The sequence below is a fragment of the Trachypithecus francoisi genome, unplaced genomic scaffold (genome assembly GCF_009764315.1).
Source record: "Trachypithecus francoisi isolate TF-2019V2 unplaced genomic scaffold, Tfra_2.0 Lachesis_group1, whole genome shotgun sequence".
Taxonomy (NCBI): Eukaryota; Metazoa; Chordata; class Mammalia; order Primates; family Cercopithecidae; genus Trachypithecus; species Trachypithecus francoisi.
Genome location: NW_022681454.1, coordinates 175,423,545 through 175,495,633, shown reverse-complemented (window position 1 = coordinate 175,495,633; position 72,089 = coordinate 175,423,545).

Here is a 72,089-nt window from a genome sequence, read left to right as displayed (position 1 = left end):
AACAATAGGAGCCCATTGGCTTGGATTTACAACTCAGACCCCTGCAACTCTAATTGTGGAAAGGACATGCGTTGCAAGCATTCCTTCTGGGTGATTCCTTCAGTCACCTTCTAGAGACTGTGCACCAACAGGCTTTGTATCTTACAGTTCACCTTTTGCTGAGAAGAGCCAAGTGCCATCTCATTTTAGTGCTAAAACCCTGCCCTAAAGTGCACAGGGGCTATATGCTACATTTATGTTTACCCATTACACATCCTTGACTGCCCTCACACCTGTGTATGGCTTTCCCACCAACCTGCTGAATGTGTATGACTATTTGTGATACAGGCCTTGCGAGGCATAAAACCCAACCTCTCCTGCCCCACTTTGAAGAGAGAGTACCTTTGGTCCACGCGAGAGACTGTCTCTTCCTGGCTTGCAAACTGATATCCCCAGTAAAGGTCGCCTTTCTACTATTTAGCCATCAGTCATCCCGGTGGTCTTTTGGACAACACTGTGTAGCTAGAAAATAATTTTCCAGCTTCTCTCAGACATCGTGTGGCCAGGTATTTAAATTCGGTCTAATGGAATGTGAGCAGTTATCTGTCATTGGACTTGGCCATGTCTCCTGTCACCACTGGCTGGAAAATGTACATAGCAGTGAACTTGCTGCGACAAAGTCAATGACAATAATGCCCTCGTGGGCTGGCAGGGCAACAAGACCAAAGCACTTGGTTCCCTGAATAACCCAGTGGAGAAGAGGCACCCTGGTAGCCTAGACCAGCTGCTCTGACACATGAAAGAGGCATACGTCCTATGTTTAACATACCAAGTTTGGGGTTTTCATTGTAATTTAACTGAACCTTTACTCTAATACATCTATTAATGATATAGCCACAAAAGTTACATCTGAAATTTAATTGGTAAAACAAATAAAAACAACCTGGTGGCCTTTTCGGTCCCTCTGAAGAATACATCATGAACTCTCATTAGTTCCTGTGACCTGGGCTTCTGCTACATTCTTTGATGTGTTCCTCACAGGAAGGCTGGGAGGAGGGAGAAGCAGCCATCGTGACTTTTGTTTCCAGAGTCATCCTGGGAAGCACGTTTAGAGCAATGACAGTCATATCATTCCCCTTCCTTTTCCACATAGCTTCAATGACCCTTAAGTGTCTTTTGAGGCCCAGATCAAATATCACCACCTCTTCCGGAAATAATATTTTGACTTTTCCAGCGAGAAATAACTTCTCATATTTTTTCAAATGCAAAATGAATTACACAGAATTATGTACAGAATTATATCTGTACATGGGACTTCACAGCATTTATTAATAATTATGTATGTATTTTCTTCACTGTTCTCTATTAAAATGTAAGCAACCTCAATGAAAGATTTATGTCTGACTTATTTTGTAGCGTTCACAGTTTTTTGCATGTACTTAGAGCAACATAAATATATATTGTTATACTGAATGAATAACTTCTCATTTATTAAATAATAAAACAGTTCGTACTATGCTTAAGGAAACAACATAATAATGTATCTTAAATGTCAAAAAAAAATTCACACTCATCTAGAAGCCATATAAACTACTGCTGTCAGAGGTGTTTGAATCAGAGCAACTCCATCTTGAACAGGGGCTGGGTAAAAGAAAGTTGAGACCTGCTGGGCTGCATTCCCAGGAGGTTAGGCATTCTTTGTCCCAGGATGAGACAGGAGGTCAGCACAAGATACAGGTCACAAAGACCCGGTTGATAAAACAGGTTGCAGTAAAGAAGCTGGCCAAAACCTTCAAAAACCAAGATGGTGATGAAAGTGACCTCTGGTCCTCCTCACTGCTCATTATATGCTAATTATAATGCGTGAGCATGCTAAAAGACACGGCCGCCAGCACCATGACTGTTTATAAATGCCATGGCAACATCAGGAAGGTACCCTATGTGGTCTAAAAAGGGGAGGGACCCTCAGTTCCAGGGAATCTCCATCCCTTTCCCAGAAAACTCATGAATAATTCACTCCTTGTTTAGAATATAATCAAGAGATAACTGTAAGTATATTCAGTCAAGCAACCCTTGTTGCCGCTCTTCCTATGGAGTAGCTATTCTTCTACAGTTTTACTTCCTTAACTGCTTTCACTTTATGGATTGGACCCAAATTCTTTCTTGTGCGAGATCCAAGAACCCTCTCTTTGGGTCTGGTTAAGGACCCCTTTCTGGTAACTGCTACTACTACTACTATTAATCATTTTGCCATTCAACTGAGACACACCTAGATGATATTAATATCAGGTAGAAATAATCGTTTTCATTAAATTGAGTAATACCATGTCTTTTCAACCGTTTTTTGATAAAAGTTTTTAAAGGCAAGAACATGAGTCTATTACAGACTCTAGAAACGTTATGTTATCACAAAAAGATCAGACTGATCTGATTTCAGTGGGAAAATCTATAAGCAATTTTAAAAATCATGTCTGATATTTACTCAGTGGCTATCTTATTTACTAGGATTTATAAGATCAACTCATATGTTACCTACGAAAGTAAGGCATAGTAGACTTGCGATTGATTCTGAAGTGAACATTAGGGCTAACTATCAAATCTGAAAGTCAGTTGATCCTTATTAGCTGAGCTCCAGCTTAATTAGAACATGGAGATATATATAATTTAAAAAATGTATCCTTAATACTTAAAAGCTTGGGAACCAGGAAGAGAAATCTCAAGGAGGCTTAATAATGCATTTATGGATTTTATGTTCCCCATTCTCAAATGCTCATATTTGAAAATATTGCAGTAAATCTGACAAATAATAAAATATAGTAAATATTATCTTGTTCTAATATTTTAAATGCCAAATTTCTCTAAGTGTAAAGAAATGCATGCTCTTCAACAGATTATCTGAATGAGACAGTATTACATTATAAAATCGTCTAATTATTTTTTCACAAGTTGTGATATTATAACATACATATTTTGGGTTTTGTCCATGATTCCTGGCTCTCAGCTTGTGGAACCCTTGTATTCCCTAAGTGACTACAGAATATCTTTTTTAAAGTATTTGGTCTTTTATCCTTGGTCCCTGAAGTAGTTCCGAAGCAATAAAAGTCATAGACAGCTTCTGTTATTTACAACAAGCTCTTTCAAGGACACCTGAGTCTATGTTAATGAGGCGATTTTTGGAAAACCAGTAGATACCACAAGATGGGTGTCGGGGTGGGTGCCCGGGGAAGCAGCCATTTGTTCAGAGGGTTGGAACTTTTAATCCCAGGTCCCCCAACCTCTGAGGAAGGTAGAGGGGTTGAACATTAAGTTGATCACCAATGGCCAACGGTTTAATCAATCTTGCCTATGTAATGAAGCTTCCATTAAAACCCAAGAGGCAAGGAGTTGGAGAGCTTCTGGATAGATGAACATTCAAAGATTCCTGGAGGGTGAAGTCCCTCCCCACATACCTCTTCCTTCTGTATGCATATCTCCATTTGTTTCCTTTGTAATATCCTTCAGAATAAACCAGTACATGTAAGTAAGTGTTTCCCTGAGTGCTGTCAGCTACTCTAGCAAATTAATTGAATCCAGAGTGGGTGTCTGGGAAATGCAATTTTACCCAGTTGGTCAGAAGTGCAGGTAGAACAACCTGGGGCTTGCTGTTGTCATCAGAAGTTTGGAAGTGGGGGTGATCTTTGGGACTGAGCCCTCAACCTGTGGGATCTGACTATCGCGAGGTAGATGGTGGCAGAATTGAACTGAATTACAGGACACCCAGCTTGAGACTGCTGCAGAATTGATTGCTTGCTTGCTGGTGGGGAGAAACCCCTACAGATTTGGTCACAGACGTATTCCGTGTTGATTGCTGTGGTGTGAGAGCAGAGGAAAAACAGTTTGTTTTTTTCCTCTCACAAATTTATTTCTTATACTTGTGGGACTGGAAGAAACTGAGTTTGACATTCAGCAGCAATATTTCATAGCTGAGTGAATTTATACAAGTTACTTAACCTTTCTGAGCCTCTGTTCCTATATCCTTGAAGACTGGGATGATAATACCTACGTAGAGTGTTAGTATAAAGCAGATATGTGAAACCGCATGCAAAAAACCCATTACAGGCCTGGAACAGCAGACACTCCTTACATATAAAGACCTCTGATATTTCTACATAGTAGGAAAGATAATTGGTGTTCTTCTACCCATTTTGACTCCCCAGGGACCTCAGTTAGCATATAGTAGGTGGTTAAAAATTATGTGCTTTTTATTTTTGAATGAATAAATATATTTATATTTTGAAATAATATTTGTATTCTATAATTTTTAAATAAAACTTGCTAATTTTATAAAATATACTTATGTTTTAATAATACACAATTTGAATGAATACTTGTATTTTCTAATGAGTAAATATTTTGAAAAAATCAAATTATCTCTCATTCTCTCTTATTATTAACATATATTTCTTTCCTGTTAGCATTTGAAACACTGTTAAGTATATACATTCTTTGAGCAGCAAGCAAAGACATCTGAAATCCATGTTTTGAGTCTTGACATTCAAGATATTAAGCTTTTCCCTAAAGTGCCATTACTAAAATACTATGGTACTGGTATTAGGATTGAATGAATTGATGAACGAACACAATAGGTAGACTAGAACTACATCTTAGCCTTTAATAATCACAAGCCATCACAAACCAAGGGACAAATAATAAATTATTAAAAAGTGGCTTGAAAGACCGGGCGCGGTGGCTCACGCCTGTAATCTCAGCACTTTGGGAGGCCGAGGCGGGCGGATCACGAGGTCAGGAGATCCAGACCATCCTGGCTAACGCGGTGAAACCCTGTCTCTACCAAAAAAAAAAATACAAAAAAACTAGCCGGGCGAGGTGGCGGCGCCTGTAGTTCCAGCTACTCGCGAGGCTGAGGCAGGAGAATGGCGGGAACCCGGGAGGCGGAGCTTGCAGTGAGCCGAGATCATCGCGTCACCTCCAGCCCGGGCGACAGAGCGAGACTCCGACTCAAAAAAAAAAAAAAAAAAAAAAAAGAGAAAGCTGATGATTTCAGAAAAGAAAAAAGAATGCGAACGTCGGATCCTTATTTTGCAGTTTTAAATGGTGTGAAAATGTATGTAAAATTCATATAAAGAAATAAACCAGGTTTCAGGGAAAGACGGCAATTTGCATGTGAATTTTTCATACTTTTCCTTCCTGATGTTCCGTAAACATCAGTAAAAATACTCACAAGGACAGGAAGAGTGAGAGAAAAGAGAATACCACAGAATTTTGGAGGCTAAAAAGCTAAAGATGGGCAGTAATGTATTTTGTAGGCGCAGGGATGCTAAACGCTAAGCTGAGCATGGGGAAAGCTGTGGAGCAGCCTTGATTTGTCCTGCACAATCGCCTGAGTCTAGAGGTTTACTCTCTGGAGGGTAAAATACAGGAATTCCAGACTGGGGGGACCCCAAACACACTAGAGAGTAGAGGTACCTTTCACCAAACTGGAATTAGAGAGTAGAGGTACCTTTCACCAAAATTAAAGAAATAGGTATATGTTGAATGCTGGGAACACCTCTTTCCTCCCCATCACTTTCCTTACTCCCTGAAAGGTGGCAAATCTGGCCTTTATCCCTCAGACAGAACAATAATAGAGAATTTTATGTATATTCTGATCTGCCAGGGAAGAAATACCAAAAATATCTGACATGAAATCACAACAAAAGGCAGCCTGATTTCCCCAGAGTCAAGTTCAAAGTCTATATACCTTCCTTAAATGAGTAGAATTTTCATTCAGTATTTTAGTCTCCAAATTTTAAATATGAATAGTCAACTAATTGTCTAACAAAGCTGTTAGTGTAAAAGAAAGAGATCAAAACTGACAAACAAAATCCCCACAAACAGTCACTGTGTGGGCAGAGGAAAGCTTTAAAATACATTAATTACCTTACAGAGCTAAAAAAGATATTTTATTTATGAAACAAAAGCAAGGTGTTATTAAAAATAAGTTACATTTAGAAAACAAAGAGTTTTTGGAAATTAAAAAATATGATGGCAGAAATGAAAAGCTCAATAGAATATTAGAAAATAAAATTGAGATAATTTGAGATGGAAGATAGGCAAATACTTAGTCCAGGAGGTATGATACCAAGAAAGAAAGAATAGAGGAAATGGACAAGCGATAGCCATTATTAAGTTAGAAGACTTGAGATTTTACTCTAATTGAAGACAAACGAGTTATGCTTACAACAGATTTATATACATATGTTGACAGAAGATGCAACATCCCTGAATTGGAGAAACAAATCATTTATTACCCATAACAAAACCAGCAGCTGGAAAAGTTCTTTTGTGGGTTCTCTATGCTCCAAATGCCACAGGGCAACATGAAGGGAACTGGATTTTACCTGTGTGTGCAGTGAGGTGAACCACTGGAGAAGCATCCCATATTTTACATGACTCTGAGCTTTTATAGGCCTGCTGGCACATCTGCCCGTTCTCCCTTCCATAAAGAAAGAGATTGCTCATCATCCTGGAATGTAAACAAATACCTCCAGGGAGAAAAATAGATGGCTCTTCTTTACCACTTTGGGATGTCTCTTTAGAGGGAAACACTATTTCTAGTTTCTAAAGTTTGCTAATAAAAAATGTTCTTTTCCCAGAATGTCCAGACTGTGCAGGTCTGGAGTATCAGAAACCCATCGAGAATTGTCTTCCCACAACCATCAATAAAATGAATCAATAAAATTTCCAGAATCCACTCAGTTTGCTGCCCACTGGATGAATATAGAACATTACTGGTGCACATCACTGTGAAAGTTAAGAACTTGTGAATAAGCCAAATTTCAACAAGACTTCAGAGAGACAAAATCTGATCATACATAAAGTCAGAACAACTTTTGAAATGCAACACAGAAAACTAGGTGACAACGAAAAAACACCTTTCAATATCCTGAAGGAAAAGTATTTCCACCTTAGAATTCTATACCCAGCTAAATGATCCATCAACTGGGGGCAGAATAAAGGTATTTTCAGATATCCAACAGAAATACATTTAACCTCCCTCCCCCCGCCATGTTCCTTTCTGATTAAGCTACTGGGGAACGTACTCTACCAAAAAGAGAAAGAAAAATCATGGAAATGAAGAAATGGATTCCAAGAAATTAAAAAAGCAACACAGAAGAAAGCCATCAATAATTCAAAGAAGGATAATGAATGGAGACCCTAGGAAGACAGGGTCACATGAGATGCCGTAGACAGTCAGTCTGGATTGCAATGACTTCAGAGATTTCAGAGACAATTCCGAGGGCCGACTTCACCAACATACCCAACATCATTGTACAATAATTGAAACTGAGGACAGAATGCCTGGTTGAGTCTGATCTAGACCAGTACTTTATTAATCTTGATGATTTGCTGATGACATTTCTGGTGTCCCCTCCATGTCCCTGTTTTCTGGCTTAGTAGAATTCACATTTTATTGAGTCAATATTGTGCTGTAATTAAGTTCTGAGAGAGGAGGTAGGCCATAGTGAGCTCGGAAGCAAAAAAATTATAGAGCAGCTTCCTTCCTTGATAGTGGTTCCACTGTCCGTCAAGCCTGGCCCACTGTGGTCCTTCTAGACCCCTACACACGATGAGTCCTGTGCTTACCAAGACTCACCTATGGCTTTTCCCAGTGACTTCCCCAGAGTGTATTATTGAGTATCTGCAGTCATTAAAAATCATACTTTTGAGGAACATTGAAGAACAGAGAAGATAATCAATCATCACGAAATATAAAGATTGAATAAAGAGACAGATTGTGTCCACACTATTACCACAATTTCATTTTAAAATGTACTGTATAGATACAATATATGTAAAGTAAAATACATTATGAGTAATTTTAATTTTATTCTTTATGCTTTTCTGCATTTTCCATGTCTCCTACTAGACATAATTATTAACTTTCAAATCAGAAAAACATATTAGACACAACTACTCAAAACAACAAATCTCTGATCCTTATGATACTTCTAGCTACAGTACTCTACCAAAAAGAGAAAGAAAAATAATGGAAATGAAGAAATGGACTACAGACTTCCTTTCTTTTCCTTTAAAATTATGTTTCCTTGAAAGAGTGGTCTATAGTTAATGTCTCTAATTCCAACCCTCCCACTCACTCCTAAACTTCATTGCAATAGGGTTGCCATCCATATACTCCACAGGGTTTACTCTGGCAATTGTCATCACTGGTGGATATTCTTAAGTCTTCATGTAATTTCACCTAGGAGTTTCATCCAGCCAGTATTTATTGATTGCTCACTATGTGTCATGAACTGGTCTAGGATTTTGACTCCAACGACCTCTTTCTTCTTCTTAAAACACCCATTTCCCTGGATTCCATTATGCCCTGATCCCAAGTTCTGCTACCTTCCGTTCTTCCTGTGTGTCCTTTGAATCTTTTCACACTAGTCTAACAGTTTTGGCTCGCTAGAGGTATTTCATGATCTTCTTTTTCATCTCAGTCTACAAACCCTTGAATACATGGATTACATTCACTCTGCAGCCTCATCTCTGTCCATTGTTGACTCTAAATTTTTATGTCCTGTTAGATTGCTCCCCAGATCTCCCAACCAAATACTGACCAACCTTAGTGGCAAGTCCACATGCATCTCCCATGGGCACTACTGCATCAGCACATCCTAACTGAATGTGGGATGTGTTTTCCTATCCTATATATTCTAAGTCAATGACAGTCACACCATCTACCCCATAGTCTAAGCTAAGAGGCTACACACTATCTTGTACTTCTTACTTTTACATATTCTTATTGCCCACACTAAGCCATCAGGTCATTAGCTTTGCCTTTTTGAAATCTTTGTAATTACTCCCTTTCTGCTATCTGTACCTAGGTTTGACTTCCATCTTCCCTGGCTGCATTCCTGTTCCTCCCCAGATCTTACCCTACCCATTCCATTTCTGTACGACTGCCAGAGTGAGCATTCCATCCTGTAAATTTGACCATGTGTAGGTAGGGGCCTACTTAAAAAGAATCAAGACATTTCTCAACTTGCAGAATAAGGGTTGAACTTCAGGCCATGACATTCAAAACTCTACCTTGACCTTGCTTCTTTCCTCAACATCATCTCCTGCCAAACTTACCCTCCAACCTTATAGAACAATATTTTATGTATCTTCTTGCCTCTCTGCCTTTGTACATAATGGTCCCCCCTCCTGGAATGACCTTTTTTCTTACCCTTGGTATTTATCTGAATGCTATTAATCAGTCATAAATTCAGAAGGTGGTTCATCAGAGATGCTGTCCCTGACTCTGCCTTCATGCTCATCTGGATCAGGCATCTCTCCTATGTGGTTCTGGCAGGCCCTGTTTTGGCATCAGTCTCTCAGAGCCTGGCCACCTCACTTCACAGTCATCCCACTGGAAACCTTGTTTCAGTGATGGATCTTTCACTAGATCTTCTCCAGAGGGATTTCCTTCAGAATTAGTTTATGACTCACATAAGAAAACTTACCTTTATGGTCCAAACTCATTTTTTTCAAAAATAATATCGCCCAGTGTGATCACCAAAATTATTTCACAGATTTGACATTGAGTAACTTTTGGCAATTTCAAAAAAATCAAATATGCTTTCAAAGGACAAAGACTTCCTCCCACTGAGAATATTCAAAAGACTGTTGTCAGATGTAGAAATTCTTGAGTGTTTGTTAAAAAAAAATCAAAGGACTTTATAGTTTTAAATGTACACAATATGTACCCAATACATATTTCAATATAAAATCATTTAAAATACAGCTTGTCAATGAAAAATCCAAGCTAATTTTTAATTTCAGAAAAGGAATGCCCTATATAAGTACTTTTAATCAGTGGGTGAGGGAAAAATGGTATAAAAATACAGCCTGTAACACCACACATAACTGGAATGTAATACTGTTACACATCAAAATAATCATAATCAGGATACATGAAATAAAAAATGACATCAAATAGGAATATCTTGGGAGAATTATACTGGCTTAGAATAGTAATGGGAAAAATATAACAGTACTAACATGGAATTTTAATTCATTGTTCTCTGTTTATTCTTAGTCTATTATCAAAATAACGCCATGGAAACTGTTATTTGTTATTAGTATTTTTTCTCAAAGATTGAGATTCTGTCTCAGAAGAGGAGAAAAAGAATGAAATGCTGATTTTGAAGTATTTGTTGTTCAATATTTGAATATTTAAATCTAAATATATGATAAAAATTAGAATACATATATGACCCAGCTTCATAAAGAGCTGTTCTTAAAAAATAGTTATCCAGCACATTAAGGTATCAAGGTCTTTTGAGAATGTCACACAGTAGAGGCATTGCATTAATATAAAACAAATGAAACATGCATGCAGTAGGCACATAATATATATTTATGGAATTGAATACCAAATACGAATCCAAGGAGGTGGCTGTGAATCAGCAAAGAGACCCAGAGATATTTACTGAGTCATTACTTCCAAGATTCCAGATTTCACTTTAACGAGCATCAAGGCATCATGTAAATTCTGTGTAAGTTAAACTTATGATAGAGACTATTGCTTACAATGACATGTTACCTTCTATCACTTGGAAACACTACTGTGTGCCCCACGCTGAACATTTGAATTCCCCCAAATTCATGTGTTTTAACCTTCACCCCCAAGGTGATGGGATTAGGATGTGGGGCCTTTGGGAGATAATTAGGTCATAAGGGCTATGCCTTCGTGAATGGGATTAGTACCCTTCTAAAAGAGGCCGCAAGGAGCCCTTTTGTGCTTCTGCCATGTGCGGACACAGTGAGTCGGCATAACCTACGAGGAAGAAAGCCTTCACTAGACACTGAATCTGCTGATGTTTTCATCTCGGACTTCCCACCTCCTGAACCGTGAGAAATAAATGCCCTTTGTTTACAAGCCATCCAGTTTATGGTACTTTGTTATAGCATCCCAACTGATGAAGATAGCACCCAAGCTCTTTCAGCGTGATGTAGAACTCTTTTGGTTTGGGCATGCAGATTTTCTAGGGAGAATCCTGATGCCTGAATTACAGCTCTATTTTTTCACTTGTATTTACATATATGAAATAAAGGAGAAACTCTGGCCATGCATAAGCAGTGTCTGTTTTACTGGTGAACACAGAGCTAAAGGCTACAGCTTCCTACTGCAGACTATAAAAAGATGAAAAGCCAAACTAATCCTTACCTTCAGGAATGTCCAGAGGGGCAGCTGGACACATTCCACTGCAGTTTAATACAGTGAAACAGAGAAAAACAATGTGAGATTACAGATGAGAGGCTGGTCCACATAAGCCTAGAAACTCGGGAATAATCGACGGTCATTTTACATTTATGAACCTAAATATGCAATTTCCATTGCAATCAAACCATTGGTAAGCTTTGGATTCATTTTGAATTCAAATCCTGGCTTCATCTCTTACTAGCTGTGGTGCTGGACATACAATAGGTGCTTAGCAAATTAGACTAAAATCCACTATAAGAGATAAAAAGAGACATAATCATGAGTTATGGAGGTTTGAGAAGACTTAATGGGTGAGATGGGACTCAAACTGAACCTTGGTGACATGTAAGAATTAGGTAGACTGAGTTTTCCATAGGACATTTAGCTTATGTGGAAGAAACAAAGTTTCAGTGATGGGTACACGCATGGTGTATGATCCAAAAGCAGTCAGCTATGGAGGTTTCATGCCGAGACGAAAAAGATCCAATTCCAAGATCACAGGAAATCTTTGAATGTTATTTTATAAAAGATTGGCATTATGTCTTTCCAAGCTTGTATTCTTCCATTCTTTTATACTCCTCACTAATTTCTTTCAAACATACATTTAGAAATATTTAACTGAATGTAATATTTTGCCAGCATTTATGATTATTTCCTTTTTATTCTTTTATTAAGGAAAAACACAATATTATGTAGAATGCACAGCCCCAGTTTTCTCAGTTAGCAAGTTATCTCATGTATCCTGCAGTAAACTAGCATCCAGAAGAGGCATTTTTCTGTTATAAGAAGAGAACACTGTTTAAGATTTTTAAACATACACGATCTTGCACTATTCATATCTTATCCCGCGAAGGTATAGAAAGCAGTTAATTCATCTTATTCAAATGCATTATCTCTACTCCCCTCCTGCACAATGTTTTATTTTTTTAATACAATTGAATTGGTTTTTGTGCCACATCGTTCGGTAAGGGGGAATAGATACACATTCTAGACAGAGATATACCAGATGCAAACAATACCTCTGCAAAGTTCACAAGAGATTTATCACAATAAAAGGGGCCAGAAGAATCTGGACATTTCTGGGTTACTGTGCTATTCCCTACAGCTATTCTCTAACCATCTCAGACAGGCTGACAGAAACTATTGTTATAACTTCCGCTGGTGTCGTATTTATATACCATATTGGTTAGACTGCAAGACCTCAGGAAAGGCAGGCACTATAATGTGCTCTTTCAATTTGCACACAGAAACTTTAAGAGTCTATTATCTGGTTTACTTACAGTGCCTATCAGCATCACTAAAAAATAGAAAATGGAACCATCAGGTTGAAAATAAAAGAATGTCTGTTGTGTATAGAATAAAAGAAAAACTTAAAATATCTCTACTAGGACATTTTTACACCCCGTGATCATCTCCGGCAATTTTTTCTCTCTGACATGAAAAAGTTTGTCATGGACAAAGAAATAAAGACAGAACTCCTATTACATGGGGACCTGCCAATAATTGTGCATCCACATTCAACTCCTAGATCATTCACATACTTCTAATGTGCCATTCAGCAAGGGGCCCGACAATGAAATAATGATGTGAATGATCTTGCCTGCATAAATTCCTGTTTACTTAGAAGCCAGCAGGCAACTTCTAGATTTAAATCCATACATCCCTTAACACATGATATGTGCTAAGGGATCAAAATCAAATCAAAGCTCTAAGACTCAGAATCAGGAGTGGCTAAAAGACTAATACATTCTGTGCTTCTGCTTCTCCACCAAAGTTGGCAAGAATATGTGCTAATAATCCCAAACTGAAAGAAGTATTCTGAGAAACAGTTTTTGTTGATGAGGTACTGGGGGAGTGGAACTGGGAGTGGGGTGGAGAAAGGAGAATTCATATATGTTATGATATCAACTGATGAAATTCCTTGTTTTCACCCCAGCTTTTGATATTGATATTTTTCTCTTATTGTTTTGATAAACTCTGCATATATAAGTTAAACCCATATAATATTGATTATCCTCTAATGAGAACTTACTTTGTGTCACTTCTAAGTATTTTATACATGTTATGTCATTTAATTCTCACAAAGCCTTTTGATGTAGACTCTATTTTTATGACTCTGATTGTACAGATTACCAACTGAAGGCACAGATAGGTTAAGAAAAATAGTCCAAGGTACATAGTTAGTAGATGGGAAATCTGGGATTCAAATCCAGGAAGCCTGATTTACATGCAACTAGACTTGTGCTAGCCAGTGTTGTAGGCAGAGTAATGGAGGGCTACTGAGCAATTAAAATATGGCTGATTGCAGTTGAGATATGTGCTGCATGTGTAAAACAGACATAGGACTTCACTTAGTAAGAAAAGCAATGTACTATATCTCATCAATAACTTTTATATTGATTACATGCTTAAATAATATTTTGGATATATTGGGTTAAACGCATATCATAATTAATTTAATTGATAGAGAATAAAATCCATATATTACTTTATTAAAATTGGTTTCTTTTTACTTCTTTAATGTGGTTACTAGAAAATTTTAAATTATATATGTGCCTAAGATTATATTTCTAATGATAGCTCTGGTGTAGACTCTTAACCATTTTGCAATATTGCTGTTAAAATCAGTAAATTTTAATCCAAACATAGATGCTTCTTTCATTTTTATTGCACATTTTGTTAACTTGTTACATATGAATTGTAGTGTAATTTCTTCAGTTTAAAAATGTAAACTGAGCCTTTACATAAAACCATGCAATGGACTAACTGTAGCGCCATTAGACCATATGACTGATGAATAGTGCAGTCAAGCATCATCTGTATGAGGAATAAGTGTGATCCTATTATTATCTGTGGGGCCACTAAGAAAAATAATAAGCATCATATCACCAATATCTATTAAGTACTTACAAGTCAAGCATTTGCCAAGCCAGTACCATCAATAGAGTTGGTACTGCCCACTAGGGCATTTTGGAAATTTGTGGGTACATTTTTGGTCGTCCCAATGATTGACAGGAGGTCCTGACATGTAGTGGAAAGATGCCAGTGGTACAAGAAGTCCTGGGTCATTTCTACCCGATGAAGAATCTCACTGCATACCCATACAGAGAAAACAGCACTTTACAATCATTTCAGCCTGACTGGCTCAACCTAAAAGCTTACATTAAAATATAAAGTATTTTTTGCATAGTTAGAATGTGCACCAGGTTTCCCCAGGATTCAGTTACCATGTAAATCAAGGAAAGACTGTACTTTGGTCAGAAGTGTACAAAAGTTAAAGTCAGCCATTGACATCATGCATGTCAATGCCAATAATTAGTGGTAGAGCTGCAGATCCAGTACACCTGTGTGCACACTACTGTAGCCACCACCATCAAGACGCTTTACGGGCAAGCATCTCACCTTTCATTCTGCCATTTAGACTTGTTATGCATGATCATTTACATGAACAATGCCTATTATTTTATTATAAATTGGTTTCCTCATTCTTTTTCTTTAAATAATATCTTGGCCAAAATATTCATTTTTAAAATTATCTATGTATTTAGGTGATATTATGCATGAATTATTTTCCAGAGAGTCAATGGGACATTATAAAATATTCATTTAAGAAAGCGCATAGTGTTCTGATAAAATTGAGAATGCTAGGCTAAATTCTTTCTGTGGATTGACTATTTTTATCTTTGAAAATGGCACACCCTGAAAATAGGCACTCTTTTTGTCATTTCTATTTCATAGACAAAGAAATTGAGGCTTACTCAGTTTCTTTATTGTTTTAGGTCAATATCTAGGATTCAAATATAGAAAATTTTGTATCTTAATCTATGCTCTTACCAGTATATTGTCTTCTTATTTTTAGTATAAATAAGCTCTAAATTTTAAAAATGTATTTTAAAATGTCAAATTTTAATCAAAGTGTTATCCGTTTTTGATATTTTGCTTGTTGCTGTGTTTAAAGGATTCTTTATTCAAATTAGTCCTTTCAGTATTTTCCACAAGAAACCAAAGAATGTAGTTACTTTGTTGTTTGGGATAGGATCTGCTTGTCATGAAATTATTAAAGAAACATGAATTTAGGAATAATGGATTTTTTCCATAAAAGTATAATATGTATAAACTATCTTGAATCACCAGCTAAGAGGAAGTTAAGAATTTACGTATGTATTTATCCTATATCCAAGAATCCCCACTTTGAGGAATCTATCCCAATCGTACTAGATTAGCAAGACTAGCGAAAGAAATATACACAAGGCTATTCACTGCAGTACTATGTGTAATATCTAAATACTTAAAACAACTCAAATGTGCATCATTTGAACTGGTGGGACAAACTCCAGTGCATCATCACAATGGAGTACTAAGCAGCACAAAAAGACACAGAACTTCTCTATTGCTGAGGTAACTGCCATAGTAGAATCTTCAGTGAAAGAATGAAGTAAAGAATAATGTATACAGTAGTGGTTCTCAAAGTGTGGGATTAAACTGAAGATTCCAGACCCTGCACTACCATGTATAATTAAGAAAATGGGCAAATGTTGGTAACCCTCAGTTCTTTTTCCCACTGGAATATGCCAGCAAAATCTCAAAGAATTATCTGTGAACGTATTTTTCAAAGTGCTATAAAACAATTAGTTGGTATTAATATTGAGTTCATTGCTTCTGAGAACTTCAATAGAAATGAACATTTATCTCTGTGTAGATTTTAAAACTTTGTGAAGTTTCCTAAACTAGAATCTCACAGGCAACACATATATTTTATTTGTCTTTGCTCTACTTTTTTTGCATAGATGGTTCTCAGTAAATATTCATTGAAAAAATAAAAGGTAAACAAATAAGAATGGTGTTATGTTGCCTATCTTTATAAATATTTAAATTTTCATAATAAAAGAATTCCAGCATCACATCCACATTTTTAACAGAAAGAGCTGGCCTATGGAGGGAGGAATGGACTTCTTTCACTTTAATGTGTTCTTAAAAGGAAGAGAAAGCAAGAAAATACACACTGATCACAGCCACAAGGCTGGCTTCTTCCTGAATTGTCAAACCAGTTATAGGATAGGATGGTCTGCTCTGCCATTATGGCTCTGAGTCATCTGTTCCTCCGGTGAGCCTGAGGTTTTCTCTTTCTGTCTTTCTTTCTTTTTGAGATAGCATCCTGCTCTGTGATTCTGATATCCAGGTTGGAGTGCAGTGGCATGAACATAACTCAATGCAACCTCCACCTCCCAGGCTCAAGTGATCCTCCCACCCCAGGCTTTCAAGTAGCTGGGACTACAGGCATGTGCCACCACACCCAGTTAATTTGTTTTTAACTTCTTTGTAGACATGAGGTCCTATGCTGTTGGCCAGATTGGTCTTGAACTTCTGGCCTCAAGTACTCCCCCTGCCTTGGCCTCCCAAGGTGTTGGGATTACAGGCATGAGCCACCATACCTGGCCCCAAGTTAAAATTTTCAGTGCACCGTCTCGCATGCAATGAAATGTACTCAGTGTTTCCCAAAGTGTTTTCTGAGGACCACTATGCCCAGGGGATGCTCTGTGTAAAAAGGGCTTCCTCCTCAAGTAAGTTTATCTGAGGATACATGTGCCTCCCTCAGCCAGTCACGAAGCAGGTAGCATATGAAAGACCCCACAAAGTATCTATCTTAACCTGTGAAACTTATTTGATCCCACCACCAGAATACTGACATTCTGTGGGAAATGCTGTCTTGGCTAAGGCTACCTTGATCACCATAAGCATTTAGAAATAAAAATGAAGTATGACAGGATAATACAAAAAATGGCAATAAGCAATCTACAGGTTTTTTTTTTTTTTCTGTGAGAATTTGAGAGTCTAATTACATATCTTGATATTATGGAATAATTGAATTCTGAGGTCAGAAGAAAGTATAGGGACATCTACTCTACTTGTTCTCAATCTTGGTGGCCCAAACCACAAGTAATGTAGTGGTAATAATTCGTTATAAAGATGTGGCTGTTTTACATGGGCAGATGGTACTAAGTACTTACCAACACCAGGAGTGATTTCCAAATGTTTAAGGCACTTGGAGGCCTTACTTTTGGGGGAAGTGACTAAGGAGATTTTCCCTCAACCCAGGCAAAGGTTTTACAACAAAGGAGATACTACAATACCTCCTTCGACTTCTCTTAGGGCAATATGACTGACTGTGGTGAGGTTTAACTCCATCATCCCACATAATGGGGTTTCAAAAAGCATATCCCTTTGTTCTTGACCAGCAACATTTAGGAGCTCACCAACTGTAAGATCCTGTTGGGGGTCTAACCAAGTCCATGCCTCCCATTTCTTCTCTGCAGATGAAGACCTGCTCTTATTCAGATGTTCACCCTCTTCTTTGTAGCAATGAGACCATGGAAAGTGACTCTTCTACCAGTGACAAAGCACACTTAGTTTCAACCAATCATTTTACCTGTAATTATTTTTCACTTTTAGAAGGTGCCAGCAATTTAAGTTTGGTCCATGAGATGTGAGGACAAGTTGGCTGTGGGTACTCTGGGAAAGGCTTCCTAGCTCTCAAAAATATAAAGAATAAATAATTCCCTTTTGTACCTGTGAATGTTCGTAGTGATGATGGGATAGTTGGAGAGCAAAACAGAAAGGACTTGCTTCCTCTATGATGGTCCTGAGTTAATTAATTAATCAACCCTGAAGTCCCCCTCTATATCCCAACTTCTTGTGACATGAGAAAAGAAGTCTTCTTTTTAAACAAATCAATTTTTAGCTGAGGATTCTGTTACTTGCTGAATCATTCTTACTGATATTTCCACAATTTTTAAAAGAGAAATTTTGTAATTTCTATTTTTAAAAAATCAGATATTTATTGCTATGAGAAAGATAAGCCAAGATCTTCATATAATATATATTGGTATAATAAACTGCAGTCCCACTGCACTTCTATTCTCACATTGCTATAAAGAAATACCTGAGACTGGGTAACTTATAAAGAAAAGAGGTTTAATTGGCTCACTGTTCTGCAGGCTGCACAGGAAGCATGGTGCTGGTATCTGTTATGCTTCTGGGGAGGCCTCAGGACACTTACAATCATGGTGGAAGGCAAAGAGGGAGTGATGCCTCTCAAATTGCCAGAGTGGGAGCAAGAGAGTGGGGAGGTCCCACAAACTTAAACAACCAAATCTTGTGAGAACTCTGTCATAAAAATACCACCAAGGGGATGGTGCTAAAGCATTTATGAAAGATTCACCCCTATGATCAAATCACTTCCCACCAGGCCCCACCTCCAGCATCAGGGATTATAATCCAACATGAGATTTGGGTGGGAACATAGATCCAAACCATATCAGGGCCTTAAAGTCTACAGAAGGTATCAGAACCAAAGGTCTCTCAATGCTCCTTCCTTTGACCTTGCTATTGACTGTGAACTGATTGGCTGGAGTTGGGGAGGAGTGAGGAAGAGGGAATAAATGAAATGAAATATTTTCTCTTTTGACTTAATACAAAATAAAAATGGGGAATTTGTCTAATAATTGTACGTTTTGTATTTATACCATAATAAATATACCAAAATAAAAATAATGGGGATCACTATAAACATTTTTCTAGGGCTGACTACAGACCAGGCTCTGTTCAAAGCACTACACATGATTCATTCATGTGCTCTTCATAACAATCCTTTGAGATAGGTTCCACTACCCACCCATTCTGCACAACTGGTCAAACAAAGGCACAGAGATTGGAAAAGAAATTATCTAAGGTTACACAACCAAGAGGAAGCGGGAGTGGGATTTGAACCTGGACAAACTGGCTTCAAGGTCTGTGCTCACGAACTTAACAATATTACCTTCTAAGGAAATGCTGAGCTTAATGAGAACAAGAATGGAAGGCCACCAAGTTGGGTTTCCTTTAACTTTGAAAATTTGTAGATCACAAGGTAGGGTCTTCCATTCATTCATTGACATTATTGCGATGTTGTTGAATTTTTATTTTATAACTGCAACCTCTTATTTTGTATTACTTTTTAAAATGTCAAATCGGATTGTTCTGTTTCTATTTGACATTTTCAAATAGATTCAGATTCAGAAGATCCAAGAACTGAAGCAGATCTCTAGTCTAAAACACTTGGGTCTAGAAATAGTATTCTCAACTCCCAGGAGTTCTGACTCATTCTATCCTTTCAGAGGCAGGCTTTCTATGTCCAGATGTACTGGGGCCCTCCTGGAGGCACACAGTGGATTTAAACTGATAAATGATTTATTGACTGAATTATGGTATTTTTAGTATTTTCCCCTCTTCTAGAGATTCTAATTATTTGCAATAATTTCAATCACCTTTATATCAGTTCTTGCGCATACGTGGCTTGTTGGATAGCCTAGCTTACTGCAAAATTGATTTGATCACCTAGAATACAAAAGTCAAAGCATGTGAATTTGTCGTTATTTTAGTACTAGGTAATTTTTCTAATGTAGAAAAGGTAATTTATATTGTTCTACCCTACACCAGGTCTAGTGCAAATGGTGAGGATTAACTGTATTTATTTAAATTTAGTAAACAATATACACATTATATTTAAAAGTACCCTTCTCTATTGCCAGTTAGAATCAGAGATGTCTCATATTTCTCCTCAGCTGCTACCTCATTTCTCTTTTTTTTTAATTTTTTTTTCTCTCTCTTTTTTCTTCTTTTTTTGGGATGGAGTCTTACTCTGTTCCCAGGCTGAAGTGCAGTGGCGAAATCTCAGCTCACTGCAACCTCTGCCTCCCAAGTTCAAGCAATTCTCCTGCCTCAGCCTACCGCATCCCGAGTAGCTGGGACTACAGGCACATGCCACCATGCCCAGCTAATTTTTGTATTTTTACTAGAGATGGGGGTTCGCCATATTGGCAAGGATGGTCTGGATCTCTTGACCTTGTGATCTGCCCGCCTTGACCTCCCAAAGTGCTGAGATTACAGGTGTGAGCCACCACACCCAGTCTACCTCATTTCTTTGGCCAGATCCAATGTGCTCTTCTCAGTCTGCATCTTATTTGGTCCTCGTTAGTATTTTTGAAGTTTACCACTCTCTCCTTTAAATGCAACCTGACTTCCTGGAAAATGCTTTTCTGATTTTCTTCCTATTTATTGGCTCTTCTATCTTAATGGCTCTTGTTTTATTCCTCTAACTCCTCTTGGCCTCTAACTGGTGGTACCTCAGGGTTTAGTCCTCAAGCCTTTTCTCTGCTTTCTCTCTAGGTTCTTATTTGGTACCATGGCATTAAAAACTATGTATGTGCTGATGGTTCTCTAATTTCTGTTTCTAAAGCCAACATGTCCCTGAGCTTACCTGTGAAATATCCCACTGCCTTCCCAACACTGGGATATTTAACATGCATGTCAAATTTAATGTGTCCAGAGTAAATTACTGATTCTTCCTGCTACACCTCAAATACACTTCTTCAGTCTCTCTAGCTCAGAAAAGGGCACTGCTCTTTACTAGTCACGCAAAACAAAAACTTGACTCATCCCTGAGTTTCTCCTTTCTCCAACATGCTACTCCCAATCCATCAAAAAATCTTCTGAAGGCTACTTCGAACAATAAGTCCTGAATCTAACCACCTTTCACCTTATCCACACTGATCTCTAGACTCCCAACTAGTCTTCCAGTTAATCTTGTTTCCATGGCTGTCCCCTCCTATGATCCACATCCATGCAGAAGCCAGACCCTGTCCCTCCAATGCCCTGTATATGATCTGGCCAGGGGCCACCCTTCTGACCTCTATTTGTTGCTTCAGCCATGCTGGTATTCTTGGTGACCATTCTTACCACAGGGCCTTTGCACTTGCAGTCCCTCAGCCTGGAATATTCTGCCTCCCTCACATTACTCAGTCTTCGTTCAAATATTACAATTTTAGAGGCATTCCCAATAGTGATCTCTACAATGGTCTCACACTTTCCTACCTCTCTATCCTCATACCCTGGGGCTACTTTTCTTCATGGCAATCACTGACATGTTATTATATATGTCTGTCACCCTAGTCTTCTCTAGCTAGAATATGCATTGCTTGAAGTCAAGAACTTTATTGAAATCAACAATGTATCTCTTGTGTCCTCTGTGTCCTACTGTAGCAGGTAAAACAATACCTGTAGCAGGTAAAACAATACCTACTACACAGTAGGCATTCAAATACTTGATGAATAAGGAATCTAGGAAACCTTGAATAAATAATTTAGATTGATTAATGTGTAGTGTCTTCTATAAATATTACTGGAAACATATTTCCTTTAGCACAGTTTTATATCTGTATTGCTCCTCAACATACACAGCTTTTGTGAGTATCATTACAAACTTAGTGGTTTTTATAAATTCTGCTTACTCCAATTGACTATTTGTTTTCTATTTGATACTCAAATGGCAGCAATTTTGGAAGTTCTTTTAAGTTGGATTCCTTCTACATTTTAGCTCTATCTCAGATACTTTTGAAATTATCCTTGCTTTTTGACAAGCCAGAACATTCTAGACCTATCTTGATGTTGCTGACTGCAAACATGGCATTATCCATCCTCCGAAAACTCTCATTTCGTTAAGGCAGTGTTTCTCAAGCATGGCTACACATTAGAATCACCCAGGAGCTTTAAAACATCCTTAGACCACTCAGATCAGAATCTCTGGCAACAGGATTCATGTATCAGTATTATTTTAAAGGCATAGCGAAGATTGAGAATATTACTGGAGACTCAGATCAGGAGAATAATAAGGTCATATTTGATTTTCATAGAGTGTTGGTTTTAGGATGAAAAAAAAAATCCTTCAGTTATTTTAGAGACAGAACCAAACAAAACAAAACAAAACCAAAAATGCCAAACAACCCCCAAAAACCCAAACCCAAACCTTTTCTTCATGAAGGTTGAATTCATGTTCACGTTTTCTTTGTTATTTATTCAACTAAGTTTTCTCTTATCTTGTTCTAATATAAAACATTAAAATTTATATGTGCTTCTAAAGGTACCGGTTTGTCTAATCTGGTAACACGACGCTATATACTGTCAAACCAAACTATGTCTGCAAATTATTATATGATTTAAAATAATGAAGGCATACCATTTCCTCACAACTAATTATATCTTATCAAAATACATCTATAAATAACTATTTTACGATTCCATTTAGGGCTTAAGAACAATTAGCCTATATGATAATTAGACAAGAGAATTTAAGCAAAATATATTTAAGGATTACAATATGATATGTAAAACTTTTTAAGATTATTGACCCAATGTTTTTCACCCACTTTAATATACTTTCTGGAATGAAATGAAAAGTAAAATCATAGGTAACATGTTGAGAATTTTTAATAGCTTCGAAGGCATCAATAGAAACAATCCTGCTAATTAATCATTTGTTGCAAGCAGAAAAAAAAGACCAAGAATTATTATGTATCTGTTTACTTCTACTATATCCTATTATTTTTTCCATAATTTATCTTTTCTTTATCCTTTTATGAATCAATTACCAGATTCTATTAAAATCCATGAGATATTATGCATAGCAAACCATATATGCTAATTTTCTATTTGTACTTAACATAGCATTTAGACCAATATATCCTTAATAACAGCAGTTAAAAGAAGGATTCAAAACAGGCACGTAGTATCGTATCTATAATTATTGAATGCTAGAGCTGGAAAAATATGGAGGGTTGAGGTCATCTGACCAGATATTTCTTACACTTTTTTAGTCACTGATGCCTTTGGTCACTTACAGAAGTTTAGGAACTGCCTATTCAGAAAATGAATACATGTATAGTCACTGACAAAATTGTCATACCACTCTTGGATGCTTAGCTGTGGACTTCTCAAAATCCCATTTTAGATAAGAAGACCAAGACCCAGAAAGGGACAGTGACTTTTGTTATCAATAACTCTAGATTTATTTTACTAGTGTGTCATTTATTCTGTGTGTGAGTTTCAGATGAGTCTCTAAAGATGGTGTTCTTCTGCTGTATTAGCACGTGGAACTTTTTGCTCTGAGATGCCAGATTCTTTTCAATTTAGAGAGAAAAATGGGTCTAGCAGAAAATAATTATTCAAACTTATTATAAAACCCAAAGTACAAAGCAGCTTTCCGTTTCTGGACAGTGTATGCATTTTGTTTTGTTTTTAGATTTCATGCCCTGTTGTTACTTTCAAGGTAACTTGATTTTGGGCCAAGCAAAGCTGCCAGCCAGAAAGGTAGAAAAATGCAAGTCCCCTTCTTCTAGGCCCTAAGATCCTGCCCATTTGTCTGCAAAGCATTTTCTAGTACATCTCCTGGAGAATATAACAGTATGGCCTGCAGTCTAATACTTCAATCAGATTCTCACTTGTGGGAGATGAAGAAGTGAGACACATTCAACATCCTTATGTAGGAACTTCCGGGACCAGGGAGATGGCAACCTGGCTGAGCTAAGGCTAACGTAGTTGGGCTCAGGACCTCAGTACCCAGAGGAAATGGCCACAAATGAAAACACAGGCTAACAAGTATCAGAAGACTTAAGACGGCCCCACAATGGAGAAAATCCAGCCAGAAGCCTGGGCTTATTCATTTCTCCCCTATTACTTCTTGTAATCCAGGTTTTAGCTGTGATGTTGACAGGTCTCAGCAGAGGAGAGACGCTCCCTGTTTCTCACAGCACAGTGAGGTCAACCAATGCGGAACCAGCTTCCTTTGCCTGTTTATTTTTTGTCCTAGTTTATCACATTGAATATATAAAATTGCTTTAAAAAGTACTTTAACATTCATTCTGTTTCAATAAAGAAGAATACTTATCTGGGGAACCCTACCCATCAGTGGGATGAAATTCTAATACGTTGATCGCACATTTCTATAGGCTTGTGTATAACTTTACTACTAATTTTCTGAAAATTGGGTCTGTGCCATGCTGCAACAGTCACAACCAGTCTATGGACGACTTTACAAAGATGACTGTTATAGGCTGAATTTTGCACACTCTCCATCCCCGCATATTGAAGTCCCAGCACCACCCCCCGGCCCTGCCCTCAGATCTCAGAATGCTAGGGATTTGGAGATTTGGAGGTGGGGTCAGTCATATCAGAGGTAATGAAGTGAAAATGAGCTCACTGGCGGTGGGCCCTAATCCAATATGACTGGTGCCCTTATAAGAGGAGGAGATTCGGACAAAGACATGGACAGAGGGAAGGCCACATGCAGACACAGGGGGACAACAGCTTCTCTAAGCCAAGGAGAGAGGCCTGGAACAGATTCTCCTCATGGCGCTCAGAAGGACCCAACCCTGCCAAAAGCTTGATCTCAAACTGCTACCTGCCAGGATGGTGAGAAAATAAATGTCTGTTGTTTAAGCCACATCCTGTCTTTGTTACAGCAGCCCTAGCAAACTAATACAATGACTTAATTATTTTTTGCTTTTTGTTTCTTTTTTTGTTTTGTTTTTAGATGGAGTTTTGCTCTTGTTGCCCAGGCTCAATGACTTAAATTTATATTAAATGAAAGCAGTACACGATAGTGAAGGGTTAGGAGCCCAGGGTGGCTGCACCCTGTGAAGAGGTCCATGCTATTCACCCTCACAAAATTTGCTCCCTTGGAGGGGAGACTGGGTAAAATGACTGTTAAATAGGCAATAAATTTTATTTTTATTTTAAGTTCCAGGGTACATGTGCAGGATGTGCAGGTTTTTACACAAGTAAACATGTGCCATGGTGGTTTGCTGCATCTATTAACCCATCACCTAGGTATTAAGCCCAGCCTGGATTAGCTATCTTTCCTAAAGAAATGTATAGATTTAAGCTGAAAAAAGAGAGACAAGCGATGTTTAAAGATCTTAAGATTTAATGTCATTGCTTTTACTTATCAACCAAAGAGAAAAACAATGATGAAAACACATAAGTCATTTCTCATCAATGAAAATGATGGCTAGACAGCAGGAAGCTGGAAGTTAGCTACACTTTATCCAGCTATACAGACTCCAAAGATTTCTCTTTCAAGTGTTCCACAATGGAAACAATAAATTCAAAAGAGAACACAGAAAAGATTAGTCATAATTCCCCCAAATTGGAATTCTCTAAAGCCTTGTATATAATATTTGAATGTACTGATTCATTAAAAGTTCATCAGTAAACTCTTCGTAATGGCTAACCCCCTCCCCAGTTTCAGGAGATACTTCACTCTTGTAATTTTCAATGCAGATTGTACTTTTTTTTTAGTTCTTATAATAACTGAAATAAATGTATTATGTTGATGTCGATTTATTTAATGACCATTCCCTATCCCTCTACCTACCCTACATCCATTGAGTAGAGAGAGGGGGGTCACTCTTTTTTGAGATGGAGTCTCACTCTGTCACCCAGAGTGCAAAGTGCAATGGTGTGATCTGGGCTCACTGCAACCTCTGCCTCCTAGGTTCAAGCGATTCTCCTGCCTCAGCCTCCCGAGTAGCCAGGATTACAGGCATGTACCACTAAGCCTGGCTAACTTTTGTATTTTTAGTAGAGATGGGGTTTCGCCATGTTGGTTAGGCTGGTTTCAAACTCCTGACCTCAGGTGATCTGCCCGCCTCGGCCTCCCAAAGTGGTGTGATTACAGACGTGAACCACCAGGCCTTGCTGGGGGTCTCTGCTTTATTACTAAAATCTCATCATCTAGTGTAGCACAATGTAGGAATATGCAGAAAAAGCTCAAATCAGCTGCTGAGTAAATATTATAGGCTAGGAAACTTTCAACAACCAATGATCTAAATGAGAGAATTCCTGTATGGGTCCATCTGTTATAATTTCAGTTCGTGTTTGTATGTTCAAAGGTCTACCAGAATGAAAAAAAAATTTTGTATCTGAACAAAATTGTTTGGGGGTCACAGTGAAGACAGGAGGGAGGAGGAAGAAGGAGATGACATACTGGTGAGGGGTAAAAGGTCTTCACATACAAGAAGCTGCAACTTTTCCCTTTCCCTCAACCTGGTAAGGAGAATTTATGTTTGTCTCTTAGTCTCCTACCCATACCTACTGCTGACAATATTCCTCCTGGGACAGGTAAGTTGTTTGACTTTGCAAGGCAGAATCAGTAGGAGGTGGGAGAGAAACGTGGGTTGGACCCTGGAGCCGAGGAGATTCTTTGGGCGGGCTCAGAGGTAGATAGCGGGGATGACTGGGAGGGTAACACAGAACAGTGAAAGGGAAACTACATAAGGGGTTGCTTAAAGAGTATGGGCTATGTGACAACTTCACAGCCTCAAGAGATAAGAGGGAAGCATGGAGTTATTTTGATGTTATTTGGGTCGTTGAACTGAGCTCTTTGAAGTGCCAAATGACCACATCCGCCTACCTCACTGCAGAAGTTGGTACTTCCAGAGAAGACCAAGGGGAATACTCTCTACGTGTCATTCTTTTCCTGGACATATATCTGGGACAAGGTTTTATCCACATCTGAATATTCTGTCATATTTCTTACCCAGGCAGACACTGAACCATTGGGTCATTTTTCAAGGTTGAAACACAATTTAATAAGGTTGAAGAAAACAATACACTGCTTTTCTGTTTTCTTACACAGGTAAGGAAAAAAAAAAAAAAAAAGCCTCCCCAAAGAACTTCCATCCATTAAAGAGGAAGGAAGATAAGTCCTGGATGCCAAGAGGAAAAGGAAAATTAGCTTAGCTAGGCAGACAGACATTGCTTCCACCTGCTCAACACAGGAAATGTAAAGTCAGCCAAGTCAGCTGTTACAAAGAGGAAACAGCCTCCCAAGAACCCCTACGCTTTGCTCTGCTTTAGAGAGCAGGAAACACAGTGACCCTGATCAAGTTTCTGAGTCTGAGGGAGAAGAAGTCATAAAGGGAAGAGGGAGAAGGTTTTAATGCATCAATATGGCACCTCGTTAAAGACAAAAATCCATCATCCAGTTACTAGGTCTTATCTGTTTCCCCTCTTAGATCTGTATGCATCCATTTATGTTAAAACTATGCAATCTTACTTTATGTATATTAGAAATAATATTTTGCACTGTAGGAAAGAAAGCCTCAGAGTAATTTATTCAAATCCCCAAGCATTTAGCAGAGAATAGAAGGCTCTCCAAGAGAAGACATGTGCAGTCTTTTGAAAGGGATCGTGCCATTTCTATGCAGTGTACAACTCCCACATCTGAAATCAGGAGAGACTTGACTCGTATGTGGAGTGTTAACTTAGAATGTGAATGTGCGTCGGGGCAGTGTCCTTAGTCAGTCTGGCTCATCTGCTTTGGTCTGAAAGCAGCTCCACTGCTTACTGTGTGATCTCATCAAGATACTGAAGCCCTCTGCCCCATACTTTCTCTTCCATAAAATCGCGATGATGGTATCACCTACCTTATACGTTGTTGCAAGGATTCAGTGAGTTAATATGATTGGAATACTTGGCATATAGTTAATGCTTAGTAAGTGTTAGCTTTTTTTCATGCTGGCCAGGGACAATTCATACTTTATATAAGTGTCAGTTTCATTAGATGCTAAATGGTCTAAAATGACCAATGTTTAAAAATTAAATATGATAAATGTTAATGATCACAGAAGTTACCCTAATATGAAATGTGAACACAGTTGAAATCTGAGATTCAAAAAAAGTAGAATACTATAGCTGTGTATGCAATGAGGACTAATTCTTTTAGTGGTGAGTAAAATATGTTTTTACATTTACATTATGTATTATTATTGGCTGGATTTTTAAACTTTAGTTTTCTTTGTGAAAATGCTTCTTCAGAATCGGTAAGCTATTTGCAAAATAGATTTTATGTAAGAAAACCACTCCATTTGTTTTTTACAAAAAAGAAATCTGTATATATCTGATCAAATTACTTTTTCCATTCTGCCAAAATATGGTTTTTCCCCTGTACTATGTACCACGCTTTTGTTTGACAAGCGTATTACTCATTGAGAAAACTTTGAGAAGTGGAGTTTGATAATCTGTTTTCTTTTTGAGATAAAACAATCTTTCCAATTTTAATTTGTCTTTTGAAATCTTCTTGGCAATTACACATATTGTTTGTGTTGAGTTCTTCCATTTTATTTGTGTATGGTAATAGCAAAGAAAGCATTAGCACTGATCCCACATCTTGCTGGAATGGAGGACAGAAAAGCAAAGGAATGACAGCGAGGACCAGTAGCTGTCAGAACGTTGTCCATAGCCTCAGTTTCAGTTCCTGCTCTATCTGCATATCAGAAGCTCACTTCTATTTGCCGTCACAACCTACTGTTGAGTTAACAAGACCATACTGTGCACTGTTCAGTGGCTTTGTCGTGTGCCTAGCAACATTTGCATAGTGCACATTGAGTATAGGCTGGCTGCTGGTGTGGGTGGATGGCATGGAACAAGGCTGCTTCTGGTCAACAGATCCTGTGCTAATGGCAAACTGGACAAGGACCTAGGTATAGAAGAACCACAAGCCATCACATGCCAAATGCCGATGTTCCCCAGGCATATTTTAAAGTACCATTACTTGCTTTACATGGGTTTAAAAATGGGGATGTCCTGATAAGGAAAATAAAAGTTTCCTTCATTGTGTGTAAATAAAAGTATCCATTTATGAAAGAAAGTTGGAAAGCTCCATTGATTTAAATGAATTCTCAGCTTCCAAAATCATGTGCAGGCACTTGAACTTAATGAAATATTTATTCAAACTCAACAAGCTGCCCTCCAGGAGTCTTTGACCATAAAGGCAAGCATTTTGTTTCGTGCGCTTGGTTCCAATCCATGGCAATTTCACAGTGGCCTAACATTGGGGAAACTGATTTATTTCAGACCAGGCAACTGAAATAGAACATAACCTTGCCATACAGGTAAAAGTGCTTGCCTTTGGCTATTACCTAGACTGACCACAGGGTTTTCTGGAAACAGCAAAAGCTTAATGAGTGTGAGCTCATGGCTAAATCAATGTTTATGCGTGATGTACCTCTGAATAACAAACACTCGCTGCCTGCAAGCTAAACAATGTGTTTATCTGTTTGCCTATTTCTGGTTCTTCAACCGCTGCACTGAGCGTTGCGAATCACGTTTAGTAACAATTATCTGCTGGTATTTCATGAAAAGGAAAATGGTGTGATTAATGAAAAGTGACACACACCGATCACTTTGTCATGCCAGTCTCCGTGGTGGGAGAGTGCCTCTGTTGAACCCAAGTCTGACCTCCCTTACCTTTAACAAGGTCAACGAGAATGCTGTGTGCCCAGAAGATTAGCTCCTACAAACGCTCCAGTACGACTTAACGATGCTGCCTCCACTAATGAACTGTAGGTAGCCAATTACATAAAATGACACCACTTTCACCTCTGTAGTAAAGGTGGAATTAAAGACAAAACATGACATATTTTCCATTGATGTGTGTAAAGTATAAAAATTGCTGATTTGACATGGACGTACTCCTTACTAAAAATAAATTTAAAAAGTGAAATCGAAGTTCGTCCAAACACATCAGATGATTTGCTTCAATATTCTCCTTTGCTAGTTCACATCAGAAATGTTCCTCCACCCCAGTTTCGGTGAAGGGAATTCCTGATACCTTTTTTTTTCCCCTGTGGCCATGCACAGCACCAAGCTGACAAAATGCTAGTGACTGCTACTATAAAGGGAACTTTACTTTTTGAAATATATTTTGTGTGACCAAAGATGACTCATCATTTTTGCAGCAATGTAGTAGAGGTAGGTCACAAAAAATGAAGGGAAGGGACAAGATGATCATCTCTGAGGAGATTAAATATTTCATCAAGATTCTTAGGCTTCTGCTCATGTTCTCAGTTGCAAGAACGTAGCGATGAAATGAGATGCAAAATGGAATGTATTGCATTAACTATGACAACATGCCAAATCCAAAGCCTACGCTTAATGAGATCACATATCGAAATATATTTTCTCCTCCCCTTATATTCTACAAATTTTAGCAGATGGATTCTTTTTTTGGATCAGTAGTATTTACAACTCTATTTAGAAGCAATTGATTCTTTTTAACTTGATTAAAATCAAGAAATAAATGTATTCCTGAGAAGCAAAAAATTACGTATCATTTTGTCACTGACTTATATTAGGAATGCTTTCTCACAGAAAAAAAAAAAAAAGACCCTGAAATAAAATAAAAATCAAACTTAGAAATGCTGACATTCACTTCAGGGAGGCAATTTTCATGAGCATTTTATTTACCCACATGCAATCTGCACAATCTAGCGACATTGTTTCATGCGGTCAATGTCTACTTTATTGGAAAGTCTCACTGATTCTGAATGTGAGTGATGGAACAGCCACACTGGAGGGTCACTTTTCAACTTTCCCGGAGAGTTTTCTCCATCTTCCTAGAGAATTTGCCAGGACGACGGAAACAAACAAATAGACCTACCTCATTAGGAATACTACACTCATTTGTCATTATCTTTCTCTTAAAAGAAAGAAAAAAAATCATCTTCTGAGGACTTGTTAATCTTCATCTCGATTTAAGTGCCCATTAGTTAGGCAGCCTTTCATTCATTGTGGAGGTTAAACTAGTAGGTGCTAATTGTCTCATAGGGCATATCCAATTTTCTTTCTGCAGTTATTAGAATTCAAATACTTTCTGTACACATTTGTTTTGTTACAAAAGGAAATAAAATAGCATCTATGTGAGATGACTGTAAGTTTATGTCTGATTGATTTAAAGCCTTAAAACCAAACTGCATAAATATATTCAGAGTTCTTGCCTTAAATTTCCTTCCCAATTTAAAGGAAATTATATTCTGTACCTATCTCAACTGTGAAAAAGTCCTCAGCTAATGAGTCTGTATAAATTGTAATAATGATGTATTATATTAGCAATATATCTATAGTATTTTCTTTGTTTTTCTTTCTATTTGTTTATTTATTTATTTATTTTTACGACAGGGTCTGGCTCTGTAGCCCAGGCTAGAGTGCAGTGGTACAATCATAGCTCACTGGAGCCTGGAACTCCTGGGCTCAAGATCAAGCTTCTAGGATCTTCCTGTCTCAGCCGCCCAAGTAGCTAGGGCTACAGGTGTGCACCACCATCCTGGCTAAGTTTTGTATTTTTTCTAGAGATAGAGTCTTGCTATGTAGCCCAGGCTGGTCTCAAACTCCTGGCCTCAAGCAATCCTCTGGTCTCGGCTTCTCACAATGCTGGGATTACAGGTGTGAGTCACTATGCCTGGCCTTATAGTATTTTCTTATTTCTGTTGCCCACAGGCCTGAATCTTGATGGAGAAATGGTCAGGTATTGGAGTAGACACACTAACACATAAATTGACACAGTAAACTTTATCTTAATACTGTTCTGTTTGTTCTTCTATTTATTTATCCAACACACAGTCCTCAGCAGAATAGTCTCACCTGAAGTCTGTGTTTTCTTTCAAAAAAGTTAAAATAAATAAAAGTCATCTTCATTTCGATTCTTTAATCATGTTAGTATCTATGGATTATATCAGAGGGAACTTAACAGATCTATATTATTGTTTTTTTTTGAAAGCAAGGTAAAATTGTGCATTAAATGAATAATTGAAGAACACTTTTTAAATGACATATAGTAATAGACAGATAATGTCTAGAATTGCAAGGCACCTTCAAGATCATCTTGATTATATTGGAATGGAAATTGAGGTCTAAAGAAGTTAGGTGATTTGCCAAAATCTTACTGCTAGTTTTTTGCAGACATGAGGTCAGAATCTTGAGCTGCCAGTTTCCATTACAGTGTTGTATTTTTCTTTGTATTCCATACCACCTTTCAGTGTATTATCTGGAGACCAAAAGTGAAATTTTTTTAAGTGTTGAGATCTCTGGTTAAGAGGGCTACTATTCTGGATGAAGAACAGTTCTGCAGTTAAAGCATGCCAGAGTGATTTTTTTCTAAAATAAAGCCTTTAAATGCATGGTTTATCGGAAATGTGTATGGAAAAGTTTGTTAGTATTAAAATAAATAACTGGAGACATCTTTAAGACTTGGAATAGACAATGGAGAGAATCAGAAATCTTTGGAATCAGATGTTAATAGTCCTTTACTAGTTTTTGGCCTTGAGCACCTTATTTCTGTCTTTGAACCTGCATCCTTATTCCCAGAGGAAGATGTAATACATTTTCTTTTCTTTTCTTTTTTTTTTTTTTTTTTGAGACGGAGTCTCACACTGTCACCCGGGCTGGAGTGCAGTGGTGCGATCTCAGCTCACTGCAACCTCTGCCTCCTGGCTTCAAACAATTCTCCTGCCTCAGCCTCCCAAGTAGCTGGGATTACAGGCACCCGCCACCATGCCCAGCTAATTTTTTGTATTTTTAGTAGAGATGGGGTTTCATTATATTGGCCAGGCTGGTCTCAAACTCCTGACCTCGTGATCTGCCTGCCTTGGCCTCTCAAAGTGCTGGGATTACAGATGTGAGCCACTGCATGCAGTCAATACATTTTATCTTCAGAGCTTTTAGTTTTTTGCTGTTTTCAGATATCAGGAGCAAAAACCATACCTAACAGTGGTTTGCACAGAGTAGGCATTCAATAAATGTTATTTTCTCTTTGCTTTTAGAAATTAACACAGTCAGCTAGAAAATCTGATTATTCTGCACATTTCACTTAATAGTGTTTCGTAATATAAATGAAGTGAGATTTGTACTGTAATATAACCTTATAAAACTAGGAAATGGGCTGGACGCAGTGGCTCACGCCTGTAATCCCAGCACTTTGGGAGGCCGAGGCGGGCGGATCACAAGGTCAGGAGATCAAGATCATCCTGGCTAACACGGTGAAACCCCATCTCTGCTAAAAATACAAAAAATTAGCCTGGCGTGGTGGCGGCGCCTGTAGTCCCAGCTACTCGGGAGGCTGAGGCAGGAGAATGGCGGGAACCCGGGAGGCGGAGCTTGCAGTGAGCCGAGATCGCCCCACTGCACTCCAGCCTGGGCGACAGAGCAAGACTCTGTCAAAGAAACAAAACAAAACAAAACAAAGCAAACAAACCAACCAAAACCCCACCAGGAAGTGGAAGAAACACTTTGATGCACTTCCTGGATCTACTGATGCCTTCAAAGGAAAAACCCCTCCACCTGCTGAAACTGGCCATACGTTGCAGGAGGAACCCGTGTCCCCTCCACAGAACTCCCTGGTCTCCAGAAAATGGCAGCCAAGGCACTCGCCACCCTCAGTTCACTCCAGAACAAAAGACCATATCTACAAAGAACTCAAACAAATATACAAGAAAAAAACAAACAACCCCATCAAAAAGTGGGGAAAGGATGTGAACAGACATTTCTCAAAAGAAGACATCCATACAGCCAACAGACATATGAAAAAATGCTCATCATCACTCGCCATCAGAGAAGTGCAAATCAAAACCACAATGAGATACCATCTCACACCAGTTAGAATGGCAATCATTAAGAAGTCAGGAAACAACAGGTGTTGGAGAGGATGTGGAGAAATAGGAACACTTTTACACTGTTGGTGGGACTGTAAACTAGTTCAACCATTATGGAAAACAGTATGGCGATTCCTCAAGGATCTAGAACTAGATGTACCATATGACCCAGCCATCCCACTACTGGGTATATACCCAAAGGATTAGAAATTACTCTACTACAAAGACACATGCACACGTATGTTTATTGTGGCACTATTCACAATAGCAAAGACTTGGAATCAACCCAAATGTCCATCTGTGACAGACTGGATTAAGAAAATGTGGCACATATACACCATGGAATACTATGCAGCTATCAAAAAGGATGAGTTTGCATCCTTTGTAGGGACATGGATGCAGCTGGAAACCATCATTCTTAGCAAACTATCACAAGAAGAGAAAACCAAACACCGCATGTTCTCACTCATAGGTGGGAACTGAACAATGAGATCACTTGGACTCGGGAAGGGGAACATCACACACTGGGGCCTATCATGGGGAGGGGGGAGGAGGGAGGGATTGCATTGGGGAGTTATACATGATATAAACGTTATGCACATGTACCCTAGAACTTAAAGTATAATTAAAAAAAAAAAAAAAAAAAGACCATGCCTGTCCTGGGCCTGAATATCATTTCATTTGAAGATTCTTGGGCCATAGTTGTAGTTTTGAAAATGTTTAGTTATAACAGACAGATAATTGTTGGTCATCAAGGGTCCCTAATTACAGGGGTGTGAGCCATGAAGAGAGAATTTAGTTAATACCAGAAAATTTGTAACAACAACGAGATGAAATCTGGCTTCTCAAACTTTCTTTTCTTCCCTCTTCTTTTTTTCAGGCTCTGTCCTCTTGTTCACTGGCAGGCCCAGGACGCCATGCTCTGACGCACACCCTCTTGTCTGTACCTTTGTGGGGTCAGAGTACTAAAATGCAGAGAGCCCGGAATGTTCAAGTCACAAGTTCTGAGTTCAATCTTTGCTCCCGTAACTCACTAGCTGTCATTCCGGATGCTTCCATTCCTGAGCCTCAGTCGTCTCATACATAGAATAAAACTCATAATGACTCAGTTTGGTTAACCATCTAGTGAGTGCATACAGTATCATGGGCCAAGCCCTGTGCTAGGCACTGAGAATATAAATAAATAACATTTGGCCCCTTACTTGAACATTCTATATAATCAGATATTTATTAGAAATCTATGAAAACAGACAAAGTAGTCTATATGAGCTGTTGTGATACATAATTATATGCACATAAATCTGTGGTGCTTTGAAAGTGGGTAGAATGTTTCATGCTAATTGTTTATTGATGGGCTTAGAGGGCATTTCTGATACAATTTTCATGTATGCAGCATATTACTGCAGCCTTTGGAGACAATGTCCCCTTTGGTCAATACATTGGTGAACAAATGTCAGGTAATAAAGGAAGTATTGATGAGGGAGAGGGGAGAGAGGGGCAGTAGGGCAGCAATGGAAAGCTGTGTTGCCTTCTCTCTGCTGTGTGCTATAAGTCTAATGGCAACATACTTTATCACTGCAAGATTTCTATTATGTGCACTATAAAACTGTAACTCTGTCAGCTAAAACGTCTCAAGTTATTAGTTCTTAATGTACATCGATAGATGGAATGTAATTTCCCTAGTCTACGATTCACCATGTTGCATGGTCATGAAATGCCGAAAGAATAGTCTTTGAAAATGCAAACACATGTCTGGCTTTAAGGGGCTCATTTACACATGACTTTACTTCCCATTATTATTATTATTCTAAAGGACATTTCCAAGATAGTAAAGTTATATTCTGACTTGCATGGAGGTGCTGTTTTACCCCCTAAATTAAAAAAAAAAAAAAAGTCTTTCTTCTAGAAAGCACTTAGCCTATAAAAAGAATACAGTCAGTAATATTGCCCATTTCCCTGGCACAAATTGTTCATTTTCCTTTGGCTGTGATCAAGGATCCATTACATGGTAGATTAGCAGTTTCAAAAAAAAATTGTTTTTTAATCTACAAAGTTAACCTGCTCTGCTTAATGAAGTACTTTGTTAACATAAAAGAATCTTTGTCTGTTCTAGGCTCAGAAGTTGGAAGTCTTTCAACCCAAAACAATTATCTCCCTGCCCTAGGAGAAGATATGAACCAGAAAATGGATAAGGAAACTCAGTCTTCAGCATCCGTTTGGGAAGTGGAATAATTTACACTCAACACATAGCAGGGAGTGGGAGAGAGCATGCTAGTAGAAAGAAAGAAAGTTGAATAATCAAACTGAGCTCCAAGGATTTCATTATTTCGCTTTGTTGCTCTTCTGTGAAATATCTAAATATTATAAATACAATATTTAAATATATAGTAATTAATAAAAACACATTCAAAAGCTACATTTAATTGATTTGAGGATTACTCATGATTTTGAATTATTCACATCACTGCTCCCCCTCCATTGGATCTATTACCAAGAGTTGAGTCTACTTGCTAAATTGTCTTCCAGTAAATTCTGGATTATTCCACAATGCTAAAGTTTGAGGGACAGAGAGGCCATCTTTAGCTGTGTGTCCTTCCCAGACATTTCTGAGGTCAGACCATTCTGATCATTACAATAATGTACTAGCAAAATTATTTGTTAGGCAAATATTAATAGCATTTTTAGGATGTTGAAAATAGTCAATTATAATAAACAGAATGATAAGAAACCACCATTTTATCATACTTTATATTTCTCATGCTTTATGAAGTCAGCAAAGTGCCTACAATAGAATCAAAATGAAATTAATCCAACAAAATCTTAATTATAGGTTGGATTGAAGAGTATGGAGAGAGAAAATACTGACTTTGAAGTAGTTTGGCTTTGAAGTTAAGGTGACAGAGAGGCAATTGGAATAATACTACAGTGAAGAGATAATTTTCTTTTTTCTAGGATAGCAGAGTCTTAAATCACAAAACAGCCAGTGATAAACATGTTTTTTTTTCTCTTAAATAGAGAAAAGAACTGAATAAGAGAGAAAGTTGGGTTGAACAAATTGGTTGTTGTTAACGCAAAGCTCTGTGTATTCCATACCAGGAAGAAAAGCTTTTCTGGGGTCATTCTTATTCTCTGGCCAGGTCACATGTGTGTTCCTACCTCATTCTAAGCTTACCTTTGGTTTAAAACCAGAAGTTGATCATTGGTTAGCTTGTGAATGTACACAATGATCCTGTTAATGCCTTGAAAGTAAGGATTGTTTTTATGTATCCTTTTATCCTTAGATCTAGCACAGGAATAGGGGCTTAGTAAAGGTTTGTGCGGCTGTACATAGTTACATGCTTGAGTAGAGTTTTTAAAATTTTAATTAACAAATGAATGTGTTGTTTTGTAGTGATAGTCTGAGCCAGCAGCAGACCTGGAGCCAAATCTCAGGTTTTCCTGATGTATGCTGTGTTTCTTTGTGTGCATAGGTCAGAAACCAACTTATTTCAATTCTTCTTTATTTTCCTTACTAATAACAGCTGACTGCTACAGAAACCTTACCATGTTTCGGCACAGTTCTAAACACTTTACACAATGGAATAATCTCACGAATACTCTAAACAATTCTGTGGAATTAGTACTGTTATTATCCCCATTTTTAGATTAAGACGTGAAAGCTTAGTGGGATTAAGAAATTTATTCAAGATGCCCAGGTATTCTGACTACAGATTTTGTGTTCTTAATTATGACTCTCTGATCACCCCTGAATAGTATCATATTCTGAAAATAGAATCCAATTTAATAAACTACATCCACGTAGGTTTATCCAGGAAGATCTAATCAGCCAATTAGATCTCTACTGGTGCCCATTACATGCAAGGCTATTCTTATCCTCTCTGCTCCAGGTAGGAAGAAGGAAATCTTTCAAGTCCTTCTGCCTGAGGGTAGGATTTGCAGAAGGGACAAGCTGATGTTGACCTAGGCACCATGCAGAGCTCTCAGAAGCTAGGGCAGAGTAATTCTGCTCAGACTCCCACTGCAGAACTCCACTCAGGGATCCAAGTTGTGAGCTGCTGGAGCTTAAAAATGAGGACTCCTGAAGGTTCCTCTTCTCCCTCGAGAGCAAAAATAATTCATTTCGCCACTTCTTTTCCAAAGTCAAAGTCAGGAGACCACATAACTGCACTCTTCCTGGACGGCTACACGTTTTAGATGGGATGATGAGATTGCACCAGGCACTCAGGGCCATCTCCACCGGGTGTCTGAGGAATGGACTGTCAGTGGTAATTAACACAACAAAATAAAATTATGGGTGATGGATCTGATGAGATGCAAACGAACCTGACAGGTCACCTCTGAAGGCTTGTGAAGTCTCTAAAACAAGTCACAGAGAAATGAATATTTTGGATTTTAGTCCAATAGACACAACCCCGTAAATTTACAATGGGCTATTTAGCTAGTTCTCTCTTAACTGCAGTGCACTTCTTTACAGGTCGCTTTCAGTTAAAATAGTTATACAGGACGAATGTCACATGACCCCAAATGTAAGAACTGGTTGTTTAGGACTGAAAGGTCTGGTACATTTGATTTGCTGCAAATTATCCATGTAGCAAAACTTCATGGCTGGGTCTGGGAACAAGCACAGGCTGACTCTTTGACTATTCCTCTGGTTCTTCTATCCCTTGGGATTCCAAAGGGATCCCAAACTCTCCAGGACTCCCCTTCACAGTGCCTGTTCTAGCACCGAACTCTTTGAGTAGTTGATATATTGTATTCTCTCTAGCTTCTATGGCAAAGGCAGCATCTCTTAGCACAGCTGATCTCAGCTAACTGTTGGAAAGCTGGTGTCTCAGCTTGGGGTTTTAAGAGTGTCATTAAGCAAATAAAGAGTGATGAATTTACTAATGATAGATTTTCAGTAGCAGCAAAGACCCTCTGATGCCCTGCATACCATCCTGTACCTCCATGCCCACTCTTTCCAGCCATAGATCCTGATCTGCCTAGGCTCTTTGGTATTACTCTCATAGGATGCTATTAATATTTTCCATCTAAATTAACTGTATCTATGCATGCAAGGACACAGATTTTTACAATTAATGCAATACCAAACTAAATACGTGGTTTACACCCAATAAAAGCAATAATGTAAAATCCATGTGCTTATGCCCTCTGTCAATGAGGAAACATAAATGAGGAACCTTATGTTTTAAAGTAAAGTGCCCAGTTACATGCATCTTGTTAGAACTTTGAACTGGTAATTACCTTGAACATTAGACTACAATTTAAAATCCTAAAACATGACACACGTAATGCTCTGCATTGATTGTGAGCCTCTGACATCTTATACATTAGCCTCTTAGACTTATAAATGATAGAGTGTAAGACAACACAGTGAAAATTAATTGTGTATGCCAAACACTTATTCAACAGTGACTCTTTTGCAGAATGCTGGAATATCTTTACTTGAGCAAAATTTGCCAAGTTGGTTATAAATGTGATATCTTACCTCTTAATACATTATACAATTTGCACATAATGGTTCCAAGGGAACTTGCAAACCATAGTAAATCATAAAATTCATTTTGCTTTGCATCAATTCATTCATCCATGCGCCAACTAATCACCTCATTTCAAAATTCAATAAGCCTAAATACCTGAATTTATGACACTTTGTCAGAATTAACAAGCGAATAGCAACAATGTGGAATTAGAAGTCTATTGCAACTTAAAGACAAGCACCTAGTTGAAAACAATTAAAAAGACTAGGCAGCAATAATTATATTCACAGTGTTAGCAAATAAAATAAATTAAAACTGATTTAATTTCTGCTCTGGGAGATGGGGTGGGGAAAACACAGAAAAGTCTTAATTTAGTCAGTTAAAATATTGAAGTGGTTTGGAGGCAAAACTTTAAAGTGACTGTGAATTGCATTTGTAGTGTTAACTCTTCTTAATTGCAAATAAAAATGCACACACAGGGTGTATTTTTAAGAATGTATTGGTTGGTCACATTGTATAATGGTCACACTAGTTCTTGCAACTTTTGTTTTTCTTACAAGAATTTTGATGGTCTAGATCCTATTGCAGGATTTATTTGCATAAAACCCATTTACCCTGTCATTAAAATAAACAGTATAAGGAAAAACCCTCCTGTTTAGGGAAGTTACACACAATTCATGCTAAGGGGGCCTCTTTGCTAAAACTGTATTTCACACTTACTTTTATAAGATGTCATTCACCTTCTACATACTCTAGGCTTTGATCTGTAGTCCTGTTACAGAAAAATGTCTATCATGCTGATACGAAATGTATGATCTTATCGTGTGTGTATAAGGATATACACACTTAAACACACAGCTTGTGTATATGTGTGTACATATACTTATACACACACCTATTATATACACATATACTTACACATGTACTTATTATACACACACACAAGCTCATATTTCTCACTTTGAATTGCAGAGCCAGAAAGAAAAAGTACAATTATCTTTGATTTTATTTCAAAAATAAAACCTGAAGACATTGGCTTGGCAGCTGCTCATATTCAGTCTCTGAGTGTATATTTAAACTAAAATAATTTTTCTGCTAGTAACAACAATGCATGACTTTGCATTTGATTTTTAATATTTTCTTACTAAACTTTCCTTGGAAGCCTAAAATAGCATAAAGAAAAATATTGCATGCATGAAGATGCATAGAGCATTTAGTAAGGACAAAGCAAAAGGAGAGAGCCATCATATATTTTTCTTTAAAAAGGCTTAAAAAGGTATTTGCTTGTTAGAGTCACAAAAGGTCTATATGGTTCTGTTACCCCTTTAATTAAATTCTTAGAAGTAATCAGATGCAAAATGACAAATGACAAGAAGAGAACATATCACTGCTGAATAATTTTATCATTTATACCTATAACTGTCAATCCACGAAGGGCTATTTTTCATATGTCACCTAAATCGTAAGAGCTGGTACTTTTTTCTGTGATTCATGTTAGCCCTGCTCTATGATTTACTGCTAAATTATTTCCCTTCTCTTTCAGGGAATTTTTTTTATCTCCTTTCTGTGATTAATCTCTCTGGTTTGAATGAGCAAAGCTCTTTAGATGAGTGAGTGCCACAATTTCGTTGAGTATAAATTTTTTCAGTATGATTTTTTATACATATGTTTTTTTTAATGTGCTCAGAAAAGACAATTATTTATTTAAAGGCTTATATTTCCATTAAAAAAATCCTTGCCTACCTCAGTTATATATTCCAGGCTTTTCTTCTAGAAACAAATGGCCTTTGCTTTGACAAGACACAGTGACAATGGTTATTGGTGTTGACACCACACAATCACAGAGCTTTTTTTTAAATAAAGGACGGCCCTGGTTGAAATGATTGAAGACCACAGAACACCTCAATGTCTACCCTCCCCGTGTGAGAAAGTGCCAAATAATCCCGGTGTGTGTGTGTCCGCGCATGTGCTCACGCACGTGTGCCCTCCTGCTGGTTCTTGAATACTCACAGGCTTACCCTCTCTGTGAATGACTGACACATCAGTCCCTGAATTTTAGTCCTTTGAACAGGGAAAGCAGGTGTTTCAAACTGCTTTAATGAGCCCCATCAACTAAAGACTCTGTTACCATATTGGGTGCCTGGGAATCACATTTTATCTCAGATCGACATGTTCAATATGCACATGGCAATCTCCCTGAAAGCTACTGAAACCGCACCCCGCATCACCTCTTCATCCACATACATCTTTTCTCCCTTCTCTTACTGGTAAATTTGACCTCCACTTTTTATGTGTATATACCTAACTGCTTATGTTGTCCATGTAAGCAGCCAACTTCCTTTAGTGTTGTAGGGAATGTATCCCTAACCGACCTCCACGACAGCCATCAATAAGAAGAAAAGCGCCCTTTAGTGAGTCTTTTTCTTTTTTTGGTCCATCAAACCTTTACAATGAAAACTGCTCATCGATAATTGTGTGACTTTTATTCCCTTCCCTTCCTTTGCCCTTTATTTAGTGAAAGGCTGAAAGAAAAATGTCCGAAAGGGGAGTGAATTCTTAAATACAGTAGAGGAAGATCATGCCATACTTTTACCAAAAATCAGATGATCCATGATGGACTGATCTGAGTTTCATACTCCATCTACTCTCCCTACTTCACCCTACTTCACCAGAATTGTACCCTGGACATAGGGGAAATATCTAGGTACAGAGTCTATGCCTGGTAGATGTGAATTCCCCTTTCCTTTACGTCCTGTGCCCATTGACCTGAAGACCAGCAGGGAAACCATCTTGACAGGTGTGGCTTCTCTGAGTTGGATGGATTTCCAGTTGGGTCACACATTTTGGCCAGATTTCAAGCAAGAAACAGAAATAAAATTTATTTGGATTAAAACAAGCACTGTCAGAAACTGGATTTTTAAAAATAGCTGTGCATTCTAATTTTCAGATGAGTTTTGCTCTGTCTAAAATGCTGGCATAGAATCCCGAGATTCCGTGCAATAAATTACTGGAAACACAAATTCTAAATATAGGTACTGGTCATCCAGGCAGGGGGTTCTGCATGTGGGGCGGCGTCATTGCCTGCATTCTTTGTGTGTGCCTTAGTCATTCATTCACTCCTTGGCACCAGCCTACTGCTCTATGAATTGGGCTATACATGTGGATGTAAAGATAAAGTGTATGTATGTCGAGTAGAGGCAAAGAGAAAGCAGCAAAATGAATTGGGGAGAGATTATTTGATATATCTTCACTTTGAGGGAAAAGGTGAAGTCTGAGACTAAGGGTACCCAGGATGAATGGGGTCCTGTGAAAGGGAGAAGTGAATTGGAAACAGAAACGATAATCTGGTATTTTTTTTTCCCCACAAAGCTGTTCAGAAACTTTGTTGTCTGGTATCATCTTGCTTAATAGTCAGAGACATGCACTTCAACCCTTCCTGTTGCAGTTTCTCCTGTCTGTGCTGCAAACACTCATGGACATACACAGATACTCTGTGGCAGGCCCCCTTTTCTAGAAAAAATATTGTTTCCCATTGTACATTTTACAACAGGAAATGTTGAAGTCAGATGCTCAGTGGACCACAGTGACATTTATGGGTCAAGATGCACATTCAAATGCAAGTTGATTTTCACAGCAGGGGATGTGAGACACAATGACACCTACTTGCAAAACCCTAAGGGCTAACTCTGAACAAGATAAAAAAAAAAAATGTTTTAACCACAGACTAGAGCACATGAATTGGCTTCTATCAAGAGAAAAACTTTAACTTTGTTGAATTTGAAGATATGACTTAAACAAAAAATACTGATTTTTCATTTTTTCCCTAGTTACTATCGCTATAAAAAATCAAATTTCCTTTGTGAACTAAGTAGAACTGAAATGGAAACTTTAAAAAAATGGCTTAGACTCAGGCAAAGAAACTTACCCTAGTGAACAGATTTTTAACCATGTTCAACTTTGGGTTAATGAATAGTTTTGCTCTGGTTAGAAGATTATGATAATTTTGCAAGAAGTGGATGAAGGTGACGACAAAGATAGCTCCTATGTACAATGAAATTTATTTGTCCAAAATTAAGGGAATTCATTCCATAGGTTCTAGAAACAGAGTATAGAGAGCAGATATTTCAAATTGCTCCATTTTCTGTGAGTTAATTTATGTAAGTCACTGACAACACCACCACTTACACTCAGTAAATGTTTGCTAGTATTATCGATTATTTATAGAATATGCTTAATGTTTTCATCACAGATCAAAAGACTTTGTTCATCCCTGATGCCACAAAAGTGTTACTTTGAATGAAATACCAAGGGTCTGCACTTGTGGAGGTCTTGAAGCAGTTAACCTAATGTTGGAGGTTAGTGCCTTCTGTGTCGGTCTCAGGCTGACCAGGCTTCAGTACTAACTCAGAAATTATAGTAGAAGTAAGTCTCACCTCTGCCTAAAAGAAGTGATGGCTTCATGGGAATTTCTGATATGAAATAATTCAGGACTGGATTTTTGAGCACTGGCAGACTTCACCTAGACTGCCAGCTTCTATAATGGCCTCTGCAAACAAGTGGCTGGGGTCATCAACAATGCCCAGATACAGATGACTTTTTGAAGACATGAAAAAAAAAACAGTTGAAAACAAGTTGTCAAAAGAATTACCAAACTTTGTATTTAAAATGTTGAAAATGATAAAAAGTCAGCATTGTATAAGACTATGAAGCTGGGAAGAGAACAAAAGAAAACAACTACTTTTAGTTTCTACAAAAGTTTGTGCTATCTTTTCAGCAAAGCTAATTTTGATAAAATGGAAATCACTATATACTCAACAGATTAGTCATTAGAGTGTGGGATTAAATCATTTCATTACAATGCAGAAACGAACAAAATAACCACTAAGTAATAGTCATTTTCAGTAACAGCTGGCCTAATGTCTTTCTACTAACACATGTAATGGTCAGTGTTTTTTAATTGGTATTTTTCTTCCATTATATGACTGTTAAATGGTTTAATAAAATTTTATTTGGAAGGTCTATAAAATTACTTATTTGGCATCAAAGGGTATATTTCTAAAACTCATTTTATAGGTAAGCTCTATGCATCCCTCTCTTTTAATAAGAACCCAGAGAAGCAGCATATATGCAATTAGATGGTAAAGCAGAAATAGCTTTTTTATAGAAAACAACGATTCACTTACTGAATGGAACAATGTACAAAGAAAATACAAAGTATAAAAGAGAGGAAGAAAAAGGAAATCTACTTTGTTCTATTACATCAATGAGAAAGCATTTTCAGAAAAGTACATGGTAAGCTATAGTTCATCAATAAGTACAGAAATGGCCAACAGGAGTCTATTATTTTATTCAAAAAAATTACAGTGATTTAAAAAATAAACAGTAAACCTACTAGATGATTTCCATTAAAGAAGATGACAAATGAATTAAATAGAAACAATTACTTCAAAAATGTAGTTGCATTAATTTTGTAGAATCATCTTTGTCTTTCTCCACAGGTTTATGGATATGTTGCCTCTTCTGCTAAACTGTAAATCTTTTAAGACCAGGAGCCATGTCTTACTTATTTGTGAATTTCCATAACATCTAGTAGAGTGTTTTCCACATAATTGGGCACAATAAATGTTTATTGAGAAAATAAAGAAGGCTATGGGGATCTTTTGTCCTTTATGTTAAAAACAGCCTGAAATATGAAGTTCCATCTGAGAGAAAGCAATTCTAGTACTTCTTACTGAGGCAAAAGAAGAAAAATCTTTCTGATTCAACAACAATTAAGAGGCACTGCTTAAATTACGAACTAAAAAGATTTTGAAAGCATTCTTCTGAAATAAGGAATTATCACAAAGAAAATGTCCATCTCAAAAGTGTAGAGTGATCCTAAAACATTTATCGGAAAAATCTTGTTCCCTGTTATTTATGCTGTGGGGATGTCTGGGTAGCATGGATTGGTATTTGAGTCATTCCACTATCTGCAGCTGCTGACTTCTAAACTGTAGATGTTGCAGTCATTGTTTATTATACTTCGCCTACAAAGATGAGTAAAACTAGTGTGCCAGAGCCCAGCAAAGGGCACGGTGACTCAGAAAAAATATGCATACTGATCTGATGATTTTCACTTGTCATCCTGCATTTTGTTTCCCATACAAAAACACCTTCGATGGCTAAAATGTCAGAACAATGCAGACAAGTAATACTAATACCCTGAAAACAATATCTGAAAAGTTACAATTAAATGTGTTTCCTAGGAACACCCACTAGTAGATGAGAAAATGTGCAGGGATTTCATATAGGGGTTTCTGACACTGGCAAGCTGAACAACTTCCAATGTTTCAGGAAACCACTTGACTTATCATTAATTACCTGCCACCTTTACTAGCTATTGAGGGCACATAAGCACATCTGCAATGTCAAAAACTCATTCCTGGGGTGTGTGGGGGCAGGGTGCCCAACCATCCGTTGACATTATTCTGGATTGCTTGCTCTTTAAGTATTATTCGATTTGAATCAGCCTTTTCTTTTGGAGATCTTTCCACACGATGCTCTCTGGGTGTGACTGTGAAAACGGCTAGCCACCTGGTTGAGGGATTACTTCTAAAACAAGTCTGAGAAATTCTTATCAAATTGTAAACCTGCCTAAAATATTGAAAGTGGATTTAACCAAACATTACAAATGCAATGAGGTTAATAAAATAATATCAACATTTTGTTTGGACTTCGCCCTAGCACCAACTAACATAGAATGCCACCTTTTATGGAATAAATTGAGATGGTAGATTGTGCTCCCAGGGACATGATTTTCAGCAGTGCATATTTGAAATCTTCAGTTTCACTTGAAAGTTTTTCCTCTAGAGATGTACAATTAATGGGATATAATTTTGTAACATTAGGACTAAATGAGCAAAATCTCTTATTAAACAAATAAAAATCTCTACCAGAGATGAATTCTACCAAACATTAAAGAGTAGAACAAATGATTTTAATCACATTCTGTACACTTTATTGACTCCTGGCATCTTTTTACATAACTATGTTAAAACAAAACAAAACAAAACAAAACACAAGCATTGGCCAGGTGCCGTGGCTCATGGCTGTAATTCCAGCACTTTGGGAGGGAGTTAGGAGGATCATTTGAGCCTGGGAGTTCAAGACCAGCTTGAACAACACAGCTTGATGCTGTTTCTACTTAAGAAAAAAAAAAAGCCAGGCATGGTGGTGCACACCTGTAGTCCCAGCTATTTGGGAGGCTGATGGGGGAAGAATACTTGAGCCCAAGAGTTCGAGGCTCCAGTGAGCTCTGATGGCACCACTGCACTCCAGCCTGGTCAGTAGAATGAGCCTCCACCTCAAAACAAAACAAACAAACAAAAAACAGACACTAATGTAAGTGCTTAATTTTCCAAAGAGGAAAGGGTATTGCATACACCACTTTTTATTTACTTCAGTCTTAATCTTAAAACATCACTGACATCAGGCTATCGTCGGAATTAGCATCCATGGTTCAATCCAGCTCTTGATGCATAGTGTGTATTTTAATACATTTATGGGTTGTCTAAGAAATCTAATGTGTGTCACTTACATCATCACATTCATTTCATTTAAAAACACATTTCTCACATTTTCACACAGATTCTCAAGAGATGATTTAAGTGAATGCGATGTGAAAACATTAGATTCAAAGTCACAGGGTTTATTTTCTTTATATATTGAGAAGGACGAGGAATGGGATAGCAGGAAGGCAGCAGAAAGAGGAGGTGTCCATAGATCACATTCAAAATAATGGATTCCTGAGCCTACTTTTGTATCTGTAAAATGATTGGCAAAAAAACTAGGGCTTTTGGCCTTCACTCTTACCACAGCCCCTTCTCCTCCCACATGCACTCATGAATAACACTGCATAAGAACTGAAATCAACTGGATCTGGGATGCAGGATAAATACAGACCTGGAGGTGTCAACCTGTGTGGAGAATGCCAGGAACTCTAAGCAAAGTGAAGCAATCCACTTGGACTTTTGGGCTAAAAACTGCCTCAAGTTATCCCAGAGCCCTCCTCCCACCTATAATAATAACTACTATTTGTTAAATGATTCCCCATAATGGGTATTACATTAACTTCTTTCTGGGTTTAACCCATTGGATTCTCATGAAGACTTCATAGGGAAGACTTTCATGTTAACCTCAGCTTAAAGAAATGAAGAACAAGTCAAGTTGTGTACTCAAAGGCTGCTCAGGTGGTGGAGTTCCTGATCTCAAAACAAGGGCTCTGAACCCCTGCCTTCTGTCCTGTCTCAGACAGCACAGGGTCCATCATCGGGTAGGAAAGATTTCACCACTCTCTCTGAGGACTCTGCTCCATTCCTGCAGTCACGGTTTGGGATTATCCATACCCTCTTCACCTCTCGTAGACCATTGCCTTGCATGAATAACTGAAAGCTTCATCTGACACATCTCATCTTTTGATTAAGTCGCTTCATCTGCTTTTATTTTCTAGGGCATAGGTTCTCAAAAGGTGGCCCAAGGACCCGTCGCATCAGCATCAGCTGGGAGCTTATAGAAGCACAAATTCCTGAGCCCACCCTAGACTTACTGAAGAATAAGAAAATCTGGGAGTGAGCCCAGCAATCTTTGTTTTAATAAACTTCCCAAGTGATTCTAATGTAAAGTGTAAGCTCTTAAGCAAGAGATTTGAGGCCCATTATAATCTAGGAGTCCACCTAGAACAGTGGTTAGAAGTGTAAGTTTTAGGGTCAGAATGCTTGACTTGCATCTTTGCTTCATCAAAGATGACTTGGGACCCTAGGTGAGTCATGATTGACTTTCAGGGTTCTTATCTGTAAATGTCGGAATGAGCTATTTCCTAGGTTTTACACAACAATAGATAATAGTCCTCTGCCTGGTATATAGTGAGTGCTCAATATACATTAGGGATATTATCATTGTTATTAATTCTCTAATGTTATTTTCTGTCACTTCCTACTTCCAATTTCATTTTTTAATGTTTTATTTATTTATCTATTTTTATTTGACTTTTTTTTTTTTTTAAATGACGGAATCTTGCTATGTTGCCAAGGCTGGTCTCAAATGATTGTCCCATCTCTGCCCGCCAAAGCGCTGGGATTACAGGTGTGAGCTACCATGCCTAGCCTTATTCTAAAAGTTGCTATAAGCCACCCCTGAGATCTCAGGAGTCTGGCACTGCCTCTTGGTTGGATGTGTAGGGTGTGCACGACCATAACATGAATTCCAGTGGAACCTCTCCCTTTACCCGCCCCAGCTCAAGCACTGCATCATGTTTGGTTGGAATTTGTGCTCAATTTCCCTCTTCCACACAACCCAAGTGAATTGCCCTATTTTTTTTTTTTTTATTTAATTCATTCTACTTATTTTTGACCACTCTTCCAATCTACCAAGGTCATTTAAAAGTCTGATGGTATTCCACGTGGTACAAGTCAATCCAATAGATGAATGAATATGTGCATATATATATATATATATATTCTTCTCTTCTTATCTTGACAATGTTATTTTGAGTCAAACTCAAAACCACATCCAGTTGCTTTATTTTAAATAAAAGAGGCCATGTTCAGGTTCACACAAATGTCCATGTCTACAGGTAGAGGGGTCATGGGATCAACTGTCTTAACAATCAGTCAGTCAATCAGGTGAAACAACTGCTTTTTCTCATTTTTCACTGAATTGACTAGTAAGCTGCCTAGAGATGCAAATTAAAAGGAGAAAAAGACAGGGAAAATGTCTTGGAAAAACCCTGCTGTCACCGAACAGAAGACCTCCACAAAAAGGGAAATTCAAAGCACAGACTCTAGCTGGCTTAATGAGATTTTTCGTTCAATGATATAAACACCTTCTGCGGTGGTAGCAGGATACTCACAAGGACTTTTTGTTGGACTATTTATTGAATTGTCTTTTTGTTAATTGTTACAGTTGATTTCAATTAAATGGTGCTCCACTTGGGGGCCTTCAGCACCAGTCATATTGAAGTGTCTGATAATTCACATTTAGCAGGTTTCAAGAGCTGAGCAATATTGTTATAATATATTTTTTTCTAGATTCAGCTCTAAGGAATTGTTGAACCTTCATGTATGACATTTGGTAGCAATGGCATCACGCTTTCCTTTCTGTGTGAGATCATCTGAAGTTAGAACACAGTCTGTTGGAGTGTTCCCTCATCTCACATGTACAGGTAATTTTAGGAAGACTGATTAACAAAGACATATAGTTTCATCACAATATTGCCATATTTCAAAACAAAATATTTAAAACATTTGAAAATATTCATAAATCTTTATCTTGTTTTATCTTGCTTTATCCTGTTTTATCCCTACTGGGAAAAAATAGCTGAGTCTACCTAAAACCAAATTTTGCATGTGAATTTTGTTTTCATAGAGATGGAAAGCATTTACTTGATGTATCATCATGAGTCGGTATTTCCTTGACTCATTATCACCCTAAGGTTGAAGTAATATTTTTGGTGGAGTGAAGAAAAACTCTGATCTAAACAGAGTAAGCATTAGCTAACTTTATTGTAAAGGTACTTATACAGAAAGGATATTGCCCCCAGGCAATAAAGAAAAATACCTTCTAGTTGTGGGTAGCAGAAACAGTACTCAGGCAATCATGGCCCACCGAACCCCTAAGGCTTTTCAGAGTTGAACAATTTTTGTGATAAATGCCTTCAGATCAGCGGGGAGAAGAAGGCTGGTGTTCTTTACACCTGCCTACGAGTATAAAGCAGTTTCTTTCCAAGGGAAGAAAATATCAAGGTCCAGTGAAATGTTAGTTATTTCTATTTTAAAAAACTGAAATGCAATCATCTTTTCATTTATTTCAATTAGACTACTTCATAATCCAGTCAAGCTATGAGATTTGACTTGCAAAGTCTTTTTCAAATGCATTTGCTCCTTTACTCTCTTCTGCCCTCTGTTCTGTTTGGCTTGGAAATTTTGCACATGGACTGTTTCCGTTTAACAGGAATATGCTTAACTTAGACAATCTATGCTAGTTTTCTTATTAGCTAAAGAATGTATGAATATAACATTTAGTATACCTCCACATATACCGTTTCCCGTGAGGAACAAATAAAAAAGGACAGAAAGATAATGTTCAGTTTATCTTCTAGCTCACATTTTAGCTGTTAAGATGTCTTCATTTCTATAGGCTTTCTGCATGTGATTCAGTATTTATCTTCACGGACAGTTGACACAATTATTTGGATAATTGAGATGGAAATTCCCTTTTGGAAAACATAAAGTCAATGGGAAATTTAAAATGTTGAGAAAAAGGATGCATCTGTGAAACTTGACCATTTGGATTGACTTGAGTAATAGCAATATCTCATACGTAGCACTGTATAGTTTACAGAACACCTTGGTTCTGCATGGCAATCTTTTACAGAAAAAAAAAACCAACCTGGAATAACTTATTATGATACCTTTACTCTCTAGAGATTTTCTATTTTTATAATTCCCTAACTGGTTATTTGAACTATAATGTAAAACACATCGTAGTAAACATATCAAAGATAGAAGCAAGATAAAGAAACACACAAAAACAAATGAACAATATCCAACAATTGGTTGCTTCAGCAAGACATCCTTAATGAAGTTTTCCTCTGTCTATTGACCTATAGTTTGACTGGCTTATTTTAGCATGTTTATAGATCCAATCAAATCTCAGCTTACAATTTTTTTGATAAATTAGAAGTGATTAAAATTTATTTTTTAGAAAGATGAGTTAAATATTATATATTCTTTGGGACAATTTTTACAAAAATGTAACAGAAAAACTTTAGGACTTACTACATGGAATGTATTTACTATTTATAGCCTACACACTTGAGAGAGAAAGAAAGAATATTAAAGCATTAGTTTACAGATTGTAGAGTTCAGATATAATTCTGAGGGATATTAGCTCAGAAATGAAGCTTAAGGTGTCAACGGGTTTACCTTCACAAATATAAAATAGAATATAAAATACAAAATAAAATGTTTACACCTATGGCATAGTGTGGCACCAAGCTGTAGGTAGGTGTAGCTGAGAGCTACACTGGCAATGAGATGCAGTTTGGATGGTGAATTGATTAGACGTGATCATGACATACACGAGCAATTTGCCAGGTAAAGCTGTCATCTCAGTCAAGCCAGCCAGGAGATTCAGACAATGATTTGTGTATCAAGTCTCATACTGCCTGAACCCTACTTTGAACTAACTACATAAATAATGCAGAAGTGAGTGTTTAAATTATCTAGACAAACTCCCACTTTATTTCCAACATAAAGACTTAGTTTTATGTATTATTTATATTATTATAACATATGCACTATTTAGTATAATTCAGTCCCAATAATACACCTGATCAAATGTTTTGACTTGTCATACATTATGAAAGTATACACTTTTAAAGTGAATTAAATCAGTGTCATATATATTCCTTCAGGAGGAAGGTGAGTTGTTTCAGAATAATCTAGTCCTGATAAAAATAGCTTGAGAAATTCTGTTTAATTAAATTTCCATCTAGGACAGTGAATCAAATCATGGAAATATTTCCAATGGTACACAACATATATTTTGCTTGTTTATACTCATCTCATTTTGGAAATGTGCATAAGAATTTTATGTAAGAATAAACGTTGTGTTTCAAACTGATGTGTTAAGAAGAAGGTTTATAATGTACTTCTAGGAAGTGATAAAAGAAAATTCTCAGCCGAATTAAATTTAAAGGAGTTTAATTGATCAATGAATGATTCGTGAATGAGGCAGGCCCTGGAATTACAGCAGACTCTCAGAGATTCTAATGCAGCCATGTGGCGGAAGAAGATTTAAAGACAAAAAAAAAGGGAAATGAGGGTACAGAAATTGGCAGTGAGGTACAGAAGGACTGGATTGGTTATAGGTTGGTGTTTGCCTTATTTGATCACAGTCTGAACACTCAGCAGATGAGTGGTTGAAGTTCCCTTGCTGGGATTGGCCAACACTCAGCTATTGTTACAGGCACACACTCCTAAGTTAGGTTTTCAATCTTGTTTACCTATTAAGCTAGGTCACAGTTTGTCCACGAGGACTCAATATAGAGGTATGGAGTCCTTGGGCCTATTTAGCTTGCTTTAACAGACGTATTGGAATAAGTTTAAAGCAAAATAATTCAAAACTTAATTTGTATTATCATCATATTGCCATTATTTACAGCTTTTATTGGTAGATAATCATACCCCAAAATCATGCTTTCTCTGTTTTGTTTTGTTTAAAATATTCTTGGGAAGCTTTTCATTCAAATAGCCTAAGAGAGATGATATAGACATAATAGATATTTTATAAAGAAAATTAAGCAAATATGTTTTAAGCAAAATTATTTATATATATATATATATATCAACCTAAAAATAATTTTGGTGATTTTCTTAATGATTTATGAAATAATTATTAGATGATACTTTTATTTCAAACTTAATTATACATTCAGTTGTAGGATGAAGTTACTTTGTGAAGTAAGTTATGCCTATCTATTTTCTTTCCATAAGTACACACCAGCTAATGAGCCTGGCACTAGAGTTTTGATACAGAGAAAAACAGACATGCTCCCTCATCCTCAAAGTTTGTGGATTAGAGAAAGGACAGACACAAAATTGCTTCCTAAATTCTTGCCTTCCTCATTGCCTTCATCAAGAGCTCCCCAAGTCTCTTACCTCTGCAGGTAATGCATTTCCCCTGTCATAAGCTCTACCACCCCTCACATTTTCAAGTCTCAGTATGAAAGCTACCTTCTCAGAGAGCTCCTTCCTGATTCCTAAAGCAAGTCTTCCCACAAACCCCTTCTTCCCTTGCACTGAACTCTATTTTCTTCAAAAAAGTTATTATAATTCAAAATGTACATATATTTTTGTGGCATTTAGTGATTTGTCATCTTTCCTATGAGATTATAGACTCTGTAGCTGCATAGAGCTTGTCTCTTTGGTTCACCAATGTTTACTATCACCTTACCATGTGCCTCGCACACAGTAAGTGCTCAATAAATATTTGTTGAATGAGGGCACAGAATAATCCCTAAAATAAATGTAAATATCTGACTGAGATAAATTCTCTCAAAGAAATCTACCAAGCCATATAAAAAGGAAAGTTGACCTAGGAGATCAGACAATGTTTTCTGGTGAAAGGAAATTGGGAGACCAGAGGGATGCAGAAGGAACAGTATGTGAAGATTCCTGTGTAGGGAGGAGTGCAGCCTATTTAAGGAACTGAAATCAGGCTAATGAGTCTGGACCTCAGAAGAAGAGGAAGGTGGGAGGATCAAATAAGACTCCAGGGCTAAGTATGGCCAGATCATGAAGGACATGGCTGATCATTTAAAGCCTCTCTTTCTTTAAAGAAAAACAAAAAGGCATTCGATACCTTTAAACAAGAGAGAACCAGGTTTGAGCTTTTAGAGAAGCATTTCCACTGCAGTATGAAAATTGATAATTTGGGGAGGGCATGAATGCAGGCACTTAAGGCACATATGTTAACCAGATTAAGAAAAAGTCCTGGCACTGGGGACTACCAGAGAAGAGAGGGAGAGGAGGGGGAGGGTTGAAAAACGACCTATCCAGTGCTGTGCCCTCTACCTGGGTGACAGGACCATTTGTATTCCAAACCTTGGCAACACGCAACTCAGGTAACAAACCTGCACATGTACCTCCTGAAACTAAAATAAAAGATGGAAAAGAAAATTCCTAGCACTTTTCCAAAATTACAGAGTCTGAAAGAGAACCCAGATTTCTCAACTTTTAGAATGTCTTCCCCTACTCCCTGTTTTTAATCTCCCATGTTATATATTGTTTGTGAAGTTTTCTTTTTGTAAATCCAATACCAACTGCAATTTAGACCAGTATGCATTTTGCTGCACTATACCTTAATTCAGAATTGTGAGTCCAATTTAACAGCGCATTTTGAAGCTCAAAACTACCCTGGGAAAAATGGTATCTTTCAATTAAATTACAGAAAAAGAAAACGCAGCTCCCTTCCCCCAGCCCCATATAACACTTTAAGAGTGCTCATTAGTAATGGTTCTATTGGGAAATACATTGAAAATGAGTCAGTAGAGGAAGAAACTTGATTTATGAGGCAACATTTCTGTTGTCTACGTACTCTTTTCTAAGGTATTCTTTGCGTAAAATATTTCCATATTTCCGTAAGGGACTTTGATTATCAAACCTTCCAATTTAACCCAACTCAAACTGGAGCAGTTAATATGGAATCTAAACTAATTGAACTGAAGACGTTCAACCATATTTCTTCACCAATTCCACCCTTATTTTGCATGCAAAAAATTACTTTCAGAGAAAAATGTTTACCCGTCATGCTGTAACGGTAGAGCAATGATAATTTTCATGCAGTATATGAAAATCAGGCTTTCTACCCTATGGCCACACACCAGAGAAAAACTATCCTGATGACATTTTGAGGACCTAGAGTGTCTCTGTCATGTCTCTTTCTGCAGTGCCCATCACAGTACCTGGCCTAGTGAGCACTTAAGGTATATATGTTAAGAAGATAAAATATACTGTCACATGTACAGTTCCATACATATTTTTATTCCATCTTGCCTTATATCTAATTAATGTTTATTTCCCAAATTGTAAGAGATAGTAATAATCATAATAAAAGTTTGTAAGTCATATTCGTGAAAAATATTTTTAGGTATATTGCTAAGTTCTGAAACAATAAAAAGGGCCATATAAAACATGAATATTTATTACTACCTAGAAGCCACAATTCCTCCAGTATAACTCATTTTCCAAACTGCAAGGAAATGGTTCACTTTATAAAATATAAATGATTACTTAAAAAAAGCTCTATCTTCCACATAAAGCACTAGTCTTATATCCTATAATTTCAAAAGGGCATTCTATCTGCTCTTTGATTTGATAATATTTCTGGGAAATAACTTTAATTCAAATAAACCCAGATTCAGGCACGTGTATCAGCACTGGCAGATCCAGACTTGCTGTTTAGCTAGTGGTTCACCTGAGAAGGCTTTAAGAATTATGTCATTATTGTCAAGTAGATTTTACTTGAGGACTTTCCGTGTCTCCAGCACTGAACTAGGTGTTGGAATGATTTATGGGACGTATTAAGGGTATAGAACCTGTTTCTAACTCAACTTTTGAGTGAAAAAATATATGCGATAGCTCTACAATTTGGGAAAACGTGATGACTATGCAATACATATAAGGGGTCCCCATGCTCACTTGCTATACAATTTCTGGTAATTATATTTTAACAAAAGCAAGGCATTTTGGAAGCACAGTGCTTTCTGAATGTGGTCCAAAACACTAATAGAGTATGCACATTGACCTGCCGAAGTAGTGCTGTCTACTCAGAGGAATCCTGGTCTGAAAAACCTCATCTGTGGCCTCAACTGTCCATTTTTCCAAATTAGCATTTCCAACATTCTGTTTTGGGGAAAACCTAATAGAAGGTCTGTGGGGGGAAAAAAGTTGCATATCAAGTAATTTCATGAAGTCCTGCTTGCTGAATCACCTTCTTAGAATTTCACAATGCATAGTAGCTTAATAAGACTTCTGAGAAGTCTTGCACAAAAGGTAACTGTTTGATGTTGTCTGACTCAGCATTTCCAAAACTTAATTTAACATGAGTTTTTTTTTTCATAGACCATGTACTAACACCCCAATAAACCCCAGTTTTGAAAACTTAAGCTAGATATACTAATAAGATTATTACTACAGTAGTAAGTCTGTATTTTGCCCTGGGTAGAAATTCACTGGGCTGGGTGCAGTGGCTCACATCTGCTATCCCAGCACTTTGGGAAGCCAAGGCAAGCTGATTACTTGAGCTCAGCATTTCAAGACCAGCCTGAGCAACATGATGAAACCCTGTATCTACAAAAACTGCAAAGAAATTAGCTGAGTGTAATGCCATGTGCCTGTAGTCCCAGCTACTTGGGAGGCTGAGGTGAGAGGACGGCTCGAGCCCAGGAGGTAGAGGTTGCAGTGAGCTATGATCATGGCACTGCACTCCAGCTTGGGCTACAGGGCCAGACCCTATCTCCCACCCCCCAGAAAAAGAAAGAAAAGAAAAGAAATTCACCATACTCCTGTTGTGGCTGGTTTAGAAGACTGCAACCTCAATCATGTGTAATGTGGTGGCCTCTTTGCTATAATTCTAAAACACACACACACACGCAACACACACACTTCTGACTTTTCAAGGTGGTCACTACTCCTCGTATCAAAATCTCCCTATGGAAATTGGTGTAATCTAAGAGATTTTGAATTAAGAATGAAGTTATAGTAACTACCCACGTTAACAAATAACAGTATGAAATAATGATACATTTATTTTATTAGTATTCTTAGTTCTTCTGTTTAAAAGGTATTGTTAGTGGTAAGCTTCTTTGAAACTGGATGTTCTGGAAATCCTTACTTTAAAATGAGATCAGACTCTTGATTTCTGTAGGAACTGACTTCGTTGCAATTGCTCTCTTCCCTGAGCTCTGAGTATCATGTTATTATATTCTAGATATTCAATACATGATTCCTAAATTGATGAAATTGCTTAAAATTTCCATTATAATTCTTGTCACCAAAAAATAATATTTATTGAATTGCTTGTTTTACATGACGTTACATGATACATACGTTTTTGAATCAAAGGCAGGATTTATATAACATATATCCTGAGACAGCTGTTTTGTTGAAACACAGCTAAACAGAAAAAAGTCCATGGACTGAGATACTGTAGAAACTATAGAAACATCTACAGGGCGTGGAAAAATCCACATTCCCCATGGAAATATGTTTGTGACACTACCGAGAACAGATTTTGGTTTGTTTACAACATAGGAATACAGCATAAAATAGGGAGTTTCATGAACATGTGGAACATGCTGAAGTTTTGCAAAGTTCATTTTGTTGACTGCTGTGTGTTGACTAGGGCTGTGCCTAGGGTCCCAGTTCTAGCTTTTCTACTTTTAGGTTATTTCGTTGAGTTTTGATGTCCTTATCTGTGATATGAAGACCGAATAATCTGCTTCCTTGTTTACTGCGTTGGTCCAAATAGGCTGACACAGCAAATACAGAGAACAGAGACAGCTACAGAAAGAGAGGGCATCAGTCCTCAGCTAGGGTGCCAGCTCCACCCTTTATAAGCTCCATGACAAGGGCAAAGTACTTAACTCTTTGAGCTTCTGTTTCTACTTCTGCAAAATGAAGATCATATCTGCCAGGCAATTTATTTTGAAGATTGATTATACTATATGCAAAGTACTTAGCACAGTTCCTGGCACATAAAAAGAGAAGTTATTGCTAGCACCTATAATGCAGATGCAGGCACTTCTGTAAACTGTTATAGAAATAAAATAGAATTAGCAATAATCATTATGAGAAAACTTCATGCTGACAGCCAGAATAGTCTCCCCTTTAATCTGAGTAGTCTTTTACACCATGTGTGAGAGAAAAGGAAGTTGGACTAAGTTGCTTCTTAAGTTTGTGATCTTGGTTAATTTCACTACGTGCTGTTCCCAGGATTTTCAAGGAAGTGAATATCACTTCACTCACAGAAGTGCTAAGTGGGTTTAAATGAGATGATATATGAAAAATCTTTAGTATGGCACTTGGCTGACGGTGAGTACCCAACAAATGTTAATTTTCTGCTTTTTGTTTGAAAAACTAGTATTAGTACCAAATATAGAAATAACAAAGTAAATATTGCATTTGTAGAGTGCCTAATATGTGTTCAATCTCACTTAAAAATCACAGTGAACTTTGTATTATTATTCTCTATTTCACAGAAGGAGTGAAGCTCAAAGAGGTGCAAAGATCTGTGCAAGACAGGGCACTGGAGCCTTGTGGTGACTTTACCACATTACAGAGTCCTCTGGACAGACTATCACAGAGCTCTTGTTATGGTAGCACATATTTGCAGTATATTCTTTTGCAGGTGCAAACGTGGTTATTGACCTCTCTAAAGGGGCAAAGATTTTAAGGTGCTATCTAAAGTATGTATTTTGGAATTTTGCAGTCTAAATTTCAAGAGATGTTATCTTTTTATTAGGAAAAACAAAAGAGGGGAATAACCCTATTCCTAGTTAGTCTTGAGATACAATCTATCCCACGAGCCAGAGACAAGTAAGAAATGCGTCCCTGGGCCAGGCTGATGACTGTCCCTGTCTGAGACACTGGAGTGCATCAGAAGGAATCACGTTAATGTATGAACCAGAGCTACCAGGTGCCAAGCCCTTTGCTCATGGCAGGAAATGCAAAGATAACAAAAAAAGAGAGTAAACTTTGTTTCCTAGGAATAACTAGCTGGATGGGAAAAGTAGGCAATTAACTGAGTACTAAACTGCTATGCAATAATTATTGTACTCTGCTTGGACATAAAGGTCCACAGCAGGAAATGAAATAATGTATGTCAAGCACCAAGTGCTAAGGTGCTTCACGTGGTTTCTCTTATTTCACTCTGCTACTGACTCTGTGAGGCAGGTATTATTGTTCAAATGAAGAAACAGAAACTCAGAAAGGTGAGCAAACTTGCCCTAAATCATACGAGTATTAAAAGGCTAAGCCAGGAGTTATTTAGGTATGTTTGCTCTCAAGATCACACTCTGCCCGTTTACTGCTGGGAGATCCAGATGATCTGAAACTTTCTGCAGCACTCTGCGACAGTAAATACAGCTTGTACATATATTTACTCCTGTAGGAGTAAATATAACAGCATTCTCATATTACTTTATGTGTATTTAATATATGGGTCAATTTATTCATGACAAACTTTAGCAATAATTACTCTCATATTTATAATAGGAGGTAAGTTGACCATAATTTTTGGAAAACATGAACTCACTTGTTAAGGAGTCTAATTTACTCCACCTAATATTAGGCAACTCTCAGAGCTCTTCATCACTTTCTAACCATTTACTTTCATGGGGAACATTACCTACCCATGTTGGTAGATCATTTTCTATAAATTATGTACAACACAAGCAGCAGCGTATAACACCACTACTTAAATAAATATGTATTATTTATAGTGTCACAGGTGAAGTATTGAAAGAAATGATATAATTTGCCAAGAATCCCATTTTGAAAATAACTTGTCCAGAATGCTGAACCTGTGCAATGCTGGCTTTTTTCTGCTGTTTAGATTTTTTGGTAATAAATGTGTGTTATAATAAAATATTTCAAATAAACACTGCATTATTAATGTACCTTGTACTTGCCCTAGGGCAGCTGAGGCATAAATGGTTCATTTAAATTCTGGGTTCTTCCTGCGACACACACAGTACTTCTAATAGTTCACTATGTGAAGACTGTACCTTTACTGTTTCCATTTCTACCCAAATCCTATTTGCCGATGTAGTACCTACAGTATTTAATGCTCTACAACCAAGTATAAATTTTTCCCCTCTTAACTTCAGCGCCATGTGTCTACAGCAAAACTAGTATTATTTAATATTGCTAGTATTTTCAAAAGATCACATATATGGGTGAATTTCTTCTCTAGTTCCATAAGATCTGCTGTCTTTTCTTCTGTCTTTCACTGGGTTAAAAACAATTTTAAGTGATGACAACATGCATGGTTCTTAAATTGTGCTGTGGATCATTTAGAGGCCAAGAGTATTAACATAGCAGTATCACTTTGTGCTTTGGGACATTAATAACCTAGAATTACCAGAGAAGAAAACACGTTACAAATTGGTCACTCTCGGCAATTACTTTTACCACAATGGGACTAAGGGACAGACCCTTTTACCTCCCCATTTTTCAAATTCATATCTATGACATTATGCAGTTTCCACTAAATATTACCTAGTGGTTAATTAAAAATTATGAAATGGTATTCATTCCAAAGTACTAATCAATACTTGCAATCCATTTACCTTGAGTGTACAGATCAATTTCTAGAAGTAGACTTATAAGCTGTTTATCTTCTACATTTTTCTTGGCTAAGATATACTTCTGGAGATAAAAAAGTATACATATATGAAAATAAAATTTCATAGCTAAAATTAGAAATTGTAAACTGCCCTTTAATGGAATAATCATAAGATTTTTTTTTATTAATAGCCTGCAAAGAAAGCCATCTTTTACATTCTTTCTACACTAGGTTTCAACCTGTTGCTGATGTGCTGGAATGCTTCAGCAGGCTGATGCATGCTGGAGTTCTCCCTAGAGGTCCCATTGAACAAGGATTTCAACACAATCATAACATTCGTAAACAGAGTCGGCTTCATCAGTGGACTCCAAAGTCGAGGTCATATGAATCCACTGAACAGGCAGACAGGTGTGTCAGGACCAGATAGACATGTCCCAGGTTTGCACGTCAGAAAGGAGACAGAGAAGCAATCAGTTCTTGTAGGTTCCTCTGTGCTGATATGCTGGGGGTATCTGGTCTAGCAAAAGTGATTCTCAAGTCAGAATGGGGAAACACTGGGAAATTATGGAGGAGGGAAGAAGGGGAAGGAATCCTCCTTACTAAGAACTGTAACTCAACTTCTCCATGATACCTGGTAAGGCTCTACACAAAAAATACCCCACATAAGCTATATGACATGGGGGTATATTGTGTATTTCCTTAAAAGGCAGGGAATTTAGAGGAATAATTAGGAGTACATGGTCTCTGGAGCCAAACGGTCTTGGTCCAACTCCCAAGAATTCCTTAGTTGTGTAGGATCTCAGTAAGTTACATAATCTCTCTGGGAATCCCTTCACCAAATCAAGGTGGATGATAATTGTACTCTCTCCCTGAGTTGTGGTGAAGATTAAATGCATTAGTATGTAATGAATTTACAGCAGTATCCCACATATAGTGAGTTTTCAATAAATCTTAACTATTATAGTTAGCAAATATTCTTGGCAAGTTGAGGGATTTAAGCTTTGTTATCTAAACAGGGCTCAATGATTGCTGGCAATTTTTTTTTTTTTCAGGTATTGTCTTTGTTCCTGACAATGCTGTGAATTGAGGGGAAGCCTCAGTTACTAGTACTGACCTATGACTGGAAGTTATTTTGCTTCAAACACTCCACTAGGTAACAGGAAATACTCTCTATGATTCTATTTTCAAGGAGAAGGAACAAAATGAAAAGGCATCCAGCTAGTGAAGTGTAAGTTAAACATTCTGATATTATGAAAGTTGAAGTTTTCGAGTAAGAGATAAGTAGAAGGCAGAGCAGGACATTCCAGGGAGAAGGAGCAGCAAGGGCAGAGGCTGAGGGCTAGGAACGCTTGTGGTTTGGATTGTGTTACTCCAAAATTTATATGTTGAAGTTCTAACTGCCAGCACCTTGGAATGGAACCTTATTTGCAAATAAGGTAGTTGCAGATAGTTGAGATGAGGTCATTCTAGAATAGGGTGGGTCCCTAGTACAACATTCCTGGCATCTTTAGAAAAAAGGGGACATTTGGGCACAGACACACCTACAAGAAGGACACTATGTGAATATTAGAGTTGTGCTGCCACAAGCAAAGGAACGGCTGGAAGCTAGGAGAGAAACCTGTAGCAGCACCTTCCCCAGCATCTTTGGATGGAGCAGGGCCCTGCCTGCACCTTGAGCTCAGACTTCTGGCCTCTAGAACTGAGAAACAATACATTTATGTCCTTTAAACCACTGGATTTGTGACATTGTGCTAAGGCATCCATAGTAAACCAATACAGGAATAAAAATGGAGCATGCAGGGGACTGATTCGATTTTAGATCAGTAGACTTACAGGGAAGTAAGCCTCGTGATAGGGTAGAAACAATGTTGGAGGAACGTGAAAGCCAGACAGACAAATGTGGACATTATATTTGAACATGTTGCATGTGTGTGCTTATGTGTATTTCTTCATATTCATATTCATATATTCATCCATCCAATAAATATTTGAGCATCTACTCTATGCCAGGCACTGTTTTAGGCACTTAGGATGCATTGGGCCTAGAATGAAACTGTCATAAAAATTCTTGCCTTCATGGTGCTTATGTTCTAGCAGATACACACACACATAGTTTCTCAGCAGAACTATTTCTTCAAGTGAAATATTAAGTGGAAGCTCTCTATATGAGACTAATATCAATAAAATTGCTCTGGTAGAAGAGGTAAGTGGTGAAAGTGAACAGGGGACAAGTGGTTACTATGTGACCCACCTGTCTCACACATCTGTGCCGCATGACAGATCCTCAGCCACCTTCAGGATTTCCAGAGTTCTCTCTGTAAAGAACAGTGTCTTAGCCCATTCTGTGCTGCTATAACAAAGCACCTGAGACTGGGTGATTATAATGAAAATAAATTTATTGGCTCATGGTTCTGGAGGCTGAGGAGTTCAAGATTGAGGGACTGGCATCTGGCGAGGGCCTTCTTGCTGCATCATGCCATGGCAGAAGGTGAAAGGGCAAGAGAAAGTGAGGGTGGGAGAACTCATCCTTTTATAAGGAATCCACTCCCCTCCATAACAAACCCACTCCTGAGATCACAGCATTAATCTATTCTTGAGGGCAGAGCCTTTGTGGCCAAACCACTTTTTAATGATCCCACCTCTTACATGGTTACACTGGGGATTAAGTCTCCAACACGTGCTTTTGGGGGGATGCATTCAAACCATTGCAGATGGTTTGAGAGCCATTGTCATCAACAAACAGCAGTAGTGGTAGATTCTTGAACAGAGGAATAACATGAAGAAACGTCTGTTTTGGATGACCAGTCTGGAAGTGATGTACCGGATGGGATAGAATGGGAAAACATTAAGGGAAGAGCAGAACCTAAGAGGCTGAACGTAGGAATTAATGGACGGATACCTCAGCAGTGATGTCCTGATGAGGGCACAGAGGTGGACAATGAGAAGCATTTTGTGTAGTGGGACTTATGGAGAAGAATGTGGGATCTAGGAAGAAGCAAAATTAAAAGCTTTGATCCCATGCAGCTATAATTCTGTACAAAAATGCATGTGTAAGAATGTACATTACAAAATGTTGTAATCATAACAATGTTAGCACCTGTCAAAGTACAATGGTATGTCTGCATCTGTACAGTGGGATATGATATAGTCATGAATGAGATCGACTTCAATGTACTGATATGAAAAGGTCCTGTAGCATTTCATGATATGGGACTAGTGCAGGAGCAGTCGATGAGCCAAGGGCAGAGCGATGGGAATGTCTGCCCTGGGTGCAGGTAACCAGGGGATGTATTATCTGTAGAGTACTGAAAAACACTAAGGAAACTTACTATATCCAGTATGCTTTTTATTATCACTGTGCAATAGCAATTGTTAACAACGTCAATGATCAAATATTTCTTACTGAAAAAAAAAATTGTTGGTCTCAGTTTGAAACAATTGTTGCAGCTACTGTTGAGTTTTAATAATATATGGAAGCTTCGAAGTAGTACATTTCTGTTACGTACCCCTTAATAAGCTTTGTAGTCTACATAGAAATTGATTCAGAGAATTTCTGGTTATAGAGTTGGCCTCTGACTCAGTAATATATGTTCATTTTGAGAGGAAAAATGCCAATTCTGCTTTTTAATCTTTCTAATCACTGTGCTATCATTGTTGATTGTGATTCTACTGCTTAATTGTAGAAAAGCTGTTTTCAAGGAGAGGTTGAACGATTCTGAATCGTGAACTTTGGAAGTTTTTATAAAATGGAATGGAAATGTATAATAAATTTTCTGGTGAAGATACTTTAGGAAACTTTTTTTTACTGCATATGTATTTGGAAGCTGCTAAAAATCTATCCCAAATAAATAAAGACATGGACAGTATAATAATTTCTTCTGAAGTTTTTTTGTTAAATGGGATTTTATGAATCTCTGCCAGACTTTTCCTTATCATTAAGACTTTACTTAATTTGTGTATGTATTTTCTTATGTGAAGGAAACTTTTCAAAATAAAGATTAATAAAAAGTGTGTTGAGTTAATAAGTGAGGATATATTAACAAATCCAGCCATACTTTCTATTAGACATGACAATGCAAAATCTTGGATAAGTTTACAGAAGTTAATGCTTGAATACAGAACTATTCACTACTGTGGCAGACCAATATGTAGGTACACGTTTAAAAAAAAAATCAATGTAACTAAAAATATTTATTATCTTTATTTTATGCATTATTTTACTTATTTTTAGAGTTCTAGATATATATGAAATTTAATAAACATTTTCACTTATTTTCTTTCTTTAAACATTATTATTTACTTTTAATTTAATGATTTTTTTTTTTTTTTAATTATACTTTAAGTTCTAGGGTACATGTGCATGACTTTTATATCATGTATAACTCCCCAATGCAATCCCTCCCTCTTCCCCCCTCCCCATGATAGGCCCCAGTGTGTGATGTTCCCCTTCCCGAGTCCAAGTGATCTCATTGTTCAGTTCCCACCTATGAGTGAGAACATGCGGTGTTTGGTTTTCTCTTCTTGTGATAGTTTGCTAAGAATGATGGTTTCCAGCTGCATCCATGTCCCTACAAAGGATGCAAACTCATCCTTTTTTATGGCTGCATAGTATTCCATGGTGTATATGTGCCACATTTTCTTAATCCAGTCTGTCACAGATGGACATTTGGGTTGATTCCAAGTCTTTGCTATTGTGAATAGTGCCGCAATAAACATACGTGTGCATGTGTCTTTGTAGTAGAGTAATTTATAATCCTTTGGGTATATACCCAGTAGTGGGATGGCTGGGTCATATGGTACATCTAGTTCTAGATCCTTGAGGAATCGCCATACTGTTTTCCATAATGGTTGAACTAGTTTACAATCCCACCAACAGTGTAAAAGTGTCCTATTTCTCCACATCCTCTCCAACACCTGTTGTTTCCTGACTTCTTAATGATTGCCATTCTAACTGGTGTGAGATGGTATCTCATTGTAGTTTTGATTTGCATTTCTCTGATGGCGAGTGATGATGAGCATTTTTTCATGTGTCTGTTGGCTGTATGGATGTCTTCTTTTGAGAAATGTCTGTTCATATCCTTTCCCCACTTTTTGATGGGGTTGTTTTTTTCTTGTATATTTGTTTGAGTTCTTTGTAGATTCTGGATATTAGCCCTTTGTCAGATGAGTAGGTTGCAAAAATTTTTTCCCATTCTGTAGGTTGCCTGTTCACTCTGATGGTAGTTTCTTTAGCTGTGCAAAAGCTCTTTAGTTTAATTAGATCCCATGTGTCAATTTTTGCTTTTGCTGCCGTTGCTTTTGGTGTTTTAGACATGAAGTCCTTGCCCATGCCTATGTCCTGAATGGTACTACCTAGATTTTCTTCTAGGGTTTTTATGGTATTAGGTCTAACATTTAAGTCTCTAATCCATCTTGAATTAATTTTCGTATAAGGGGTAAGGAAAGGATCCAGTTTCAGCTTTCTACTTATGGCTAGCCAATTTTCCCAGCACCATTTATTAAATAGGGAATCCTTTCCCCATTTCTTGTTTCTCTCAGGTTTGTCAAAGATCAGATGGCTGTAGATGTGTGGTATTATTTCTGAGGACTCTGTTCTGTTCCATTGGTCTATATCTCTGTTGTGGTACCAGTACCATGCTTTTGGTTACTGTAGCCTTGTAGTATAGTTTGAAGTCAGGTAGCGTGACGCCTCCAGCTTTGTCCTTTTGACTTAGGATTGTCTTGGCAATGCGGGCTCTTTTTTGGTTCCATATGAACTTTAAAGCAGTTTTTTTCCAATTCTGTGAAGAAAGTCATTGGTAGCTTGATGGGGATGGCATTGAATCTATAAATCACCTTGGGCAGTATGGCCATTTTCACGATATTGATTCTTCCTATCCATGAGCATGGTATGTTCTTCCATTTGTTTGTGTCCTCTTTGATTTCACTGAGCAGTGGTTTGTAGTTCTCCTTGAAGAGGTCTTTACATCCCTTGTAAGCTGGATTCCTAGGTATTTTATTCTCTTTGAAGCAATGTGAATGGAAGTTCATTCCTGATTTGGCTCTCTGCTTGTCTGTTACTGGTGTATAAGAATGCTTGTGATTTTTGCACATTAATTTTGTATCCTGAGACTTTGCTGAAGTTGCTTATCAGCTTAAGGAGATTTTGGGCTGAGACGATGGGGTTTTCTAAATATACAATCATGTCATCTGCAAACAGGGACAATTGACTTCTTCTTTTCCTAACTGGATACCCTTGATTTCTTTCTCTTGCCTGATTGCCCTAGCCAGAACTTCCAACACTATGTTGAATAGGAGTGGTGAGAGAGGGCATCCCTGTCTTGTGCCAGTTTTCAAAGGGAATTTTTCCAGTTTTTGCCCATTCAGTATGATATTAGCTGTGGGTTTGTCATAAATAGCTCTTATTATTTTGAGGTACGTTCCATTAATACCAAATTTATTGAGCGTTTTTAGCATAAAGGGCTGTTGAATTTTGTCAAAAGCCTTTTCTGCATCTATTGAGATAATTATGTGGTTCTTGTCTTGGTTCTGTTTATATGCTGGATTACGTTTATTGATTTGCGAATGTTGAACCAGCCTTGCATCCCAGGGATGAAGCCCACTTGATCATGGTGGATAAGCTTTTTGATGTGCTGCTGAATCCGGTTTGCCAGTATTTTATTGAGGATTTTTGCATCGATGTTCATCAGGGATATTGGTCTAAAATTCTCTTTTTTTGTTGTGTCTCTGCCAGGCTTTGGTATCAGGATGATGTTGGCCTCATAAAAAGAGTTAGGGAGGATTCCTCTTTTTCTATTGATTGAAATAGTTTCAGAAGGAATGGTACCAGCTCCTCCTTGTACCTCTGGTAGAATTCAGCTGTGAATCCATCTGGTCCTGGACTTTTTTTGGTGGGTAGGCTATTAATTGTTGCCTCAATTTCAGAGCCTGCTATTGGTCTATTCAGGGATTCAATCTTCCTGGTTAGTCTTGGAGAGTGTAAGTGTCCAGGAAATTATCCATTTCTTCTAGATTTTCTAGTTGATTTGCGTAGAGGCATTTATAGTATTCTCTGATGGTTGTTTGTATTTCTGTGGGGTCGGTGGTGATATCCCCTTTATCATTTTTTATTGCGTCTATTTGATTCTTCTCTCTTTTCTTCTTTATTAGTCTAGCTAGCGGTCTGTCAATTTTGTTGATCTTTTCAAAAAACCAACTCCTGGATTCATTGATTTTTTGGAGGGTTTTTGTGTCTCTATCTCCTTCAGTTCTGCTCTGATCTTAGTTATTTCTTGCCTTCTGCTAGCTTTTGAATGTGTTTGCTCTTGCCTCTCTAGTTCTTTTAATTGTGATGTTAGAGTGTCAATTTTAGATCTCCTGCTTTCTCTTTGGGCATTTAGTGCTATAAATTTCCCTCTACACACTGCTTTAAATGTGTCCCAGAGATTCTGGTATGTTGTATCTTTGTTCTCATTGGTTTCAAAGAACATCTTTATTTCTGCTTTCATTTCGTTATGTACCCAGTAGTCATTCAGGAGCAGGTTGTTCAGTTTCCATGTAGTTGAGCGGTTTTGATTGAGTTTCTTAGTCCTGAGTTCTAGTTTGATTGCACTGTGGTCTGAGAGACAGTTTGTTATAATTTCAGTTCTTGTACATTTGCTGAGGAGTGCTTTACTTCCAATTATGTGGTCAATTTTGGAATAAGTGCGATGTGGTGCTGAGAAGAATGTATATATTCTGTTGATTTGGGGTGGAGAGTTCTATAGATGTCTATTAGGTCCGCTTGGTGCAGAGATGAGTTCAATTCCTGGATATCCTTGTTAACTTTCTGTCTCGTTGATCTGTCTAATGTTGACAGTGGAGTGTTGAAGTCTCCCATTATTATTGTATGGGAGTCTAAGTCTCTTTGTAGGTCTCTAAGGACTTGCTTTATGAATCTGGGTGCTCCTGTATTGGGTGCATATATATTTAGGAGAGTTAGCTCTTCCTGTTGAATTGATCCCTTTACCATTATGTAATGGCCTTCTTTGTCTCTTTTGATCTTTGATGGTTTAAAGTCTGTTTTATCAGAGACTAGGATTGCAACCCCTGCTTTTTTTTGTTCTCCATTTGCTTGGTAGATCTTCCTCCATCCCTTTATTTTGAGCCTATGTATGTCTCTGCATGTGAGATGGGTCTCCTGATACAGCAGACTGATGGGTCTTGACTCTTTATCCAGTTTGCCAGTCTGTGTCTTTTAATTGGAGCATTTAGTCCATTGACATTTAAGGTTAATATTGTTATGTGTGAACTTGATCCTGTCATTATGATATTAACTGGTTATTTTGCTCGTTAGTTGATGCAGTTTCTTCCTAGCCTCGATGGTCTTTACATTTTGGCATGTTTTTGCAATGGCTGGTACCGGTTGTTCCTTTCCATGTTTAGGGCTTCCTTCAGGGTCTCTGTAAGGCAGGCCTGGTGGTGACAAAATCTCTAAGCATTTGCTTATCTGTAAAGGATTTTATTTCTCCTTCACTGATGAAGCTTAGTTTGGCTGGATATGAAATTCTGGGTTGAAAATTCTTTTCTTTAAGAACGTTGAATATTGGCCCCCACTCTCTTCTGGCTTGTAGAGTTTCTGCCGAGAGGTCTGCTGTTATTCTGATGGGCTTCCCTTTGTGGGTAACCCGACCTTTCTCTCTGGCTGCCCTTAAGATTTTTTCCTTCATTTCAACTTTGGTGAATCTGGCAATATGTGTCTTGGAGTTGCTCTTCTGGAGGAGTATCTTTGTGGCGTTCTCTGTATTTCCTGAATTTGAATGTTGGCCTGCCCTACTAGGTTGGGGAAGTTCTCCTGGATGATATCCTGAAGAGTGTTTTCCAACTTGGTTCCATTTTCCCCCTCACTTTCAGGCACCCCAATCAGACGTAGATTTGGTCTTTTTACATAATCCCATATTTCTTGCAGGCTTTGTTCATTTCTTTTTCTTCTTTTTTCTTTTGGTTTTCTCTTCTCGCTTCATTTCATTCATTTGATCCTCAATCGCTGATACTCTTTCCTCCAGTTGATCGAGTCGGTTACCGAAGCTTGTGCATTTGTCACGTATTTCTCGTGTCATGGTTTTCATCTCTGTCATTTCGTTTATGATCTTCTCTGCATTAATTAGTCTAGCTGTCAATTCTTCCACTTTTTTTCAAGATTTTTAGTTTCTTTGCGCTGGGTACGTAATTCCTCCTTTAGCTCTGAGAGGTTTGATGGACTGAAGCCTTCTTCTCTCATCTCGTCAAAGTCATTCTCTGACCAGCTTTGATCCGTTGCTGGCGATGGGCTGCGCTCCTTTGCAGGGGGAGATGCGCTCTTATTTTTTGAATTTCCAGCTTTTCTGCCCTGCTTCTTCCCCATCTTTGTGGTTTTTTCTGTCTCTGGACTTTGATGATGGTGACGTACTGATGGGGTTTTGGTATAGGTGTCCTTCCTGTTTGATAGTTTTCCGTCTGACAGTCAGAAGGACTGTCTGTTGGTCTGTTAGAGATTGCTTGAGGTCCACTCCAGACCCTGTTTGCCTGGGTATCAGCAGCAGAGGTTGCCGAAGATAGAATATTGCTGAACAGCGAGTGTACCTGTCTGATTCTTTCTTTGGAAGTTTCCTCTCAGGGGTGACTCCACCCTGTGAGGTGTGGGGTGTCAGACTGCCCCTAGTGGGGGATGTCTCCCAGCTAGGCTACTCAGGGGTCAGGGACCCACCTGAGCAGGCAGTCTGTCCGTTCTCAGATCTCAACCTCCGTTAGGAGATCCACGGCTCTCCCCAAAGCCGTCAGACAGAGTCGTTCGGGTCTGCAGCGCCTGCTCTTTCCCCTAATGGACTGCAGCTGTGCGCTGTCCGCAGAGGTAGAGACAGAGACAGGCAGGCTTCCTTGAGCTGCTGTGAGCTCCACCCAGTTCGAGCTTCCCAGCGGCTTTGTTTACCTACTTAAGCCTCAGCAATGGCAGGCGCCCCTCCCCCAGCCTCGCTGCTGCCTTGCGGATCGCAGCAGACGGCTGTGTTAGCAGTGAGGGAGGCTCCGTGGGCGTGGGACCCTCCCGGCCAGGTGTGGGATATATTTCCTGGTGTGCCTGTTTCCTTAAAGCGCAGTATTGGGGTGGGAGTTACCCGATTTTCCAGGTGTGTGTGTGTCTCAGTTCCCCTGGCTAGGAAAAGGGATTTCCTTCCCCCTTGCGCTTCCAGGTGAGGCGATGCCTCGCCCTGCTTCAGCTCACGCTGGTCAGGCTGCAGCAGCTGACCAGCACCGATTGTCCGGCACTCCCTAGCGAGATGACCCCAGTACCTCAGTTGAAAATGCAGAAATCACCGGTCTTCTGTGTCGCTCGCGCTGGGAGTTGGAGACTGGAGCTGTTCCTATTCGGCCATCTTGCTCCGCCCCCCTAATTTAATGATTATTACCAAAAATAAAGAAGAATGGTTAAAAATTGTCTCCAGGTATTAAATGTGCTAGACTTTTATGTCTTTATGCAGAATAGGGTACGTGTGTATATATACATATATACGTATATAATGTCTGTATGTGTATATATGTCTGTATATGTGTGTGTGTATATACACATATATAAACATACATGTAAATTTGTATATATACATATATACACACACTGTATGTATGAAAAAGTATATATGTATACATACATGCACACTATGATTCTAATTAATTAGCAAACATATATGTGTCTGTATGTACAATATATATAAATGCACATATAATATTTGCACTGATGCTTAAATATGTAGAGCATTTTGGAAGGATGGCACAGAATGTTTCTCTTAAGGAATGGGACTAGGAGAAAAAGACAGGAAGAGTCAGTTTTCATTTTATATCTTCTGTCCTGTTTGCATTTCACGCAGCTTATATACTACTTCAGTCATATTTTAAAGACTAGTTTAACTTTTAAGATAAAATGACCTGACATTTAACACCTAGGATGTTCCAGGTATCAGTTAAAAAGTTTACCAAAGAGACGATGTTCTAGTGCCTCGGTGCCTACGGTATGCATCCTCATAACCCATGTCTGGGAACCTGACTTCACCAACTGCTACAATGTGAGCTTGGGGACATTCTGAGGTGCAGCTTCCTCTATCTGAGCCTGTTTCTCCTTTAGTGAGATTAGAATAAGAGCACCCACCTTATTAGCACCCACCTAATAAAGTTGACTTGGGTATAAAATGAGTTAATCCCAGCAAATAGTTGGCACTGTTAATATTACCTACTAGTGAGAATGTGATCTCACTTTTGAAGAAAAGAATGAAAGAATTCCTTAAGGGAGCATACGAATTAAAGAGTTGACAAGGAGCGTGGAGGTAAAGCAGCATTCATCATCTACAGGGTTCTTCCAGGAGAGCATGAGGGTGGAGAACAAGAGCGGGGTCAATGTGCAGTTCGCACAGACCAAGGAGTAGCTCAGAAGGGAGAAAGCCAGGGACATCACGGGCAGCCAAGTCCTGCAAGGAGGCTGTGAATGACAGGGGTGCACTGAGTTTCAGATCTTTGGCTATGGAAGCAATGTGCTAAGGTTTGGCCAGGTGTGAAAGTTGAGCAGTGAGCTTGGAAGTCTGTAGAAAGATTGATGGTGCACAGTGATAGCTAATGATATGTTGGGTTATCGTTCTAAGCACTTTTCATGTATCACTTCATTTAAGCCTCACAATAGCTTTCTGCAGTAGGTTCTATTCTTTTATTTTATTTATTTATTTTTTAGACGGAGTCTTGCTCTTGTCGCCCAGGTTGGAGTGCAGTGGTATGACCTGGACTCACTGCAACCTCTGACTACTGGGTACAAGTGATTCTCCAGCCTCAGCCTTCTGAATAGCTGGGATTACAGGTGCCCAACATCACACCCAGCTAATTTATGTAGTTTTTGTAGAGATGGGGTTTCACCATGTTGGCCAGGCTGGTCTTGAATGCCTGACCTCAAATGATCTGCCCGCCTCAGCCTCCCAAAGTGCTGGGATTAGAGGAGTGAGCCACTGCGCCCGGCCATTAGGTTCCATTCTTATCCCCTTTAACAGATAAAGAAACTGAGGTACAGAAGGCAAGAAGCTTGGTTGTATCATTCAGTTAGTATGTGGTAAAGCCAGAATTAGAATCCAGATCATTGAGCTCCAAAGGCCAGTCTCTTAACCACACCACTGAATTACCTGCCTGAATGATCATGAAGAATTATGTGTTCAAAGAGTCTGAAATGCCATATACCTGACAACTGAA